General features: G+C 37.9%; 4 protein-coding genes across 4 annotated transcripts; all 4 read right to left on the reverse strand.

The window, feature by feature from the left end:
* Positions 1-16,480: 16,480 nt before the first annotated feature.
* Positions 16,481-17,433, reverse strand: LOC109166980 (uncharacterized mitochondrial protein AtMg00810-like). The gene is made up of 2 exons (XM_019315880.1): positions 17,098-17,433; positions 16,481-16,996 (listed from the first exon to the last, which is right to left on the reverse strand). Exons 1-2 carry the CDS (start codon positions 17,431-17,433, stop codon positions 16,481-16,483), a joined length of 852 nt encoding a protein of 283 aa, XP_019171425.1.
* A 16,109-nt stretch (positions 17,434-33,542) lies between these two features.
* Positions 33,543-35,000, reverse strand: LOC109166981. Its single transcript, XM_019315881.1, has 2 exons — positions 34,121-35,000; positions 33,543-33,868 (listed from the first exon to the last, which is right to left on the reverse strand). The coding sequence occupies exons 1-2, from the start codon at positions 34,998-35,000 to the stop codon at positions 33,543-33,545; spliced, it is 1,206 nt and encodes a 401-aa protein (XP_019171426.1).
* Positions 35,001-48,264: 13,264 nt separating this feature from the next.
* LOC109166982 lies at positions 48,265-49,311 on the reverse strand. The gene is made up of 2 exons (XM_019315882.1): positions 48,703-49,311; positions 48,265-48,615 (listed from the first exon to the last, which is right to left on the reverse strand). The coding sequence occupies exons 1-2, from the start codon at positions 49,309-49,311 to the stop codon at positions 48,265-48,267; spliced, it is 960 nt and encodes a 319-aa protein (XP_019171427.1).
* Positions 49,312-49,610: 299 nt separating this feature from the next.
* On the reverse strand, positions 49,611-50,423 carry LOC109166983 (uncharacterized mitochondrial protein AtMg00810-like). Its single transcript, XM_019315883.1, has one exon. It carries the CDS (start codon positions 50,421-50,423, stop codon positions 49,611-49,613), a length of 813 nt encoding a protein of 270 aa, XP_019171428.1.
* Between the last annotated feature and the right edge of the window lie 21,666 nt (positions 50,424-72,089).

Below are 72,089 nucleotides of genomic sequence, written 5' to 3' on the forward strand. Positions count from 1 at the left end.
TTCTTGCTGTGTACGTTTTTTTTTTTTTTTTTTTTTTTTTGAGAATTAATCTTTATATGAGGTCGAGAGATAGAGAGAGATAAAAACGACACTTTTATTTAGGACTCCTTAGGGAGTTTCACAAGAACTACACATTTTTTCATATCATCATTTTTCTTAGTTCTTGTTAGAGGAGAAGGCGATCCCTAAGCTTGCATCCGAGTCGCTTCGTGGAGGAGATGGACAGTAGCCAAGTCCAGAGCCATCACTGAATTGGCACTCACAGAGATGCTTTCCATCTTCATAGTTTGAGCTTACGAAGGAGTATGTTGCGGCAAAGAACCTCGTGAAGTCGACTGGAGGCCTGATGTTGGGATTCACTGGTGCCAGTGGTGGAGGCGGTGGAAGAACTTGTTCCGGGAGAGGCGGTAAAGGAGTTTGTTCCTGCGGGTGCAGTGCTTCATCCACCAAATTGTTTAGATAGAACATGTAGTCAGGATCCGGCAGGTTCAACAGCTGATCATAGACATCTCCTTGGACCACAGACACATAGTTTTGGAAGGGTAGCTCATCTTCATACCAATTTTGAAAAGCTCTTTCATATGGCAATTTCCAATACAACACAAATAAAACACATATGCCACATGCAATTTTCATAACAAATATTTATCATACCACAAATAATTTAAAATCAACTTAAGAGCAATTAGGCATGCAAATAAATCATTGATGAAGATTAATACACATATACGAAAATTTACTTGCATACCAAGTAACAAACTAAACTAACATGTGATTAATCTCAAAAATTTCCAAAAATTGCATATTTATCAAATCAATTTTGCATGGCACATAAACACAGGTAAAATAACACATGCAAATATATAAACAATTATATAACACATATTGCAAAATTATTCACGTAATTTTCAACTAAAAATATGAACAAACAATGCTAAATAAATTAAATTAAGCACACGTATCAATTAAAAAAATAAAGAAATTAAGTCCAGTGATACTTATCTTAATTCGATCATTCCCAATTCGTGCCTTAAGGTAGCATATCTCGTTTCGCATAAAGGCTTTGTAAGAATGTCTGCAACTTGATTCTCCGTAGTGATATACATGATTTTTAGATCTTTCATTTCAACATGATCCCTTATGAAGTGATGTCGAATGTCGATGTGTTTGGTTCTTGAGTGAAGCACCGGATTGTGAGTAATCGCAATTGCACTAGTATTATCACAATAAATACTAACGTCATCACAATTTACTCCGTAATCTTTCAATTGTTGCTTCATCCACAATATTTGCGCACAACAACTCCCTGCAGCAATGTATTCGGCCTTGGCGGTACTAGTTGCAATGGAATTTTGCTTTTTTCTAAACAAAGAAACAAGTCTTCCCCCCAAGAATTGGCATGTCCCGGAAGTGTTTTTTCTGTCTATTTTACAACCTGTAAAATCCGCATCTGAAAAACACGTTAGAGTAAAATTTGTACCTTTAGAAGACCATAATCCTACATTGATCGTTCCCTTTAAATATCTTATGATCTTCTTTGTTGCGGTGAGGTGGCTTTCTTTTGGATTTGCTTGGAATCTCGCACACACTCCCACAGCATAAGATATGTCCGGCCGGCCTGCAGTGAGGTATAGAAGTGAACCAATCATTCCTCTATATTTCGTTTGATCGACATCTTTTCCATCTTCGTCCTTGTCTAGCCTCAAGATGTACTCATAGGAATTTTGATCGATGATTTCCCATCAAGGCCAAACTTCTTGATCAAGTCGCGGGTGTACTTGGCTTGGTTGATAAAAATTCCTTCTTTCATTTGTTTAACTTGTAAGCCCAAGAAGTAATTTAGTTCACCCATCATGCTCATTTCAAATCTTTTCTGCATAAGCTTTGAAAACTTCTCACACAAAGAATTGTTAGTGCTTCCAAATATAATATCATCAACATATATTTGCACGAATAAAATATGTTCACCATATTGAATTCTAAAGAGAGTTTTGTCAACTTGGCCTTTGGTGAATCCACAGCTTATCAAGAACATTGACAATGTATCATACCAAGCTCTCGGTGCTTGTTTTAACCCATAAAATGCCTTTTTAAGTTTGTAGACTTTGTCACCTTCGCCTTTTACCTCAAAACCTGGGGGTTGTTCGACATAAACTTCTTCTTCAAGTAATCCGTTCAAGAATGCGCTCTTGACGTCCAATTGGTAGACGGTGAAGTCCTTGTGTGCGGCATAGGCTAGGAAAATTCTTATTGCTTCAAGTCTTGCTACGGGTGCAAAGGTTTCATCAAAATCTATTCCTTCTTCTTGCCAATATCCCTTTGCAACGAGCCTTGCTTTATTCCTAACAATCACATCGTCTTCGTTAGCTTTGTTCCGGAAGACGCATTTTGTTCCTACAACATTGTGATCATTTGGTCTTGGAACAAGTTCCCATACGTCATTTCTTTTGAATTGATCAAACTCCTCTTGCATGGCTTCAATCCAACTTGGATCGTTTAATGCTTCGTCCACTTCCTTTGGTTCGATTTGAGATAAATAACACGTGAACAATTCTTCCATGGTTGAGGATCTTGTCTTCACGCCATTGCGTATATTTCCGATGACTAAATCTGGAGGGTGATTTTTAAGCCATCTCTAATCTGGTTCAAATGGGTGCATGATACTTGATGGGTTCGCTGGTTGAGAGTTGGAGGGATCTGTTCGAATTTCAGCATTAATTCCTTGGTCTCCAACTTGATCTTCAACCTCATCTCTAATTGGTTCTCCAACTGGATCTCCAACCTCATCTCTAATTGGATCTCCAACCTCATCTCTATTAATATTATAATTAATTGTGCCACATGCACTTTCTGGATGAGAGATGGGATTTTCTAGAGAATTGGTTTCCAGCTCATCTAAACCTTGCAAAATATTATCTTCACATGTATCATTAGTATCACCAAAATCAATTTGACACCTGTTACCATTTTGCATGTCATCCATGTCCAGTGCACTATTTTTGACGTGCGATTTTTCATCAAACACCACGTATATGGACTCTTCAACCACCATTATTCTTTTGTTTAATATTATGAAAGCTTTGCTGGTAGTCGAATATCCTAGAAAAATTCCTTCATCTGCACGCTCATCGAAAGCTTTTAGATGCAATTTATCATTAATATGAATAAAACATTTGCATCCAAAAATATGAAAATAATTAATATTTGGTTTTCTCCCTTTGTATAATTCATATGGCGTCTTCTTATACTGCTTGTGAATCATGATTCTATTTTGTGTGTAGCAAGCAGTGTTGATAGCTTCCGCCCAATATCTTTTCGGGAGACCAGATGCACTGATCATTACTCGTGGGCTTCTTTAAGCGTCCGTTTTCTTCTTTCGGCTACGCCATTTTGTTGTGGCGTTCTCACGACAGATAATTGATGAGAAATTCCTTGTACATCGCAAAATGATTGAATCATGCTGTTCACGAACTCGGTTCCACATCGGTTCGGATTTTTGATATTTTCATATCCTTCTCATTTTGTAATTGCTTCAATAGCTTTGGTAGAACTTGCTCAACTTCACTTTTGTTCTTGATAAACACGGTCCAAGTGTACCTGGAAAAATCATCAACAACAACAAGAGTATATTTCTTACCACTTACACTTATTGGATCAATCGGTCCAAATAAGTCCATGTGTAGTAAGCTTAGCGGTCTTGACGTTGACTCTTGCGTCTTTGATTTGAACGACGATTTAATTTGATTTCCACGTTGGCATGCGTCACACACTTGGTCCTTCTTGAAGACAATATTTGGTAAACCTTCAACAAGATTTTTCTTTGCAAGTTGATTGATTGTCTTGAAGTTTAGATGGTTGAGCTTCCTATGCCATTCCCAATTTGCTTCATTCGAATTTCGGGCCATTAAGCATACAGACTCATTGAGTACTATTTCCTTTGTTGTCTCATTTTTTATTAGACACTTATGTTTGGAAAATTCCACAAGATAGCCTTTATCACAAAATTGACTAGTACTCAGCAAGTTGAACTTCAATCCTTCCACGTACGATACATCTTCAATTTTTATTCCATTTCTTTCGATCGTACCTACTCCTTTGGTAATTCCATAATTTTGATTTCCTCCAAAAATCACTTTTGGTCCATCGATTTTCTTCAAATTCACTAGATATGATTTATTTCTTGTCATGTGGCGGGAGCAGCCACTATCGATGTACCAAACATCCTACAAAAAAAAAAAGATTAATTGTTTTTAGGTACCCACTTTTTCTTGGGTACTTTGATGTTAGTGATTTTTGGTAACCAACCCCACCTAGACCCTATTGAGTTAAGATAAGGTGGTTTCTAACCATTTGAGACTCGATAATCATAATTGACTCTAGAAAACATTTTTGGTGCCCGGTTTTGAAAATTATTTTTGTATTTTGGCACATGGGAAGTAGATTGTTGTTTTAGCCTATGAAAAGCATTAAACCTGGACTTGGTCCATGGTTTATAATCACACAACCAATCTTGCTCAGAGGGATATAATCTCCCAGCCCCAATCCTTGGAAAACTTCCCTCTTGCCTATGAGATCTTTTTGCACTTAACTCATTGGCATATCTTTTGTACTTAATGAATTTTGAATGCTTAGCTGTGTAATTAACGTGGTTCGGCCTAGCAGTATTCATTTTTGCATTTGGTTGATAGCCAAGTCCTCATTTCATTGTGTTATCCTGACTTTACACAAATTTTACCACTTGCACTTTATTATTTAAAGTAGTAGTAAGATTAGTCAGTTTTGGAGGGGTTTTAGAACATGTGGAGTCATAACCAAGTCCGGTCTTATCTCCTGATGGCTTTTGCATGTTTACCATTTTATCCATGATCTTGGACGAATTAGTAAATGTAGCAATGGTAGCTCTTAGATTATGTTCTCTAACCTCTCTAGCTTTACACTCTTCTTGAAGGCAAATATTTTTACTCTTCAAGTTACTCACTTCAAGTAAGGCATCATGCAATTTTTTATTCATCTCTTCTTTTTCAAGAATTAGAATATTATTGCGATCCTTGAGTTGAGAATGAGTGGCCAAGATCTCTTGCCAATCTCGCATTAGATTGCCAATAGATTCACGAGAAAAAGAAGAACTAACTGAAGTAAAAGAATTAGATGTTACATCTTCTTCCTCTGCTCCAAGTGCCATTAGACAATCTTCACTTGTACTCAACTCATTTGATTTGCATACTAGCGCTCTATCATTTTCTGAACTTGAACTTTCATCGCTTGATGACGATTCGTCGAACTCATCATCTTCATTTGGCTCATTGCTAACTAGCGCCTTTCTTTTGTCACGTTTGAATCTCCGATCTTTGTTGTCGAATTTATTCGGTGTAGATTCAACATTTTTTCCTTGATATTTGCTAACGATCAGATGCGGACAATTTATTTTAAAATGTCCGGGTTTGCGGCAGTTAAAGCATAGATCGTTCATTTCATCAACTTTTTCTTCATTCGGCTTCCATACAACATTTTGGTTTCCACGAGAGAAATTTTGATTTCTTGTGATGAATATTTGTTGGCATGAATTTCCTGAACTTTTTTACAAAGAGAGCAAACTGTTCATCAGTCATAAAATCAATATTATCTACTGACCTGGAGGTTGATGGTTGTTCGGCCAATAGAGCTGGATTTCGAACTTCATAATCTTCATCATTTTTTGCCTTCATTTCGAACTCATATGCTTTAAGATCACTAAACAATTTGTCAGTTGACAACATTCTTAGATCTCGGTGATCTCGCATAGCTGCAACCTTCATGTCCCATGCGGATGGCAAGCCTCGAAGGATTTTAAGATTAATTTCTTTTTGGCTAATTTCTTTGCCAAGATCATTAATCTCTCCAAGAATTTTAATCATTCTTGCTTCCATATCAACAATGCTTTCACTTGATAGCATTTTGAAATCTTTGAACTTCTTCATGGCTATCGTGAGCTTGTTGTCTTTTTCTTGTTCATCGCCTTCACCGATCTTGATGAGAGTATCACAAATTTCTTTTGCGGTTGTGCATTTACGAATTTTTGGGAATATTGTATCATCAACGGTTTTGAATAGAATATCTTTGGAAATGTTGTCAAGATTATTTCTTTTTCTATTGTCTGATGACCATTCCGGTTTCAGCTTTGGTACATATTGTAGAGCATCGGATGATAGAAGAAATGTCGTGCTAACTTTCAATATTTCAATCGGTCCATTAGAAATGACTTCCCACATTTCATCGTGTAAGACCGATAAATGAACCTGCATACGAACTTTCCAATCATCAAATTTATCAAGTGAGAATAATAAATTTTGTGCTAAATCCTTATTCATTTTCACGTGGGAAAAGAATAATACTATCCAATCACACACTGGTAAAATGGATCTGTCTAGCAGTCAGAGACAAGGTTGACCCAAATAGACAGTCAGCTCTGATACCAATTGTTGGTCCCAAAGGGGGTGTGGTAAAAGTCTAGAGGGATGGGGGGGGGGGGGGGTGAATAGACTTTTAAACCGTTTTCGCGAATACAACAATTGTTGAGGCGATAGAGATATCAAGACTCTTAACTAGATTGTTAGCGTCTTGTACGCAGCGGAATACATAAATACGAGTTGTGTGATTGTGTCAAGTATATCCACGTGATAAGCAGTAAGTAAATAAAGCAGTAAATGACACAAGGCAATTTATAGTGGTTCGGAGGTGATGTAATCCCCCTACTCCACTTGCTCTTATCGTCCAAGAGCAATTCACTATATCCACCACTTCTTGGTTCCTAGATACAATGAATTTCTGTGATCTAGTGTTTTGATCACTAAGCCCACACTAATCACGCCCAGTGCCTCTAACACTGCTGCTTCGGATTTCACAACTCCGTGCTACTTTCCAAGATTTCACAGCTCCGTGCTACTTTCCCCCCGTCTTCCATGATCCGGTCGACGTATCTCGTGATCTGGTGCTTTGATCACCAAGCCCACACCAATCACGCCCAGTGCCTTCGACACTGCTGTTTCGGATCTCACAGCTCCATGTGACAATCCAGGAATTCACAACTCCTTGCTACTTTCCCCCCGTCTTCGACGTATTTCGTGATCTAGTGCTTTGATCACAAAGCCGGCACTAATCACGCCCAGTGTTGTCCAACACTGCGGTTTCACTTGTTTGTAGAAAAACAAGTTTCACTGGCTTCCAACTTTGAGACTTCTTGAATGGATCTTCAATATGCAGCAAGTCTCTCAATGATGAAGAATTAACAATCTTGAATATTTTCTCTTTGAGCTCTGAGTGTTTATCTCACTTGAATGTTTTCTCACTTTTAAGTATAGCACTTGTTCGTATGTACTGCTTGTTGCTTGTGTTGGAAGTGTCGAAGTACTTTGCTCTGCTTCATTTTTCATCCTTTTATAGCTGGTTTTGATAAGTTGTCCGTTGGAAAAAGACAATCTCAAATTCTTGTAGCCTTATGCAGAAGATCTGTAACTTTTTCAGAAGTTCTGATTAGAAAATGATATCTCTGAGATTTCGAGATATTCTAGCCGTTTGCTCTATGTGGGTAGGCTCTTAAAATAATTCTGATGTATATCATGCCTTCCAGCTGGTAATCTGCGTGAAGAGCTTTCTTTAAAATAATCTTGATGCAGATCATGTCTTCTGGGATTTTTATCTTCTGAATATATGCTTCTGCTACTTGTGTTGACCTCCAATTGACTTTCAATTTGTTCTCATACTTCAGCTCTTACTGTTTAGAGACTTGTCTTTGAACTTCATCTCATATTGCATCTTGTACTTCATCTATTTACTATTTATAGTTTGAAACTTCATCTCTAACTTCAGCTCTTACTATATATAGTTTGATGAAACTTCATCTCTAACTTCATCTTGACTTATGAAGACTTTGACTTGTAAACTGCATCTCTAACTTCATCTCCAACTTCTATTATTCAATTCATTTTGAAACTACTTTTGACTTCATCTTTTCTTTAGTTTCGAAATCTCTTTTGTTTAATTGATTTCGAAACTACTTTTGAAACCTCTGCTCCAACTTCTTCTCCAACCGCATCTCTAACTTCGTCTCCAAGTTCTAATATTTAATTGATTTCAAAATCTCGAAACCAAGGTCTAATATTTAATTGATTTCAAAATCTCGAAACCCCTTTTCAAACTTCAGCTCCTACTTCATCTCTTAGAGCTGATTTAGGCTTCTTTAAATTTGGCCTTAAAAAATTGTAAAGAGTGAGTTTCAAACTTAAGACCTTGCAGTTTATACATCAAGCTTTCATCCATCTCGCCTGTACAAATTATTGATTTTTGTAGCATTCTTCTTGATGTACTTCTTTCTTTCCATAGATGCTTGATCTTCAAGATAACTTCATCAAATCTCGTTTGCTTCTCGTTTCTTCGTATGAGATTATCAGTATGACTTTCTTCTTTGAGTTGGGGCGTGTGGGCTTATTTTAGTATACATGTCATATGCATACATCTCCTTCTTCTTTTTCTTCGTATTTTCCCTTTTTCTATATTTGTTAATTTTCCTTTCATGGTCTATGACACGCCTAGACTTAACAAATAAAATTGGGGATTCTAAATACAATTTGGCATATCAAAATCTATTACAATATATTCCTAACACTATCCTTCATCTCCCAATAAGGAATGATATTGTTATGAATGTTTTGTGATCATTTAAGCTTAATTTTGCCAATTGAATTATGTTTTATACTTTGATCGTAAATGGTTATTAATTCATGTTCCTATGCTTTCTCATCTTGTTTGTTATTTGATTTCTTTGGTTCCTAATGATTCATTTATTTAGCTTCTTGAATCTCAATTTAATTATCTTGCACTTGAGTTGATTCTTATCTTTGATCTTCGGTTTTTATCATTATTAAATTGTTAAGTCCGTTAATTTAATTTCAAACTATTAAATTGCATTGTATCAATTCCCTGTGGGATCGACCCTTGGCTTTGCACACTATTACTATAGTGATTCGTGCACTTGCGATGACTATTTAAAATTGTCCATCAAATATTACACCCTGTCACAAATATTTTTTCCTAGTATACATTATATGACTTATTATGGTTATTTTATTGGATTTTTAATATTTAAGCATTAAGCTAAGAGAATTCTATATTAAGAGTGATGCAAAATGTTCTCATTTTAAATTTACTTCTAAATATTATCATTTTGACGTGCAATTACTTATTTTAATCTCATTTTTTTTATCACATGTGGTAGCTAGGTCAATTATTCACACACACACACACACACACAAAAACAAACAAACAAAAAATAAACAAAAAATAAATAAAAATAGAAAATAAAACTCATCAAGCAAGCCTGAAATTTAGGCAGAAATCCCCAATTTGCCTTCGACACCATTCAAGAAATTGGAGAAGCCATTGACGACCTGATTACTTCTTTGAGCACCAGAGTACTCCATTCCTCATCTTTGATTCATTCGGCATTCCTTTGAACCTCCTCACCGTCACCTCATATTCGCCTTAAATAATCCTCGATTTTCCTATAAAAAATGCCGGTAGCATTGTTTCTTAAAATGAATGGTTCATATTATTTTGATTTTAGTTTTTTTTTTTTTTTTTATGATTTTCCTTATTTACACTCTTTTATATTATTTTCTTCCCTTAAATAACCTAAATTCCGTTAGTATAAACTTTAGTAATAGAATATTCTATTAACTATTTATTATTTTTAACTTACTCATTAATTTCTATAATAAAGGACTTAGGTACGAACCCCATCCCAATTAGAGTTGGCATAATTGTTAAAAAAAAATTTAACATAAATTTTTGTCAAATAATTAGTCCGACTAAATACATAACATTCAAAGTTGAGCATTAAAGATTACAAATCAAGAACTTTAAAAATCATTTGATTTTTATGCATTTAAAAAAAAACAAATTTAGGTTAGATTTTTTTTTTTCGTTTAATTAATCTTCTTTTGATTATTTAGATCAAAACAAAATTTAATATTTCAAATATACTTTTGCATTATTGGTAAAATTTAGGTCGTTATGGTATTAATATTTTTTTGTATGTATTTTTATAATGGTACAATTGTACATTGCTTTATAAATATTATACTATTATTTTTTTATCGGACAAAATTGTTTTTACGTCATTGTCAGACCTGGGCGACCTAACTACAAATTTGTTTATCATAAATAATAAATACAATTACACCTGGACTCTAACAATAGATCCATCTACTACCGTGAAGTGCCCAATTCCCCCACAAACTAAAATATAATGTAATCAGCCACACTTACCAGCTAAATTTATTCGATTAGCCTTTTTGCAGGTTACCACCTCATTTATTATTTGTCAAGAATTGACCTAGCTACCACATGTGATAAAAAAATGAAACTAAAATAAGTAATTGCACGTAAAAATAATAATATTAAGAAGTAAATTTAAAATGAGAACATTTTGCATCACTCTTAATATAGAATTCTCTTAGCTTAATGATTAAATATTAAAAAATCCAATAAAATAACCATAATAAGTCATATAATGTATATTATTAGGAAAAAATATTCATGACAGGGTGTTATATTACTGTTAAAAAAATACAACCAATAATTTATTCAATTTTCCTCATATTTGTCGCCTTATAAATATCATATCATCTTAGCACGTATAATAACCCACACAAGATCGATAAAGAATAAAAAATGACAAATTGATCTTGAGCACTTAGCTTCTTCCTCTTTTCTCATTTCCAATCAATATCATGGCAAGAAGGAGATTAAGATTGGCATATATTGTCAATCAATCAAAAAGAAAAACATCCTACCAAAAAAATAAAGAGAGGGGTACGTGCTCAAAAAGCATCCGCAGCACAAAGAACAGTGAGCTCATTGAGCTTTTTGAGCAAGTACCCCTCTCTTTCTTTTTTGGTAGGATGCTTTTCTTTTTGATTGATTGACAATATATGCCAATCTTAATCTCCTTCTTGCCATGATATTGATTGGAAATGAGAAAAGAGGAAGAAGCTAAGTGCTCAAGATCGATTTGTGGTTGTTTATTCTCTATCCATCTTGTGTGGGTTATTATGCATGCTGAGAAGATATGATATTAATAAGGCGACATATATGAGGAAAATTGAATAAATTATTGGTTGTATTTTTATTTTTTTACAGTAATATTGATAAACATTATTTTTAGTATTATTTTAAATAATCTTTTCATAGTTAATTTGCAATAATTGATTAATTTATATCTATTTTTTATTTATTTTTGCTATAAGTAATTGTTATTAATATTGTTTATTTTTAGGTTGTTTTACTTATTAATTTTTTTTATTATTTAAATTCCGTGAGTCGAATAATTCATTGATCTAAATTTAATAATAATACTAATACTAATACTAATATTAGTTTTAGTAGTACTTGATTAGTAGGAGTTTAATAACAATCATTATTGTGTGGACCATATTTTGTATACAGTAAAATAATGTACATTCAGTACAAAAATAACGTACATTCAGTACAAAAATAATGTACATTGTATCCAGGGGATGTACATTATTTTTGTACTGCGTGTACATTATATTGTAGAATGTACATACAGTACAAAAATAATGTACATTTAGTATATTAAAAGTGTACTTCTAAAAAAAAACGTGTACTTTTTGTTATGGTCCACATAACATTGTGTGGACCATAATTTGCCGATTACTAATTGTAGATTAGTTATATTTGGACTCTAATAATGTATTTAAGCTTTTAATTGTAAGTTATTTAATAAAAGTTTTAGTATGCACCAACAGTTTCGGATCATTGAACAAAGCGCGGTCAACACCACGGGAAAAAGGAGATCGCAACTCGCGGAGCAATTTCTTCGGTCGTTGGGAGCGAGTCTCCAATAGCAGGGAGAAAGTGCCGAAAAAGAAGTTGCGATGAAGGAGTATAAAAAGGAGGAAAATCTCCATCACCGATCATCAATTTTGCCCCAGACCAATTCAAGTGGAAGTGAACAAAGACTATCCGTTGGTGGCAGAAATTCCGATCGATAGGGCTGATTGCGGTGGCAGCGAGATTTGGGCGGGTGATTCATCTTTTGGCGCAGCAGTAGTGGCATAAGCAATTTTTTTACTTTCTTCATTTTCCTACCTTTTACCTTTTAATTTCACATCTTTGGAATTTGTGTTATGCTTCTAAAGCAAATCATGAATTAATTATGCTTAATTTATTGGTGATATTGTTCTGATGAAGAGTTTGTCTCCTGGTTGCGTTTCAAAGCTTTTGCACTGTAATCAATATTTATAATCTTTATCTAGAAGGTGTTTATGGTTAATTGTTGTTAATCTCAATTTCATTTAACATTTTAGTATGCTTTGCTAAATTTTTCTTCTAAGAATGATATTGTTATGAATGTTTTGTAATCATTTAAGCTTAACTTTGCCAATTGAATTATGTTTTATACTATGATCGTAAATGGTTATTAATTCATGTTCCTAGGCTTTCTCATCTTGATTGTTACTTGATTTCTTTGGTTCCTAACGATTCATTTATTTAGCTTCTTGAATCTCAATTTAATTATCTTGCACTTGAGTTGATTCTTATCTTTGATCTTCGTTTTTATCATTATTAAATTGTTAAGTCAGTTAATTTAATTTCAAGCTATTAAATTGCATTGTATCAATTCCCTGTGGGATCGACCCTTGCTTTTGCACACTATTAGTATAGTGATTCGTGCACTTGTGAGGACTATTTAAAATTGTCCATCAATTTTCACGCCGTTGCCGGGAAATTGTTTATTTTGCAATTTAATTTGCTGTGTTCTTTTTCTTTCCTTAATTCCTTGATTTTTTATTTTATTTTTCGCTATCCCTTCATTATTGTCATCGTTTTCATTTTTTATCTTGCATTTTATTTAATTCATTCGTCTATTTAAACATTGCTTTATATTTGTTTTTATTTCCCTGTTCCCTTTAATTGTTGAATTTTTTTTCCAATCTCTTTATTATTATTTTCATTTGTTTTCTTCCTTCAATTTAATCTTGCTCATTAATTTGATTCATTAGTCCATTCTTCTTTCTCAAAATTCTTTTTCATTCTTAATCAAACAAATATTTGAAAAATTTTACATTTTAATATGTACTCTTTTTTTTCAAACAAAAATAATCCTTTTAATAATGGTTTTTGACAGGTAAGTCCAATGAATGATTTTAATCAACAGCATGTGCATGACCCGTTTTATAATTCTTATAATTCGGGTTGGAAAAATCACTCTAATTTTTGGGATGATAATCAAAATGATTTTCAACCAAATCATCCTAGTGATTTTCAACCAAGTCATCCCAATTTTTATTGTGATTATAATCAAAATAATTCTCAATCAAGTCATCTTAATTTTTGGGATGATGATCAAAAAGATTTTCAACTTAGTCATCTTAATTTGTATTGGGGTAATAGTCAAAATGATTTTCATCCAGTTGAGTCACCCCAACTTAAAAAACCATTGTTGGAAGATATCCTGCAGGAGTACATACAGGCCACCAAGAAGCAACAAGAAGCAAATGATATACGGTTTCAAAAGCAACAAGAAGAACATGATCAATGGTTGCAGATGCAACAAGAAGCTTATGAGCCCCAAGAAGCAGGTGAACAAAGTGAGGCTTGCTTTAAAAGATTGGAAGCACATTTAGAGAAAATTGTAAAATTTGTGCAAGGGCATGTGCCAGGTAAGTTACCTAGTCAACTTGAGGATGCTCTGAATGATGAAAACAAGTTAACAGATAATATCACTTCTAAACAAACTGAAATGGTTGAAAAATTTAACTATGAAGCTAATGAAATTATTGTTGAAAATGAGCATCAATTGCATAAATCTGATAATCCTTTTGTGCCTCACAAACATTATTTGCCCCCAGTCCCTATTGATGTTTATACAAACAAATTGACCAACAATGTGCTTAATGAAACTGCTGAGGTTCCCATTTTTACATCTATGCATTTGTCTAAAAGATCTAACCAGTGTTTTGCAGTTAAGGGGTTGAATTTTTCAGAAGATGGTACGTTAGAGTTCGATAAACTCCCAAAAAAAAATCTTTTGAATGGCGTTGATAAATCGATTTCTTCCTGTTATTCAGAAATTGCAGGGCTAAATGAGAATTTCACATATAAAAAGCCTAATAAAGGAGGACTTTCTTTGTTTAATTTTCTTTCATCTCACAATATTGGGGACAATGTTGGAAATAAGTGTGGGGAAGGAGTTTCACCCACAAATCAGAAAAAAATAAAAAATTTCAAAATTTTTAATTTTCTTATGTACATTTTCTTAAACCTTCTTATTTTAGAATTCTAGCATTTGTTGAGATTAACCCTTATGAGTCTTTTAAATATTCGTTGATATAAATAATGCATATTTTTGTCAACTCTTAGTGAGTATATTGCATGTGGCTAGTTGTTAATTTCTTTATATTTTGAATAAATTTGTCAAAAAAAAAAAAAAACCTAAAAAATCAAAAAACAAAAAAATAAAAAAAATAAATAGAATTTGAAAATCACAAATACCATTATGTGTTCTATACAATTTCTTTAGTAGTTTATATGTATCTTTCACTTTATATTACCTTTTTCAAATTCTTAAATAATTTTTTAGTGCAATAAATTGTAGAGTAGTGTGTTGGTTCAAGGATCATCTTTGTGGCATAAGTGAGGTGAAAAATCTTTAAAAAAAAGATTTAAAAAATATACTTAAAAATAAATGAGAGTGTTTTATTTATTAATTATATTTTATTTGCTTTAATCTCAGAGATTCTACTCCGCTGAATCAGCCACCTACACATGTACCATAAATAAATAAGTGTCGTGGTATGGTTTATGAGTACACACAAAATTGAAAACCCAAACAAGTCTGGCGTAAAATGGCAAGGTTTTTGGGGAAGTTCGCTTTGGAAAAAGTCAAAATAGTAAAATAATGAGTGAACTTTGGAAGAGACGAGTAATTGCATTTCAATTTTATTAAATGCCTTGATCCTGATTTCCTTCATGTTTTGCACCTGCACTGTGATAGAATATTTTTGAATTTGGTTTAGGTTGAATTTGGTGAAATTTTCATATTTTTGTATTGAGTTTTTGTATAGTTCATATAAGGGGTGTCAGCACACGAGCACACATTTTATATTTATTTTATTTGTTAAAGTTTTAAATTTCTAGTCGATTGTTTTATGCACTCTTTGAGTTGACACTAACCTTGCATTGAGATAAATAAATTTGGAAGCTTATTCGGGTAAAGCTCAGTTTAATGTTTGATTTTGTTTTTAATTTCTTTTATTCCCTTTTAATAATGCTTTTGCTTGAGGACAAGCAAATAAATAAGTGTGGGGAGATTTAATAAACATTATTTTTAGTATTATTTCAAATAATCTTTTCATAGTTAATTTGCAATAATTGACTAATTTATATCTATTTTTTTATTTATTTTTGCTATAAGTAATTTTTATTAATATTGTTTATTTTTAGGTTGTTTTACATATTAATTTATTTTTATTATTTAAATTCCGTGAGTCCAATAATTCATTGATCTTAATTTAATAATAATAATAATACTAATATTAGTTTTAGTAGTACTTGATTAGTAGGAGTTTAATAATTGTAGATTAGTTATATTTGGACTCTAATAATGTATTTAAGCTTTTAATTGTAAGTTATTTAATAGAAGTTTTAGTATGCGCCAACAACTTTGGATCATTGAACAAAGCGCGGTCAACACCACGTGAAAAAAGGAGATCGCAACTCGCGGAGCAATTTCTTCATTCGTTGGCGAGCAGTCTCCAATAGCAGGGAGAAAGTGCGAAAAAAGAAGTTGCGCTGAAGGAGTATAAAAAAGCAGGGAAATCTCCATCATCGATCATCAATTTTGCCCCGAACCAATTCCGATAGCAGTGAACAAAGACTCTCAGTTGGCGGTAGAAATTCCGGTTGGTACGGCTGATTGCGGTGGCGGCAAGCTCTGGGCGTGTGATTCATCTTTTGGCGCAGCAGTAGTGGCATAAGCAATTCTTTTACTTCCTTCATTTTCCTACCCTTTACCTTTTAATTTCACATCTTTGGAATCTGTGTTATGCTTCTAAAGCAAATCATGAATTAATTATGCTTAATTTATTGGTGATATTGTTCTGATGAAGAATTTTTCTCCTGGTTGCGTTTCAAAGCTTTTGCACTGTAATCAATATTTATAATCTTTATCTAGAAGGTGTTTAGGGTTAATTGTTGTTAATCTCAATTTCATTTAACATTTTAGTATGCTTTGCTAAATTGTTCTTCTAGGAATGTCGATGAAGTAAACTCAGCGAAATGGTTGAAGAGAAAAGGAGTGTGCCATTATGTTTTGAATGAAAATAAAGATACAAAGAACTAATTCAAGAGGAGAACCGGCCATTCATAATGGCAACGGTTATAATTGTTGGGGTAGGAGAAAGACAAAGATACCCCTCTACTATCCTTCATCTTCCAATACCCCCCCATAAGCTGGAGTGTGCAAACTTTGGACACCCATCTTAGACACAAAAACGTTGAACAGAGAAGAGGCTAGAGGTTTTGTAAAACCATCAGCAAGATGGTTGATGGAAGCAACCGAGAGTAACTTGATTAGTCCCTGAGCCACCCTTTCCCTTATTATATGACAATCGATCACGATGTGTTTGGTCCTCTCGTGAAAGAAAAAATTCTCTACTATTACTATAGCTGATTTACTATCATAGTAAACCGATGCAGGGCTGCTTATGTTTATACACAAATCCTGGAGTAAACTGGTTAGCCATTGTATTTCACACGCTGTCGTAGCAAGGGCGCGGTATTCTGCCTCGGATGAAGACTTGGATACGGTTGCTTGTTTCTTTGATCGCCATGAAACAAGAGAGGTGCCAAGAAAACTGCAGAATCCCGTTACAGACTTGCGTGTTTCAGTACATGATGCCCAATCAGAAGCAGAAAACCCTTGAGGTTGGGGGTACTATTCGATGTTGGGTAGAATAGGCCATGTCCTGGAGATGATTTTATATTGCAGAGTATGCGGTGAGAAGTAGCCATGTGTCTGTCCGTGGGGGCACTCACGACCTGGCTTAGAAGATGTACAGCATACGTAATGTCGGGCCTAGTGGCTGTAAGGTACAACAATCTTCCTATCAACCTCCGATAGCTGCTTGGATCGCTCAGAGGTGTACCATCATTACTGGATAAGAGAGAGCCTGGCATCATGGGAGTGTTTATTGGTTTGCAGTCAAGAAACCCTGTATCATTGAGTATATCAAGTGCATATTTCCTTTGGAAAATATTCAAACCATTGTCACTAATCTTTGCTTCCATGCCTAGAAAATAGCCTAGGGACCCCAAGTCCTTAATTTTAAAAGCTGCATTCAGTGAGTTCTTCAATTCTTGTATAAGAGCCATCATTCCACTTGCCACCAATATGTCATCAACATTGTTGTGTGTACCCCTTTGCGACCAACCTTGCCTTGTGTCATTCTATTTTGCCATCTGCCCTAAGCTTCGTCTTAAAAACCCATTTGCAGCCTATAGGAGACTTGCCAGTGGGTAACTCTGTCAGCTGCTGTGTATTGTTCTCTTGGAGAGCTGCTATTTTTGCTTCCATAGCATCCTTCCAACACTGATGTTTTATAGCTTGAGTATATGTGCGGGGTTCTGTGATAGAGGAGACAGCCAAGGTGAAAGCTCTATGTAGAGGTGAGAGGTTATCATCTGTCATGACTTTCGACTATGTGGAGAAGATCCCCTTCGAATAATGGATTCACAGTAATAATCTTGTAACTTGTTTGGCATACGATTACTCTATTTGAATGTCTAAGAGGATCATGAGGGATATCAATAACCAGTTCACCAGTGGCTTCTTCATTCGACATATCATAAGACGGTTGGCTTGTGGCTGTATCAACTGTCTCATTATAAGTGGAATTATGTGAGGGTGGACTGACAGAATTATGAAAATCTGCTCGATGGCTTTCATCATTTGCTTCTTGCTCAACTGCATGTCCAGCAAACTGCATATCACCATGCATGGACTGCACCCCATGTTCTTCATTTGTTATCAAAGAAATGTTTGGCAGATGGGGAATGGGAGCCTGTGACAATGGTTGTGGCTGCTCAGAGAAAGGGAACTGCAACTCATAAAAAGAGACATCACGAGATACAAAAATAGCTTTATCAAGCAAATCATATAATATATATCCCTTGGTATTCGCAGGTATGCCTATGAATATGTATTTCCTACCTCTAGGATCCATTTTTTTCCTTAGATGAGACAATGTAGAGGCAAAACAAAGGCACCCAAAAACTCTAAGAATCATGAGATCAGGTTCTTTTTTGTGTAGTCTGCAGTACGAGCTTGATCCTTTAATCACTGGTGAAGGGAGACGGTTGATTAAGTATACGACATGTGTTGGTCCCAAAAGAGGTAAGGTGAAAGTCTAGAGGGGGGGGGGGGTGAATAGACTTTCGAACTTTTTAGCACAGTACAACAATTGCTAAGGCAACAGAGAAACCAAGACTCTTAACTAGATTGTTAGAGTCTGGTGCGCAGCGGATATAATAAACGATACGGTGTGTGTGTAGATTGTGTCAAGATTATTCTCGTGAGAAGCAAGCAAGAGCAGTATGTAAAGAAAGCAGTAAAGAACACAAGGCAATTTATAGTGGTTCGGAGGTGGTGTAATCCTCCTACTCCACTTGCTCTTATCGTCCAAGAGCAATTCACTATATCCACCACTTCTTGGTTCCAAGATACAATGAATTCCGTGATCTAGTGCTTTGATCACCAAGCCCACACTAATCACGCCCAGTGCTACCAACACTCTGCTTCGGGTTTCACGTCGCCGCGCTACTTTCCCAGGATTTCATTACTCCGCGTTACTTTCCCCCCGTCTTCTACCCTCCGGTAGAAACGCTTCTTCCGTGATCTAGTGCTTTAATCACAAAGCCCGCACTAATCACGCCTAATGTCTTCCGACACTGCTACTTCGGATCTCACAACTCCGTGTGACAATCCAGGATTTCACAACTCCGTGTTACTTTCCTCCTTTCCCTTATTTTGCTCTAAAACAAGTTTTGCCTTGCTTCCAACTTTGAGACTCTGTAGATGATCTTCGATGATGCTCTTACTCTCTTGTAGTTGATGAAGATTTTAACACTCTTGAATATTTATTTTGTAAGCTCTGTATCACTCTGAGTGTTTATCTCACAAAGAATATATCAATTTAAGCTCTTGAGTTGGAAAGGTTTCTTTGAATTTCGTATGCTCTGTTTAGCTCTGTTCTTTTCGCTTCTTGCTATTTGCTTCTGCTTTCCACTGCTTCAATCTTCATCTTTTTATAGCTGGTAATGAGAATCCGTCCGTTGGAAAGAAACGTTCTCATTTTTGAATTTCATCTAGCTGTATAGCCTTTTCAGAGGATAAGATAATGTTGCAGATATGTCAGAGATTCTCTGCAAGTTGAGCTTGAGGTTTTAGCAAAAATGGCGTCCCAAAAATCTTCATCTGGTGTAGATCACGTCTCTTGGGATTTCTATCTTCAAAATATAATCTCCAATTTAATCCCTTACTAGTTAAGACTAGTATTTTTGCTTCTGCAACTTCTTCTTGTATTTTCCTCTGTACTTGACGTCTGGGTCTGTCTACTGCTTCCAGACTTCATCTTCTAAATTGACTTGGGAAATCTCTTCCCATGTAAACTTCATTCCTTACTATATTTGGAAGTGAAATCTCATCCCTTCCTTGATACTTCATCCCTTGAATTTGAAGCCCTTTGCAAATCTCATCCCACCAAATTGAAACTTCTGCCCCAAGGGTGAGATACGTGAACTTCATCCCTTCAAACTGCATCCCTATTTCAATTTTGAGATACTTCATCCCTTCAATTGGAATTGCATCCAAATTTCATCTTTAAGAACTTCATCCCTTCACTTTGGAAATCTCATCCCATAGTCAACTTGGAAATCTCATCCCATAGTCAACTTGGAAATCTCATCCCAATTGACTTAGCAAATTGCTTCCCTTCGGCCAAACCATAGCCCATACTTCATCTGATGGATTTAAACTTTGGATTCTTTAAAATATGTGGGATGTGAGATTCAAATCGCCCATACTTCATCTGATGGATTTAAACTTGGCTTCTTTAAAAAATATGTGAGATGTGTGATTCAAACCTATGACCTTGCATATAATATTTCAAGTGTCTACCAACTCGTCCATACAACCTATTAGTTATCATCTTGTTTCACTTGGTGTACTTCTTTCTTTATAGATGCTTGATCTTCAAGATAGCTTCATGCAAAATTCAAGTCACGTTCTTTCTTCTTTGGGATTTCTTGAGCGATTTCTTGAGGGATTTCTTCATTGATTTTTGAGAGATTTCTTCTTAGGATGATAGTCTTCATAACTTCTTCATACGCATACATCTTCCTCTTTTGTTTGCCATTTTCTCTAGGCAAATTCTTGATTTTAGGATTTATATCTTCTTCATCCATTTCCTCAACTAATGAATTCATTTTTCCCTTTCTTGGTCTATGACTCGACTAGTCTAACCAAAATAAAATTGGGGTTCTACGATTTACAATATGGCATATCAAAATCTATTACAATTTATTCATAACAATTTCCCTCCTTTTGATAATGCCATAACTTATACTCAAACATTGGCTTTAAGTCTTTGAAAAATAATTTCAATTTTTGCTCAATTTTATTTTGACAAAGCCAAGATGAGTTTCACAAAAATAATTTCTAGGGAAAATAAAACTTGTGAATTAATTCAGACAAGTCCTATACGCATCCTTGATTAATTTTTAATCAATTTTTATCTTTTTAATTTTGCATACGTTTAACAACTCTTGTCTTTTTAATTCACGAACTAATACATGATAACCAAAATAAATCAAAACAGACTTAGATCAGACCATGGGAAATATTTATTCATATTTGTCGATAGAGGAAATATTATTATAGCCAAAATCATTCTAAAATATAGATATTCAAAACACCATATTTTTGAGGAGTTCATATCTGATTACCTTCTGGGTTTCTTGACTCCTATGTCAACTTTCAATATGTCCTTGATGTGTTCTCTCATCTTGCAGATATCATTTTTGAACTTTTCACATTCAAACCTCTTTGTCACATTTCCAGCCATGTAGTGTCCAAAGGCATCTTTAATGTTGGTGCCCAGAAGAACTCCGGCTTCCCACCAAATTATGCATTCTTCAAAGCTTCTTTGGAATCCCAAACTTTCACCATTATTTTTGGTATGATCTCTAAGCTCGTACCACATCTCGGTTTGCTTCCTTTTTGCTTCTTCTTCCTTATTCTTGTCAGATATCCTTTGAGCTTGATCAGCTTTGGGCCATCTTTTCACCATACTTGGCACATTCTCGGATGTCCAAATTTTCTGCGGTGTTACGGTTCCTTTTGAACATTCGAACCAGCCTCGAGTTTCAGCAACTTTCGATGAGCTTGATCCAAGACTCGGATTTGCAAATTGAGCGAAACCAACTTGGGATTGTTGACCACGTCCTCGGCCACATCCTTTTGTTGGTGCGGCGGTCAAAACTGGCTGTTGTGGTTTACTTCCAAGGATGAATTGCTGTTGTTGTAAAGCCAGATGATTGAGAATTTCTTCCCCCCTTATGGCATTATCAATCAAAAAGCCAAGGGATTTGGAATCTTGTTCTTGATTGGCTTTAACAAGTTTGACACCATCATGTGTTTTGAGAGAAACATCTTGCAAATCAGATATTTTGTTAGCCATAGAGGATAATTCTACCTCAAGGTGATTTATCCTTGTCTCTTGGTCTTGTATGGCCTTTATTTGTCTCAAGTGTCTGTCATTGTTGATCTTCTCGGTAGCTTCTCGTTCCTTCTTCATGAGTTGGATTATCTCCAATAATCCTTCGGTGAGATCTCCTTTCAGATGTCTTTCGGCTCTGTCTATTCTTGTTTGTAGAGCGTTTTGATGTTCCAATAGCTCCTTCAAATTTGTTCGTGTGTCTTCAAAATGTTGCAAAGAGAGATGTCCTTGCTCGGTGAGAGTATTTCCAAGCTTTTGACACACAACATCACTTGTCTCTGTAACTTTTGCAAACAGTGATGTTAACAAATCTTCTTCATCTTCTTCTCGGCTTCGGCTTCCACTCATGTTCAGAGAGTGCAAAGATTTGAACAAATTTCTTTGTGAATCAGGTAGAATTGGGTTTTCAACAAGCTGCAAGTTTTCTTCTGGTGATTCGGCTTCTTGAAGTTGATTTCCAGTTTCTTCTTCAATAACCTCTGTTCTTGAAATAATCTCTGTGTTTAAATTGACTTCTTCCAGAGAGTTGTTTTGAAGTGACATCACAGAGTTGTTATCATGCACTGGCGCTTCATACAAACATTCCCCCCTCCCCACCCCAATTGAGGGTCTAATTTCACCATCAATTTGATCCCTTACTTCATCCCTTGAAGGGTCCAATTTTTTTTGAGTTTTGACCATTTGACGTGATGAGTAAGTTTGTTCATTTTGTGGTTCTTTTTAAAGGGGTAGGACTCACTATTTTATCAGACACAACCAACCAGACATTTTTTATTTATTACTCCTTTAGTCAAGATTACAAAAGGATCACATAGACATCTTGACAATACAACCACATCAACTGCAATTTGTGGAACAACATTCATCCTCACTGTTGTCCGAGTCAGTGTGTGGAGGATATTGGCAGTACCCTGGTCCTGAGTCTTCGCTATGCATGTTTGAGCTTGAGGACGAGTACGTTGCATTGAAGAACCTTGTATAGTCCGCGGGTGGACGGATATGAGGATTCACCGGTGGTGGAGTAGGTTGCAGAACAAGTTCTGGTGGAACTGGTGGTAGATCTTGTTCCACTGCCGGTGGTGCATCATATTGAACGGGTGGTGCAGGAGGTTCTTGAGAAAGCCCTTCAAATCCAGGTGGTGGCATGACCTGTCCAAACGTCAGTTGCTTCAGATAGTGGAGATATTCTGAATTACTCATATTCAGAATCTCTTTATACATGTCAGGTTGAACATCTGGTGAAAACTTCAGAAAAGGGGATTCAGATCCCTTGGACTTCTCCGGTTCGGCTATTCCTTGACATTGTGATGTTGGGCTTTTTTTTGGCTTCTCCTTCTTCAACATATATAAAACCTGGTTCTTCTGGCAGTGAGACAGGTGCACATTGATCAATGTTTTGAAGGCTTTCCTCTTCAGATACAACGAGAGGGTCGTTTGCAGTGTCCCCAACGAGATGTCCTCCAGCTTCTGTCATTCTGGCTCACAACTTTTGGAGCCGCACTTGATTCCAGATCCTCATAGATGTTCTTCTTTCTCCATTGTTCTTATCCTTTGACACCATGGTTCTCCTGCAAAAATAAAAAATAAACTACTTGCACGGTTGAGGTTTGGATTGCTCTTGTCAATATATAGGCTCGAGAACGTCTGAAGGTTTCTAAAGATGGCTTCAGGGATTATGGTCGATAGTTGGGTTCTGAGCGGGTATGATTGACGTCCATTAAATTTGGGTGAGTTGCTATTGGTTGAGGAGGACGGTGCTAGGGAGAGGATTAGACAAGTAACTACTGGGGTTTAAGAGGAGATTTACTCAGATTTATGGCATGGGTGAATAAGGGTGACGATCGAGATCTTCGAGGGTGTCGATCAGAATTTATGAGAGGGGATCTGATTTTGTGAGAGAGAGAGAGGGTCAGATTTTGTGGGATTAATTATGGGTGGAAGTTTAAAGGGTGTGGGTTTTGAGAGGTGGAGAGTTTTAATGGGATTGGGTTTTATGGGCAGAGGTTTAGAGGGAGGAGGTTTCAATCCAATCTGATCTCTTCCTTTTTCTTCTAAAAAACAAGTACACATCAGATTTAAACACATAATATGATCACACAAATTACACAAATTTTTGTAAATCTCACATGCTATTTCGGAACATATATGGAATTTTAAATTTTAGCAATTAAATCATATCCATATATAATCATGCATAAACACGGTAACTCCCAATTAAAATAAGCACAAATTTTAGTAACTAACCGAATTTCAATTAAATTACCAAGAAAATACATACATACATACGGTAGATTCTAAAACATTTATATGTAAACCAATTTCTTAAACACATAAGCTATTATTTAGAAACTAGTAAAAAATATTTTTTTTAAAAAAATAGCACATAAATATAAACCAAATCATATTTCGCAAATAGTCAAGTAACTTAAAAAAAATTGTTCATGCAAACAAATTGACACAAACATGAACATAACTTGCGATACAAGTAACGATTAAAACATGCAATTCAAAAACAAATTAGATCAAAAACTGAACATTTAGTCAAATTAATTTGCAAGGCATATAAAATCACGTTAAACACTACATTCAAATTCATAATTAAAAACTTAACACATTTAGCAAATTAGTTTACGTAGAAATTAAGTACATAGAAATATGCAACCACGTAAAACATATAAAAGCATATAAACACGTAAAACACATAATTTGAGCATATGTATCATTTTAGATCAAGAAGTTAAGTTTAGTGATACTTAGCTCATTTCCAACATTCCCAATTCATGCCTTAAGGTAGAAAATCTCGTTTCACATAAAGGCATCGTGAGAATGTCTGCAACTTGGTTCTCCGTAGGGATATACTCGATTTTTCGATCTTTCTTTTCAACATGATCCCTTATGAAATGATGTCGTATGTCGATATGTTTGGTTCTTGAGTGAAGCACCGGATTGTGAGTGATAGCGATTGCACTTGTATTGTCATAAAATATGCTAACATCGTCACAATTCACTCCATAATCCTTCAATTGTTGCTTCATCCACAAAATTTGAGCACAACTACTTCCTGCAGCAATATATTCGGTCTCAGCGGTACTAGTTGCGATGGAATTTTGCTTTTTGCTGAACCAAGAAACAAGCCTTCCTTCCAAGAATTGACACGTTCCGGAGGTGCTTTTTCTGTCTATTTTGCAACCTGCAAAATCCGCATCTGAAAAACAAGTTAGAGTAAAATCTGTACCTTTAGGATACCACAATCCAACATTGATTGTGCCCTTCAAGTATCTTATGATTTTCTTTGTTGCGGTGAGGTGGCTTTCTTTTGGGTTTGCTTGGAATCTTGCATACACTCCCACAGCATAAGAAATGTCCGGCCTGCTTGCAGTGAGGTATAGTAGTGAACCAATCATTCCTCTATATTTCGTTTGATCGACATCTTTTCCATCTTCGTCCTTATCTAGCCTTATTGATGTACTCATTGGAATTTTGATCAATGATTTTCCATCAAGGCCAAACTTCTTTATCAAGTCGCCGGTGTACTTTGCTTGATTGATGAATATTCCTTCCTTCAATTGTTTGACTTGTAAGCCCAAGAAATAATTCAATTCACCCATCATGTTCATTTCAAATTTATTCTGCATAAGCTTCAAAAATTTCTCACACAAAGAATTGTTAGTGCTTCCAAAAATAATATCTTCAACATATATTTGCACTAATAAAATATGATCACCATCTTGAATTCTAAAGAGAGTTTTGTCAACAAGGCCTTTGGTGAATCCACAGCTTATCCAGAACATTGACAAGGTATCATACCAAGCTCTAGGTGCTTGTTTAAACCCATACAATGCCTTTTAAAGTTTGTATACTTTGTCACCTTCGCCTTTTACCTCAAAACCTGGGGGTTGTTCGACATAAACTTCTTCTTCGAGTAGTCCATTCAAGAATGCGCTTTTTACGTCCATTTGATAAACAATGAAATCTTTGTGTGCGGCGTAGGCTAGGAAAATCCTTATTGCTTCGAGTCTGGCTACCGGTGCAAAGGTTTCATTAAAATCTATTCCTTCTTCTTGAGAGTATCCTTTTGCAACGAGTCTGGCTTTATTCCTAACAATCACGCCTTCTTCGTTTGCTTTGTTCCGAAATACCCATTTAGTTCCTACAACATTGTTGTTCGTTGGTCTTGGAACAAGTTCCCAAACGCCATTTCTTTTGAATTGATCGAGTTCCTCTTGCATGGCGTCAATCCAACTTGGATCATTTAGAGCTTCGTCCACTTCTTTTGGTTCAATCTGAGGTAGATAACATGTGAACAATGCTTCCATAGTAGATGATCTTGTTTTCACGCCATCTCGAACATTTCCGATCACTAATTCTGGTGGGTGATTTTTGAGCCATCTTAAGTGTGGTTCAAAAGGGTGCATGGTACTGGGTGGATTCACTGGTTGAGAAGAGATTCGAATTTCTGCTTCATTTTCTAGATTTCCAACTTCTCTACTAATTGCATCCAAGGGTTGATTTGCAATTTCCACTTCAACTGCATCCCTGGGTTGATTTGCAATTTCAATACCAATTGCATCCCGCACTTCATTTCTTACTGGATGAGAGATGGGATTTTCTAGAGAATTAATTTTCAACTCATCCATTCCTTGCAAAATATTTTCTTCACACGTATCATCAGTATCACAAAAATCAATATGACACTTGTTACCATTTTGTTCAATATTTTAGCCATTTCGTCCAGAGCATCAATATTGACGTGTGATTTTTCATCAAATACCACGTGTATGGATTATTCAACCACCATTGTTCTTTTGTTCAACACTCTTAATGCTTTGTTGGTAGTCGAATATCCTAGAAGAATTCATTCATCTGCACGCTCATCAAAAGCTTTTAGATGCAATTTATCCTTAATATGAATAAAGCATTTACATCCAAAAATATGAAAATAACCAATATTTGGTTTTCTCCCTTTATATAGCTCATATGGCGTCTTCTTGTACTGCTTATGGATCATGCTTTGATTTTGAGTGTAGCAAGCAGTGTTGATAGCTTCCGCCCAATATCTTTTCGGGAGACCGGCTGCACTAATCATCACTCGTGCGGCTTCTTTAAGCGTCCGGTTCCTTCTTTCGGCAACACCGTTTTGTTGCGGTGTTGTTGCGGCAGATAATTGGTGAGAAATTCCATGTGAATTGCAAAAAGCTTGTGTCACGCTGTTCACGATCGGTTCGGATTTTTGATATTTTCAATTCTTTCTCATTTTGTAGTTGCTTCAACAGCTTCGGCAACATTTGTTCAACTTCATTTTTCTTCTTGAGAAACACAGTCCAAGTGTACTTGGAAAAATCATCAACAACAACAAGAGTATATTTCTTACCACTTACGCTTATTGGATCAACCGGTCCAAATAAGTCCATGTGTAGTAAGCTTAGCAGTCTTGATGTTGATTCGTGCGTTTTAGACTTGAATGATGATTTGATTTGCTTTCCGCATTGGCATGCATCACACACTTGGTCCTTCTTGAAGATAATACTTGGTAGTCCTTCAACTAGATTTTTCTTTGCAAGTTGATTGATAGTCTTAAAGTTTTAATGATTGAGCTTTCTGTGCCATTCCCAATTTGCTTCATTCGAATTTCTGGCCATTAAGCATACTGAATCTTTGCTTGTGCTCCAATCAACAATGTACATGTTCTTTCTCCTTTTTCCAGTGAGCACAAATTCATTTGAGAGCTCATTTTTTATTAGGCAATTATCTTTGGAAAATTCCACAAGATAGCCTTTATCACAAAATTGACTTGTGTTCAACAAATTGAATTTTAGGCCTTCAACAAATGAAACTTTTTCGATCTTTAAACCATTTCTTTCAATTGTACCAACTCCTTTTGTAGTTCCATAATTTTGATTTCCTCCAAATATAACTTTTGGTCCATCGATTTTCTTGAAATTCACTAGACATGATTTATTTCTAGTCATGTGGCGTGAGAAGCCACTGCCGATGTACCAAACATCCTACAAAAAAGATTAGTTGGTTTTAGGTACCCATACTTGCTTGGGTCCTTTGCTGTTAGTAATTTTTGGTAACCAAACCCACCTAGATCCTATTGAATTAAGATAAGGCGGTTTGTAACCATTTGAAACACGATAATCATAATTAACTTTTGAAAACATTTTTGGCGCCGGATTTTGAAAAACATTTTTAAACTTAGGCACCTGGGAAGAGGATTGTTGCTTTGGTCTATAAGAAGCATTGAAACAAAATTTACACAGCCAATCCTTTTGAGTGGAATAAAATCTTCCATCTCTATTTCTAGAAAAGCTTCCCTCTTTTCTAAAAATTCTTTTTGCACTTGACTCTTTAGCATATCTTTGCTTGACGAATTTTTGTTGCTTTGCCGTAGTATTGAACTTTTTCGGCCTATCAACATTCAACTTTGCTTTCTCATGATAGCCAAGTCCTTGTCTCATCGTGCTATATTGACTTTTAACAAATTTTACCACTTGCACTTTATTGGTTAAAGGAGTAGTAAGATTAGTCAGTTTCGGAGGGGTTTGAGAACATGTGGAGTCATAAACGATTCCGGTTCTATCTCCTGATGGCTTTTGCATGCTTACCATTTTATTCATAATTTTGGACGAATTAGTAAACGTAGCAATGGTAGCCCGAAGGTTATGTTCTCTAACCTCTCTTGCTTTACACTCTTCATGAAGTTGAATATTTTCACTCTTCAAGTTACTCACTTCAAGTAAAGTATCTTGCAATCTTTTATTCATCTCTTCTTTTTCAAGAATTAGAATATTATTGCGCTCCTTAGTTGAGGATGAGTGAGCATAATCTCTTGACAATCTCGCATTAGACTGCCAATAGATTCACGAGAAAAAGAGGAACTAACGGAATTGAAAGAATTAGATGTTACCTCTTCTTCCTCTGCTCCAAGAGCCATTAAGCACTCTTCGCTTGAACTCAACTCAATTAACTTGCATACTAGCGCCGTATCATCATCCGAACATGAACTTTCATCGCTTGATGACGAATCCTCCGAATCATCATTTTCGTTTGGTTCGTTGCTAACGAGAGCTTTTCTTTTGTCGCGCTTGAACCTTTTGCTTTCGGATTTGTTCGGCGTAGATTCAACATTTTTGCCTCGATACTTGCTAACGATCGGATATGGATAATTTATTTTGAAATGTCCAGGTTTGCAGCAATTGTAGCATAAATTGTTGTTTTCTTCGACTTTTTCTTCTTGTGTCGTGCGAGAGACAAATTTTCCACGAGCAGAATTTTTGTTGTCTCCTTTTCGCATGAACCTTTTGAATTTTCTAACAAAGAGAGAAAATTGTTCGTCAGTCATAAAATCAACATTATTTTCTACTGACCTGGAGGTTGATGGTTGTTCGGCCATTAGAGCTGGGTTTCGAATTTCATGAACATCATCATCTTTGGCCTTCATCTCGAACTCATATGCTTTAAGATCACTAAATAATTTGTCGGTTGACAATATTCTTAGATCTCGGTGATCTCGCATAGCCGTAACCTTCATATCCCATGTAGATGGTAAACCTCGTAGATCTTTGAGATTAATTTCCTTTTGGCTAATATTTTTGCCAAGGTCATTAATTTCTCCAAGGATTTTGATCATTCGAGCTTCCATATCAACAATGGATTGGTTTGAGAGCATCTTGAAGTCCTCGAACTTCTTCATAGCAATAGTGAGCATGTTATCTTTTTCTTGTTCATCTCCTTCTCCGATCTTGATGAGAGTATCCCAAATTTCTTTTGCACTTGTACATTTTCGCAGTTTTGGGAATATTGTATCATCAATGGCTTTGAACAGAATATCTTTGGCAATGTTGTCAAGATTGTTCATCTTTCTATCATCCGACGTCCATTCCGGTTTTGGCTTTGGTACGAATTGTTGAGCATCCGGTGATAGAAGAAAAGCCGTATTTACTTACAATATTTCGATCGGGTCGTGAGAGATAACTTCCCACATTTCATCATGTAAGGCTGATAGATGAACCTGCATACGAACTTTGCAATCATCAAATTTATCAAGCGAGAATAATAGATTTTGAGCTAAATCTTTATTCATCTTCTCGGTGGATACGAGAGATAAATAATCCAATTACACACACTGGGTAAAATCGATCTGCCTAGCAGTCAGAAACAAGGTTGACCCAAATAGACAGCCTGCTCTGATACCAATTGTTGGTCCCAAAAGAGGTAAGGTGAAAGTCTAGAGGGGGGGGGGGGTGAGTAGACTTTCAAACTTTTTAGCACAGTACAACAATTGCTAAGGCAACAAAGAAACCAAGGGGTCGTTTACTTCATTTTTCTGTTTTTCCATTTCCAGTTTTCCATTCTTCCATTTCTCCAGTTTTCCTTCTCCATTCTTCCAGTTTTTCATTTCTCCATTCCTCCAATTTTTTATTTTTCTAATTTTCTATTCTATTAAAAACAATCATCCCATACAGTATTTGTATATTTCTACAACAAAGATAATAATAATAATAATAATAATAATAATAATAGTAATAATGATAATAATAATTATTTAATAATTTAATAATAATAATAATAATAGTAATAATGATAATAATAATTTAATAATAATAAGAATAGTAAATATTTAATAATAATAATAGTAATAATTAATAATAATAACAACACATTTGTGTATATAAGTAGGAGGAAAAAGAAAAAGAGAAGAGATAATAATAATAATAATAATAATAATAATAATAATAATAATTTAATAATTGAATAATAATAATAATAATAATAAGAAAAAGGGCACGCACAGCACAGGGAAGAAACAAAAGCGGAGCTTTGAGCTGCACAGGGAAGAAACAAAAGCGGAGCTTTGAGCTTAAAACATGCTGTGCGCAGGATTCAAAACTGAGACCTAAGCTTTAGCACTGTTCACGCGTCTCCATCTCTTCATTTGGAAAATGTGTATTTTCCTTTCTCCAAAATTGTATAGGAAGTGGAAGAATGGAGATGAGATTAAAATTGGAGATATAAAATTAGTAAACAAGTTTTCCATTTTTCATTTTTCCACTTCTCCAATTCTCCATTTTTCCAGAAAATTTTCCGTTTTTCCAATTTAGTAAACGACCCCCAAGACTCTTAACGAGATTGTTAGAGTCCGGTGCACAGCAGAAATAATAAACTATACGGTGTGTGTGTAGATTGTGTCAAGATTATTCTCGTGAGAAGCAAGCAAGAGCAGTATGTAAAGAAAGCAGTAAAGAACACAAGGCAATTTATAGTGGTTCGGAGGTGGTGTAATCCTCCTACTCCACTTGCTCTTATCGTCCAAGAGAAATTCACTATATCCACCAATTCTTGTTTCCAAGATACAATGAATTCCGTGATCTAGTGCTTTGATCACAAAGCCCACACTAATCACGCCCAGTGCCTCCAACACTGCTGCTTCGGGTTTCACGTCGCCGCGCTACTTTCCCAGGATTTCACGACTCCGCGTTACTTTCCCCCCGTCTTCTACGCTCCGGTAGAAACGCTTCTTCCGTGATCTAGTGCTTTGATCACAAAGCCCACACTAATCATGCCCAATGTCTTCCGACACTGCTGCTTCGGATCTCACAACTCCGTGTGACAATCCAGGATTTCACAACTCTGTGTTACTTTCCTCCTTCCCTTGTTTTGCTCTAAAACAAGTTTTGCCTTGCTTCCAACTTTGAGTCTCTGTAGATGATCTTCGATGATGCTCTTAGTCTCTTGTAGTTGATGAAGATTTTAACACTCTTGAATATTTCTTTTGTAAGCTCTGTATCACTCTGAGAGTTTATCTCACAAAGAATATATCAATTTAAGCTCTTGAGATGGAAAGCTTTCTTTGAAGTTCGTATGCTCTGTTTAGCTCTGTTCTTTTCGCTTCTTGCTATTTGCTTCTGCTTTCCACTGCTTCAATCTTCATCTTTTTATACCTGGTAATGAGAATCCGTCCGTTGGAAAGAAACGTTCTCATTTTTGAATTTCATCTAGCTGTATAGCCTTTTCAGAGGATAAGATAATGTTGCAGATATGTCAGAGATTCTCTGCAAGTTGAGCTTGAGGTTTTAGCAAAAATGGCTTCCCAAAAATCTTCACCTGGTGTAGATCACGCCTCTTGGGATTTCTATCTTCAAAATATAATCTCCAATTTAATCCCTTACTAGTTTAGACTAGTATTTTTGCTTCTGCAACTTCTTCTTGTATTTTCCTCTATACTTCACGTCTGGGTCTGTCTACTGCTTCCAGACTTCATCTTCAAAATTGACTTGGGAAATCTCTTCCCATGTAAACTTCATCCCTTACTATATTTGGAAGTGAAATCTCATCCCTTCCTTGATTTGTCAATTGAAATCTCATCCCTTACTTGATTTGGACTTGTAACTTCATCCCTTGAATTGAAGCCCTTTGTAAATCTCATCCCATTAAATTGAAACTCCTGCCCCTAGGGTGAGATACGTGAACTTCATTCATCCCTTACTATATTTGGAAGTGAAATCTCATCCCTTACTATATTTGGAAGTGAAATCACATCCCTTACTATATTTGGAAGTGAAATCTCATCCCTTCCTTGATTTGTCAATTGAAATCTCATCCCTTACTATATTTGGAAGTGAAATCTCATCCCTTACTATATTTGGAAGTGAAATCCCATCCCTTCCTTGATTTGTCAATTGAAATCTCATCCCTTACTATATTTGGAAGTGAAATCTCATCCCTTACTATATTTGGAAGTGAAATCTCATCCCTTACTATATTTGGAAGTGAAATCTCATCCCTTACTATATTTGGAAGTGAAATCTCATCCCTTCCTTGATTTGTCAATTGAAATCTCATCCCTTACTATATTTGGAAGTGAAATCTCATCCCTTTCTTGATTTGTCAATTGAAACCTCATCCTTTACTTCATCCGTTGAATTGAAGCCCTTTGCAAATCTCATCCCATCAAATTTAAACTTCTGCCCCAAGGTGAGATACTTCATCCCTTCAATTGGAATTGCATCCCAATTTCATCTTTAAGAACTTCATCCCTTCACTTTGGAAAATCTCATCCCATGCTTCCCTTCAGCCAAACCAACTTCTGCCCCAAGGTGAGATACTTCATCCCTTCAATTGGAATTGCATCCCAATTTCATCTTTAAGAACTTCATCCCTTCACTTTGGAAAATCTCATCCCATGCTTCCCTTCAGCCAAACCATCACCCATACTTCATCTGATGGATTTAAACTTGGCTTCTTTAAAATATGTGGGATGTGAGATTCAAACCTGTGACCTTGCATATAATATTTCAAGTTTCTACCAACTCATCCGTACAACCTATTAGTCATTATCTTGTTTCACTTGGTGTACTTCTTTCTTTATAGATGCTTGATCTTCAAGATAGCTTCATGCAAACTTCATGTCACGTTCTTTCTTCTTTGGGATTTCTTGAGGGATTTCTTCATTGATTTCTTGAGAGATTTCTTCTTAGGATGATAGTCTTCATAACTTCTTCATATGCATACATCTTCCTCTTTTGTTTGCCATTTTCTCTAGGCAAATTTTTGATTTTAGGCTTTATATCTTCTTCATCCATTTCCTCAACTAATGAATTTATTTTTCCCTTTCTTGGTCTATGACTCGACTAGTCTAACCAAAATAAAATTGGGGTTCTACGATTTACAATATAGCATATCAAAATCTATTACAATTTATTCCTAACAGCATGCAAGACACAACCCCCAAAATTCTAGGGGAAGTTGGGCTTGGAACCGAAGTGCTCTTGCAACATTGAGGATATGTTGGTGTTTTTGCTCAACCACAGCATTTTGTTGTGGAGTATTAACACACGACGTTTGATGAATAATGCCTTTATCCCCAAAGAACTCCTTCATATCAAACTCAAGGTCATTATCACTTCGCAAAACATTAATCAAGGCTCCGAATTGAGTAAATACAAAACTGTGGAACTGTTTTATTAACTCTTTGGCTTCTGATTTCATTTTCATCAAGTGCAGCCAGGTGAACCTTGAAAAATCATCCACTAAAGTCAGAAAATAATGCTCACCTCTTATAGAACTCACTGAGAAGGGACCCCATACGTCTGCGTGTATCATATCAAAACAAACAGTTGTGGATGATCAACTTATGGGAAAAGGGGAGCGTTTATACTTGGCTAAGTGGCATACATCACAAGCATTGTTTTTAAGAGACAACTTTGGTATATCTTTAAACAAATGCAATTTATTTATAGTAAAATGTCCTAAACGTTGATGCCAAATATCAACTTTATTACATTGCATAACCAATTTCCTGTGATCAAGAATGGAATTCAGTGGTGTCTTCATCATGAGGTACAACCCTTTTTCCTGTGTAGCTAAACCAACCGTCATCCCAAGAGGTTCCTGAATCAAGCACTGTCCAGACGTAAAAACCATATTATAGGAAGTATCTTGGAGAAGTTTGCTCATAGACAATATATTAAATTGGAATGATGGTATGTGAATAACATCTTTTAGCCAAAGATTGCTTTCAAGTCTTATGTTTCCTTTGTGTTTGATAGCAACCAGTTCCCCAGTAGGCAGGCTAACTTCATCCCTTTCAACCACATAATACTCATCAAATGTCTCAAGGGAACATGTAATGTGATTAGTGGCTCCAGAATCTACAATCCATGTTGAGTTACACAGAGATAGAGAATTAACAAAAGGGATAGATGACTTGCCTTCTATGTTGTCCTCATTGAACTTGGGAATTAGAGAAATAGATGCTGCAGTACCAGAACTAGAAGGTTGTCTCATCCGATTCTGAATGGCTGCCATAAGTTTTTGAAACTGATCACTTGTGACACCTAGGTCTGTCACATTATTCACCACAGAGGCTGTTCCATGCTGTTTGGCTTTGGATTCGAAGCCTGGCACCCACCCCGGGGGGTAGCCGTGCTTTTTGTAACACTTGTCAATAGTGTGTCCAATCATCTCGCAAAATGTGCATTTAGGTTTGCTTCCTCCATTGTTTGTGTACTTCTTACAATTGTAAGTGTTAATCACAGCAACCAAATCATCTGTGGAATTCTGAACCATCTCAGTAGCTTGGATCGAATTAGCATGGCTGATCTCAAGGTTGTTTATGTTTAACTTCGTCAAGCTGATATGCCTCTTTAATTTCTCAGCCATAACATATATTTTGTAGACTTCCGGTATTGGATCCAAAACAAGAACATTAGATTTCAAAGCATTGTAATCATCATTTAAACCTTGAAGGAAGCGAATCACCTAATCAACTTCGCGCTCCTTCCTGATCTCGTTGATTAGATCGCATCTACACCTTGGAACGCATTTGCATAGCGGGAGTGGCCACAAAGTGTTCATCTCCTCCCACATGGTCCGGCACTTCGTATAGTAATCGCTAATGGACTGAGATCCCTGCTTCAAGCTGTAGATATCGTTTTGTAATGCTGATATACGCTGAGCATCACACTGCGCGAAACGTCTCTTCAAGTTGTTCCAAACATCCCTGGAACTTTCTGTAACACCCCCGATTTTCATGCCAATTTAAAGCTTAATTATGCAAGGCAAACTAACCAATATATATAACATAAAGCATAAACACAGCGGAAGTCTAAACATAAAACCGAGAAAATCAAGGAGTGTTATGCCACGTTGACCCCAACGTGAATGCACAGGCAAAAACTAAACCATCAATCTAATATGTTCAACATCAGTGGCACTGTAACACCCCAATTTTCATATCCAAAATTTCCTTAAACTTTTTTTCTTAATTTAAAATTTACTAAACTCATAGCGGAAGCATTAACTAATCAAAAAGAAAATGGGTGTTACCGCCACACTTAGGCAACCAACAACCTAAGAGCTAAGGCTAAATTTACAACTTGCAATAAACAACTCAAGATATGTACTAGTACAAAAATAACTAAAAATTCAACTGTCTAACTAATAAATGATATCTCTAGGTGGTTCGCTCATTCTCATGCCCAATGCTCATGCAAAAGTTCCTGCAAAAACAATTAAAGAATAGAAAACAAAGAAACACACAAATTCAGCATTAAGCTTGTAAGATCTACTTCACCCCGTAAAATATTTTGCACATAGCATGTAACACATAGGAGCAAATAGTTTGCATCTAGAATGACCCCTTAAACATTTTTATTCTCATCAACAAACCAATAATCTTTAACTTTAACCATTTAAAATACATATTGAGGAAATCACACATCCAAATACAAAAATATCCATAACAACTTCTAGCAAAACGACTAAGGCATTGCCTATCCATAATCCAAAAATCATTCAACCATTATTCTTCCCCCAAGATTCCCATATAACCTTTATCAACATTTCCATACACCCATAACCTCAAAACATTTCATAACATCCTCATTACTCAATTCCTTAAATCATAATCATAATATAATCACCAAAATAATTTCCAATGATAACCAAATAGAGTTTCCAAACTCTCAAAATAATAACCAAAGCGAGAATTTCAATCTCTCAAAATGATATCAGAATATAGTACCAAAGAGAGAATTCCAACCTCTCAGTTTATCTCTTTCCAAGAGAACATCTTCCAACAACACATTTAAATTTCTCAAAGTCAATCACACTTGATATATATATATATATATATATATATATATATATATATATATATATATATATATATATATATATATATTGCCAAGAAGAAATGGGTAACAAATGGAGGATTTTCAAACTCTCAAAAATATATTTTCCATGAACACGGAGTTTTCTCGGCTCCCTAGTGAGTCAGCTTTTACATCACTGCTCACTCCTCAAAACAACAGGGAAGTTAATATAAATCCCCCTAGTGAGTCAGTACATCTCAACTGCTCACTCCACAAAACAGAGAGTTTTTAGGCTCCCTAGTGAGTCAGTATATTCCAATTGCTCACTCCAAAAAAACACCAGATGGCACCACTTTCCATTGACAATATATATATATATATATATATATATATATATATATATATATATATATATATATATATATATAACCTCAAAAATTCACTTCCTAAATCCAAATCTTTAGTCCCAAATATTACATTCAAGTTTACACCGGAATCTATAACCTTTGTACCAATATTTCCAAAAATGTATTTCCAACCATCCTATTAACCACATAGATATAGCACAGATTAGCGTATTCCACACCTAATTATTATGAACACAACTCTCCATATTTATAAAAATGATAACAGTAATGATATTTCACAAGAAAGCAACTTCTCAATATCTCAAATAAGAAACTGACAAAAATTTTCAGAAACTATGACCTGGATGGAAGAATTTACTGAGAAAGATCGGTAACACATTTTCACATGAAATTTTCTAGATAATAGGTACAGTGAGTCTAGATTATACAAAAAAAGTTTCAAGTCAATCCAAGGTGTAAAAGTATTTTTCCCGAAATATTTCCTAACACTGCGCCAGACAGAAATTGAACTGGCAGTACACTGCCTCAACTTTATGAAATTATTATGGAAATACCTAAACGTATTTTTAATCAAAACTTTTTAAAAAAATCAATTATATCAAGTCTAGATTCTCCAGAAAACTTTTCAAGCAAAAATAAGTTTAGTAAGCATTTTTCACGAATTATTCTTTCCAGATGCGCCAGTCAGAATTTTCTCAGGCAATGATCAAATTGTGTAAAATTTATCCTTCTAAATCACCACAAAATCACCATATCACATATGCAGGGTTTTCAAAACATCTAAACACATATATCTATTCGCATAATATAATCAAATAACTTTTCACGTTAAATATCACATATTCATTAAAATCATGAATCACATAGGAAAAGTGATTTTTTATTTGGGGCAAAAGAAATTTTAGTGAACATAAATCTTACCTAGATTCCAACATTAACATTAACACTTGAATCCCTACGGTGAACAATGTAGAGAATTTGATGATGATAGAGGAAAAAGACCAATCATGATTGAATCGATGACAAATAGGAATAAGTTTTTGTTTTTTTTGTTTTTCCTTCTATTCGGCGGTATTGTGTTAGGGATGACAAAGAGGAGAGGATTTAATGAATCAGCTACTGATGAGGATGGGAACAATTAGACTACTACTTAAATACTTAACTAATAACTTGTATTATAAATAATAATTCTAGTTTTAGGGAAATAAAATACTTAAAAGCTTAATATAATATTAATATACATATTAGCCTACTAGTACTTAACATGTATACATACGTAACATATATATAAATAAATAATTATTACCTATAATACACAGTTTAAAAATAAAAGAGTAGCAGTAGTAGACTAGTTTAAATAGTTTTGGGTCACATAAAATAATATAATTACAGACCGTATAGTAAAAATGTTTTACTTAACATAATATCTATTTTGTAAAATTTTATTTAGAATAATAATATTTATAACAAAATACCCTAATAACCGGGGTATCACAATCTACCCTCCTTAAAATGCTTTGTCCCCGAAGCATAACCATAGGAAAATACTGGGTATTACAGGCACACAGGCCAAAACATAAACTAAACTATTCAGGGGATCTAAACTATCCACGTCTAACGCTCTCGCCGTCTACTCGGGACCTGTAAAGCACATAAAGAAAGGGGACGATGCCCAGTCAGCGAATAATGCTAGTAACCCATCAATACGCGTCAATAGCATATATATATATATATATATATATATATATATATATATATATATATAGTTTAATACAAAATCGTTTTCGAAACAGAATACAGTATATATCAATTCAAAACCATAAAGAGAGAAGTCAACTGTAAAGACTCTATTTCACTCTCAAAGAACAGGGAATCACATCCCAAGACAACATCAAGACAATGACAACGATAGCACAACTCAACACCACTCAAGATATAATCTACTGATCACAAAGCAGAAAACATCAAGGCGAAGACAACAACAACATAAGTACAACTCGAGGTGTAATCTACTGATCACAAAGTAGATTACCACTCGACATGCTCATCGGAAGAGGATAGACATCCTCACATTGGCACTTCATGACAATGACACTTCATGTCACAAGATCATAGTTCCAAGTTCCAACCTTATGCCTTGATTCAACCTTATGCCTACCCCTGGCCTTATTACGGTTCCAACCTTTACCTCCGAGTGCCACCCTATACTTCCAAGTCCAACCTTTTGCCTCTGGGAACCGTCGTTCCCCCTCCAACAACCGCCAAACAAAACAGCCAAACGCACAGTACACGAGGGTACATTGCAAGATAATAACACAAAACCGCCAAACCTTGTGAGCTATACTCAGGATAACAAACCACCAAACTCAATTCATTGACACCACGAGGACCACATATGTACCTTGGTGATTAATGTCCCATACCATTAATCGTGCAATCCAGGTACAGCCAACACACACATCATCATAGGAATCAATCAATGGATCACAACAAAGATATGAAACCATACTCAATCAAGGAAGGATCACAATCCGACATCAACGATGATCAACACAAGTTATCATCCACAATAGGAAAGAACAAACCACACACTAGCATTTCAACATCAAACTAGCATGCTTATCAAACGGGTAAACCAAACATAGTTCCGAAGAACACACAAGACTCATCACGGTTCAATGAATCACAATGTTGAACACTTAGCACGATTCAAGACACCAAATCCTACATGGATTCCTAACATATCGTTCTGGACATACGAAACATCAAGAAGACACTCAAATAGCCCAACAAAAGAACATCGGGAAGTCAAAACATCAACTACCGAGTCAAAAGAATCACGAGGAACAAACCCTGTACCAAAATAATCCATTCGGGGATTTTCAACACCAAGTCCAAATTCAAGTCCAAAACACCCAAAATCTCACAAAACATAACAATATGACTTGAATCAAAGGAATAGCCAAGCAATGGCATACAAGAACCCAAAAAACAAGCTCAAGATATGCATTCTCACAAGACAATGCATCAAAACTCACATTTCATAGCAAAATCACATGTAGAAGTCAAGAAATCATCATATAGGTGAGAAAATAGATTTTGTAAAGCATGGGTTTCCTCTTGTAGCCTAAACCTTCACTTTCCACACCTTTACGAGCTTCTAACAAGGCTTTCCTTCAATTCCAACTTCAAGAACACACCAAAAGACAACAAAGATTCTATCTTTAGAAAAAGGGCCAAAGATCTTACCCTCCTATATGCTTAAGATTAAGAAAGGTTGAATCTTGGAGACCAACTTGAAGAATCTTGAATTTCCCAAACTTGGCTTGAAGAAAAAGCTAGCTAAATTCTAGAGAGAAGGAGGAGCTTTTCTTTTTAGGGTGTTAGGGAAAAGAATTAGAGATGACTCTAGGTTAGCCTGGAATACAATCATAAGGTGAAAAGTCTTCTTTACCCTTACTAAAGTGGAAAAGTGTTAGGAGACAAGGGAACAATTCATGAAGCATAGGGTACAACCCATTGACTTGGATTGACTAGTCAATTACTAGTCCTCCGACTATGAAATTTTCAGGATTTTAGGAGTGAACTATCAATTAAGCTAGGATTAATTACTTAATTAATCCCTAATTAGAATTTGGATTTACAGGGTGTCACATCCTCTCCCCCTTAAAAGAAGCTTCGTCCCCGAAGCTTGGGTACGACGAATTGAAACAAAACGGCAACACGAAACAACAACGTGATAAGAGAATCAAGAACATCTTTTTGACTCAAAACTTCAATATTTCAAAGTGATACAGAATGATCAAGAATTCATAACATCATAAGGTTGAAAGAATTAATCAATGGAGTTCTTTGAGCATAACGAACACTTAAGCCAAACACAACAACCAAACTTTCTAACCAACACCAAAGACCTAAACAACTAGTTCCTAGTAACAACCCGCAAGGCTAACTACTCAACAAAACTAGCAACAAGAAAGATCACACAGGGCAAACAACAATAACTAACAGGCGACAACAACCAACAAAGGAAGGAAAACGAGGTTACCACAACTCCATGCTAGAAGGACTCGCTCTCCGACTCCTCGGTGTCTTCATCGGACTCCTCATCTTCTTCTCTTCGGCTAGAGCTAGCCTCTATCTGATCCAACCTCTGGTCAACTGCAACGAAGTGCGTCTTCATAACGGCAAAGCCCTCTTCTATCATCTTGTTTTGTTGGCGTAGAAGGGTGACCACTCATTCCTCGTGTGTCATGGCGTCGTGTTCCCTCTTGTTCCTAGCTTCCCTTGTTCTATGGTTTTCTTCGCTCTTCGGATCACTATCCTCAGCCTCAGCAGCTTCTCCCGCATCCACATCCTCCTCTTGGCCCTCTTCTTCATCCTCCCCTGCATCACCTCCCAAACTCTGAACCGCAAGGTTCAACTTCCCAACGGGAATCTCGAGCTCAACAACTAGTGCGTCTCTTTCCTCGGGGGTTTCCTTGGGAACTTCCTCAAGCGTGATGTACTCTCCATCCTCCAACTGAAACAAATTGCAACTCCGCAGGTTGGTGGCATCCAACACCATTTTACCCACTGGCTTCGGCACACAACCTTCAGCACTTATACCCTTCATGGCAAAGATCCAACTCAAAACCGTTCCGTACGGTAGACTCTTCCGGTTATGATATCGGCAAAAGACCATGTGTTGCAACATCAAAGCAGGCAAGTAAACCTTCACCATGTTCTTCAAACAAAAGGAAAAAGTGCACTCTAACTTCCCCAACAAACGGCTTTTGTTGTTATTGGGCAATAGACTATAACACCCCCTAATTCCATGCTATTTAAAGACTTAAACATGCTATCTAAACCAAAACATCAAACACAGCGGAAGACTGAAAGATGAAATATATAAACTGGAAGTATAGGGGTGCTATGCCACGCTCACCCAAGGGTGAACGCACAGGCTAACATCTGCATTGTTCAAAATCTAAAACCAAATATCATCAATTACTAAGTCTAAATTGGCTCACAGGCCACAAAACCTAAGGGAGGAGCTACACTAGCTGGCACTAAACCACGCACTCGTCTAAGCATCACCTGAAATAAGCATATAATACATGGGACAACGCCCGATCAGCAAATAATGCTGATAATCCACCAATACATGTGAAATATCATACATAGATAAGATATAAGTTTGTAAAGCCATTTTCGAAATGGAATACATATATATAAGTCCAAAACCAAGAGTAATAGTCAACACAAGACTCAAACACTCTCAACAAGAACACGGGAACACATCCCAAGACTACAAAGAACAACAACGACTCACAAGAAGTCTCACGGTATAATCTATCATCACACAATAGATTAATACCCGACATGCACAACTCAAGAGAACAAGGACACACCCAACGGCAACACATGCCAAGGCAACACATGCCTTTGTGACTACACACGTCACAAGAAGAGAACTCACAACAACGGCTACACAAGCCCTCGTGACATCACCCATCACGAGTTGATATGCCTTCCTTATGCCCGGTTCCAACCTTATGGCTACCCCCAACCTTATGTCGACTTCCAACCATTACCTCCAGACCCCTGTACACCAAGTCCAACATTTTCCCTCCGAGGACCGTCCTCCCCATCCGCCGACAAACCGCCAACAAAACCACCGATTTCATAGTACACGAGGGTACCGTTCACACACACGACAACACATGCCTTGGCAACACATGCCTCCCAAGAAATGCGTGAACCTGATACACAGGTCACAACTCCATAATCACGTCATGGCCACCACGATGACCACTGCAATACCTTGGTGACTAGTGTCCCATACCACTAATCGTGCAATCCAGGTAAAGCCACACACACACATCACAGCACATCAGGAATCAATCAACGGATCACAACGAAGATATGAAACCATACTCAATCAAGGAATGGGTCACAGCCCAACAACAACAACGATGAATAACACAAGTTATCATCAACCAATAAGAAGGTACAAACAACACACACGATAGCATTTAAACACCGAACTAGCATGCTTAACAAACGGGTAAACCAAACGTAGATTCAAAGAACACACAAGACCCATCACGGTTTCAACGAAACACAAGGTTGAACACTTAGCACGATTCAAGACACCAAAACCTACATGGATTCCTACCATATAGTTCTAGACATATGAAACATCAAGAAGACACTCAAATAGTTCCACAAAAGAACAACGGGAAGTCAAAAGACCAAATACCGAGTCAAAAGGATCACGGGGAACAAATCCCCAACCAACCACACATCGTACCCCGCGGGTGGACCCACGGGTAGGCCCCTACCCGCGGTTCCGCCCGCGGGTACATTACCCACAAGCAGCATGTACCTCGTGGGTGGGCAACGGGTGGATGCCTACCCGCCGTTCCGCCCGCGTGTACGTAACCCTGTACCAAAATAATCCCTTCGGGGATTTTCAACTCCAAACTCAAATTCAAGTCCAAAACATGCCAAATCTCACCAAATACAACAAAATGACTTGAATCAAAGGAATAGCCAAGCAATGGCATACAAGAACCCTAAACACAAGCTCTAGATATGCATTTTCACAAGACAATGCATAAACACTCACATTTCATAGCAAAACACAAGTAGAATCCAAGAAATCATCATATAGGTAAGAAAAATATATTTTGTAGAGCATGGGTTACCTCTTGTAGACAAAAACCTTCTCTTAACACCTCACCAAGCTCCCAACAAAGCTCACCTTCCACACCCACCTCCTAGATGCCCAAATGTATGAAAGGTAGAATCTTGGAGACAACTCTTGAAGTTTTGACAAAGCTTCAACTTGGCTTGGAAGAAAAGCTATCTACCTTTTTAGAGAGAATGTGGAGCTATAATTTGGAAAGTTGTTATAGGCCAGGATATCAAGGATTGCGTCACAGGCTTAGAAACTTAGGAATAAAAATGAAGTTTTTCTGGAGTGCTTCTTTTCCCCAAATGAAGCGTTTTTTTGGAGTGCTTCTTCTCCCCCAAATGAAGCGTTTTTATGGAGTGCTTCTTCTCCCCCAATCTTCCATTTAATAGGAAGCCCAAAATACAAATTTCCCAGATGTTCCCCTTCTTCAAGTACATAGGTAGGTATATATACAACACTATAAAATCACCCACTAACCCACTACTGTATTATAACTACCCATGATCCCACTACAAACTAATAATAAGGTAAAGTGTTCTAACTATAAACTACCTAAGGAAGTGGTCATCCCACTACTATAATAATAATAATAATAATAATAATAATAATAATAATAATAATAATAATAATAATAATAATAATTAATAATAATAATAATAATAAATAATAATAATAATACATAATAATAATAATAATAATAATAATAATAATAATAATAATAAAATAATAATAATAATAATAATAATAATAATAATAATAATAATAATAATAATAATAATAATAATAATAATAATAATAATAATAATAATAATAAATAATAATAATAATAATAATAATAAAATAAAATAATAATAATAATAATAATAATAAAATAATAATAATAATAAAATAATAATAATAATAATAATAATAATAATAATAATAATAAAATAATAATAATAATAATAATAATAATAATAATAATAATAATAATAATAATAAATAATAATAATAATAATAATAATAATAATAATAATAATAATAATAATAATAATAATAATAATAATATAATAATAATAATAATAATAATAATAATAATAATAATAATAATAATAATAATAATAATAATAATAATAATAATAATAATAATAATAATAATAATAATAATAATAATAATAATAATAATATAATAATAATAATAATAATAATAATAATAATAATAATAATAATAATAATAATAATAATAATAATAATAATAATAATAATAATAATAATAATAATAATAAATAATAATAATAATAATAATAATAATAATAATAATAATAATAATAATAATAATAATAATAATAATAATAATAATAATAAATAATAATAATAATAATAATAATAATAAAAAAAATAATAATAATAATAATAATAATAATAATAATAATAATAATAATAATAATAATAATAATAATAATAATAATAATAATAATAATAATAATAATAATAATAAATAATAATAATAATAATAATAATAATAATAAATAATAATAATAATAATAATAATAATAATAATAATAATAATAATAATAATAATAATAATAATAATAATAATAATAATAATAATAATAATAATAATAATAATAATAATAATAATAATAATAATAATAAATAATAATAATAATAATATAAATTAATAATAATAATAATAATAATATAATAATAATAATAATAATAATAATAATAATAATAATAATAATAATAATAATAATAATAATAATAATAATAATAATAATAATAATAATAATAATAATAATAATAAATAATAATAATAATAATAATAATAATAATAATAATAATAATAATAATAATAATAATAATAATAATAATAATAATAATAATAATAATAATAATAATAATAATAATAATAATAATAATAATAATAATAAATAATAATAATAATAATAATAATAATAATAATAATAATAATAATAATAATAATAATAATAATAATAATAATAATAATAATAATAATAATAATAATAATAATAATAATAATAAATAATAATAATAATAATAATAATAATAATAATAATAATAATAATAATAATAATAATAATAATAATAATAATAATAATAATAATAATAAATAATAATAATAATAATAATAATAATAATAATAATAATAATAATAATAATAATAATAATAATAATAATAATAATAATAATAATAATAATAATAATAATAATAATAATAATAATAATAATAATAATAATAATAATAATAATAATAATAATAATAATAATAATAATAATAATAATAATAATAATAATAATAACAACTGCAACAACACTTGTATCATTAGAAGAAGCACTCCAGAAAAGCTTCGTTTTTATTCCTAAGTTTCTATGCCTGTGACGCGATCCTTGATATCCTGGCCTATAACATTTGGTATCAGAGTCAGTCGTTATGGGCGACACAACGTTGACCAACTCTGTTACTGCGATTCGCGGGGTGGTCCATTCGCTTCACGCAGTGCTGGCTGACCAGGCTGAATTACATGCAATGTTTCGAGAATTTCTGGCCGAAAAGGAGCAAGTTTTCACCAAAAGCAGCCATGCAGCACCACTGACGAACTCTGAGACAGCTCCAACGCCGTCAAGGCCAGGGGGGCAGTCCGCATCAGTCTCTGCCATGCGAACTCCAGCTGCTGCGTCGTTTCCAGCCAGCGTTGCTGCCAACTCGTTAGGACGTCGCCCGGCATTGTGTTCCATCACCTTGAGGACAAGGTGATTTTGATGGGCGGGGAAATAATACAAGTGTTGTTGCAGTTATTATTATTATTATTATTATTATTATTATTATTATTATTATTATTATTATTATTATTATTATTATTATTATTATTATTATTATTATTATTATAGTAGTGGGATGACCACTTCCTTAGGTAGTTTATGGTTAGAACACTTTACCTTATTATTAGTTTGTAGTGGGATCATGGGTAGTTATAATACAGTAGTGGGTTAGTGGGTGATTTTATAGTGTTGTATATATACCTACCTATGTACTTGAAGAAGGGGAACATCTGGGAAATTTGTATTTTGGGTTTCCTATTAAATGGAAGATTGGGGGAGAAGAAGCACTCCATAAAAACGCTTCATTTGGGGGAGAAGAAACACTCCAAAAAAACGCTTCATTTGGGGAGAAGAAGCACTCCAGAAAAGCTTCGTTTTTATTCCTAAGTTTCTAAGCCTGTGACGCGATCCTTGATATCCTGGCCTATAACAAAAGTGTAAGGAGAGAAATGAGGGTGTTCTACTAGGTTAGCTTACAATACTAACACAAGGTGAAAAGTCAAGAATACCCTTACTAACATGAAGAGGTGTAAGGAACAAGAGAACTCCCTACAAAGCTCAAGGTACATCTTGGACTTTGTGGTTGACTAGTAAATTACTAGTCCCCGACTATTGAATTTTCAGGATTTTAGGAATTAAATTACCAATTGAAATAGGTTTAATTATTTAATTAATCCCTTAATCGAATTTGGATTTCGGGGTGTCACACAGACAGTTCGATACAAGCATAACCAAGATTCTCTGCTCAGTAGTCAACCATTTCTTTTCTGATCTCGCGGCTTGGGTGAAACCACTAATCCGACCCAACAGATAACTCAAATAATCTCGGTACCCCATGGTATCCGTTCCAATCCAAGAATTACCACTGTACTGTGAAACTCCCGTAGTGGTCAGACTTAAGAGCTGAGCTAGCCTCTTCTCAGACAAAACAACCTTCACACCTCTTACCTTAGAGGTGACTTCTAACTTTCCACCATCTTTTGTCACAACCCTGTGACGGTAGAATTCCTTAACCAAACTCGGGTATGTTTCGACGCTTACGGTGAGAAACCCGTCCAACAGACCTTCATATCTCAACATTTCTAACAAGGAACTAGAAAACGATTCCGAGTCAAAGGCTTTACCTTCCAGAATGAGATAGTGGGCATCCACCCATTCCACTTTCCTAGCCAAGCTTGTCCTCCTAGGCATGGTTGCAAGATGACCCAAACACTCAAAGGAAGCCCCAAAACTTTTCTTCTTCTTTCTTCTTCTTCTCTCGCCCTCTCTCTCTCTCACCGTTTCTCGGCCTCTCGGCGAACTGTAGCAGCAAGGCGGCGGCGGCGAGGTGGCTCCGGTCGACGGCGGCTTTGAGCAGGTGGCGTCGGCGGTTGCTCAGCATCAGCAGGTGGCGACGGGCAGGGGCTGCTCTACGGGTAGGGGTGGGGGTTTGGTGGTTCACGGGTGGGAGAAGGAAGAAGGGAGAATGGGTTTGGGAATTTGGGGAAAATTTTGGGAAAGAGAAGATTTAATTTGGGGATTTTGGGTAAAGTGAACGGTTATGGGTTAAATCAAATTTAGATGAGATAAATTTTAAGAAACATAATTAGCTTAAGTGGTTTAAGGGTTGGATTGGTAATGTGCACACCTGTGTTCAAATCTTGGTGGTGACAAATTAAGATTTCTTTGTTCTTTTTAGGCTACACAAGGAGAAATTCTATAGGTTGTCTTTCATGAACACGTAGGGTAATTAATTAAACTTAAATGACTCACAAGAAAGGTTGGGTTACTATAATACATATGCAAGGCTACAGAATTAACACAAATATGATCCACATAAGCATAGAGAATCACACACAAGGAAGCAAGGCAACAAGGGAAAAAAGATACACTCTCAAGATAAGGATAGGCTTAGGAAAAAGGGTTACCTGCCATCTCGTCCTCAACCAAACCCTCCGTCTCAGCTTGGGATCGCCCCATCACAAACACACGACCCGAAGGTCTAGTCCAGCTGCTCCTCTACTCGAGCTTCCTCTCAAGACTCCACCGGGTCCCGAACTAGGTGGCAACGCCTTTTGGTTCGCTTGTTGAGGGCATACGGCAACCTTGTGTCCTCTATCTCCACATCTGTAGCATCGCAAGGCATTCCCTTGGCAGTCCTTTCCCACATGCTCCTTTCCACAGGTTCTGCATGCAAACCTCTTAGCTTGATCACCGGACCCTACTCGGTTTGATCCTTGAGGTGGGGAAGATGTGGTCTTGGCTTGGAAATCCGGTCTTGGTTTCTTGAAGTTGGATGATCCTCCACTTTCGTTCCTCTTCCTAGCAAGCTCAAAAGATCCGCGTTACAACTGTTGCACCCAATATAAGTCCACAGCACTCAGGTAAGCCTCTTTCAAGGTCCTCGGCTTGCTTACCGTCAAAGCCTTACGAGCCTCGTAGTTCAAACCGGCTACGAACTTCTCAACTTTCGCGAGCTTGATGGGGACAAGTATCCTAGCGAAGCGAGCTAGCTCCAGAAACCTCTTGTGGTACTCAACCAGCGTCGATGAACCCTGCTGGAGGTACAGAAAATCCTCATACATAGCAGCTCGAACATGTGCCGGGTAGAACCGCTCTCGCATCCGGTCCTTCAAAGTCGTCCAGTCGAAGTCGGGCTCCTCAAGATAAGTGAGTCCCTTATGCACCCACCACAAGTCTGCTTCATGACTGAAGTAGAATGATGCTAGCTCCACTCGGCGCTCCTCGGGGCACCCAACGACCGAGAAGGTCTTGTTAAAGGTTCTCACCCACTCCTCGAGCACGACAGGGTCTTCCTCACCGGCGAACATCGGTGGTCTATGGCTCGATACAAGGCGTCCAACATCTCTATACCCGGCAAGCAGTGGTGGTGGAACAGGATGGTTGTTGTGCAACAACGCTTCACTGAGGGTCTGCATGGTCTGCGTGAGGTGTTGTAGATTCTGGTCTAGCTGTTCATTCATTGGAGTCTCTGGCGTGCGTGCGCATTGACGAGGTGGTGCCATGGCAAAGTTTCTACAACAACAACACTATTACTAAACAAAACACCAAGCAAGCAAGCAAACTATGAAAAACACATAGCTCACCGCGCGTCCTAAGAGTCCTACGTCCTAAACACTTAGATACTTATGGTCATCTTAGGGTCTCAAACCACACTTAAGTTCTTAAAGATGAAGGTACAGAATTGTGTTTTGATATATATTGAATAAATTACAGCAGGAGAAACTATCAAGTATTTATACAGAGATAGAACCTAACTAATAGGAAACTAACGCCTAAACATGCTCTAACAAGTCTGACTATTCTAACTGCTTAACACGCCCCCGCAAGCTGACGGTGGACACGGAACAACGCCAAGCTTGGCCCTGAGATCATCGAACCGAGCAGTCGACAAAGCTTTGGTAAAGATGTCTGCCAACTGATCATGAGTAGAGACAAAGTTTACTTTTAGATCTCCGGAAGCAACTTTGTCGCGGACGAAGTGATAGTCTACTTCAACGTGTTTGGTCCGAGCATGGAACACGGGATTGGCGCATAGGTACGTTGCTCCCAAATTGTCACACCAAAGCACCGGGACTGTAGAGTGGTGAAGACCAAGATCGCGTAGTAAGGATTGGACCCACACCACTTCTGCAGCAACGTCAGCAAGACCCTTGTATTCGGCTTCAGTTGAGGAGCGAGCTACCGTTCGCTGCTTCATTGAAGTCCAGGATACCAAGTTCGGGCCAAGAAAGACGGCATAACCAGCTGTAGATTTCCTGTCAACTGAGCAACCAGCCCAGTCGAAGTCCGAGAACGCGTGCAGTGTCGGAGGCGCATCAGAAGCTGCGAGACGCAGACCAAGGGTTAGAGTACCTTTGATGTACCGAAGCACACGTTTGAGAGCCGCCCAGTGTTCCTCTGTTGGACTGTGCATGAATTGGCACAACCTGTTCACCGAGAAAGAGAGGTCCGGGCGAGTGAGCAGGAGATACATAAGGGAGCCAACCAGCTGTCGGTATAGAGTAGGGTCGTCTAGCTGGGGGGAGTCAGCATCAGTGTTTGATGTAGCTGACGTCATTGGAGTGGCAAGCGGTTTACAAGACTCCATGCCTGCCTTGCGTAGGAGTTCTGACATGTATCGTTGCTGAGACAACACCACTGTGGTAGCGTTATACACGGCTTCAATGCCTAAGAAGAACCGTGGCTTCCCAAGGTCCCTTATCTTGAACGATGTGGACAGTTAAGACACCATGTCGTCAACCATACTTGTATTGTTTGATAGGAGGATGATATCTGATATGCACATTTTACACTCATATTTTAGGTACATTTTTATAATATTTTCGTATTAATTATTTCATATTATTTAACAATTAGTTATTTTTAGAGTTTAATAACTAATGAGCTAAATATAGTACTAGAAATATATATAATATAATATATAGAATATAGTTATATAAACACACATTAATATATACTACGCATTATAAATGCATATATATATATATTATAATGTTAATGTGTGTTTTGGTCCAGCGCAAATTGAATTGAACAATTCAATTTGTTCCATTGAGGAAGCGGACAGAATGGAGAAGCATACGGAATACGGCTGAAAATTAGGAAAAATAGATGGTTGAGGTTCATTGAGCCTATTTTTAGAATGCTATAAATAGTAGGAGTTTCCTATTGTAAAATGTTCATTCTTCCCCTCTCGAATATTCTTTAAGGTTGTTATCAATGTCCATTCGCGGCTAATTTCTAGTTTGGTTTAGTGAATTGAAGCCCCGGAGTTCATTACACTGTAAGGTTATTTATTTATTTTTATTATATATATTTTTATGCATTTGAGTATTAAATATTCTTCTAAATTATTTGAATAGTTGTATCATTTAATTGCTAGGAAGGCCTACTAGTTATTTATTTGATATAATTATTTGCTATATTAGATAATGTTGTGCTACAAATTATTCTAATATTCAGTAGCAACTGAGGTTAATTATTGACGGCTTAGTGATAATTGGTCTTGGGTAGAATATTTTCCTAAATTAAATGCAACCGCCTGTGCTTGTGTTATTTAGTTTGTCGGTTTTCCTAGTTCCTATTGCTGCTACTAAATTAAATCTATAGCGCTTGTCTTAGATTATTTAGTAGTTAGGGGTAATTAAACCGCTTGTGCTTTATTTACCTACAACTAAGGGAAAATAGAAATGAAATAATTTCACGACAAATATTCAATTGCATATTAATTACTTTATTAATCAATGATCAGTGTTGAATTCCGGTGGTGGATCTTTACTAACCAAGGTTTCTTATTATAAGTGTTTTTGATATATTATTTTCATTGCTTTATTCGTTCAATTAAATTTGTTGTTTATTTAAATTCTCTTTTATTTTATCTTTATTCTCGATATATTCCAAACCCCCCCTACCTTTAATTTGAGCACAAAAGTTAAACTAGTTACTCCTCGTGGGATCGATCCTTACTCCCGCTACTACGTTTGTAAGGTTTTAATTTGGAAGCCTACGACAGCTCACCAAATTTTGGCGCCGTTGCCGGGGAGATTTTCTAGCTTATTTTGTGTTTGTTTATTTATTTAATTATTTATTTTGTTATTTGTTTATTTGCTTTTCAATTTGTCCCAAACGAAAATAAAAATAATAATTTTCTTTTCTTTCATTACTTTTACATAATTGCAAATCAAAATATATTTTCTTTTTGTTTATGCCTATAACTCGATCTGCTAATCAAGAACTCTTGCCGTACGATCCAGAAATTGAAAGAACTGTACGCAGGTGGAGGAAACAAGCTTTGAGGAAATTAGAGTTTAGTGATCTGGATACCGATTCTGCCAACTCTGATTTAGAAGAGGAACCCATGGCTCAAAATCGGTCCTTAAAAGAGCTTGGAGCTCCAAATTTAGATCAACAACCATTATGCATCACTTTCCCTGCTCTGGATGCTAATGTCCAATTTGAATTAAAATCTGGATTAATTCATCTTTTGCCTTCTTTTCATGGACTTGCAGGTGAAGACCCTCACAAACACTTGAAGGAATTCCATGTGGTGTGTTCAAGTATGAAACCCATAGGGGTTACTGAAGAACAAATCAAGTTGAGAGCCTTTCCCTTTTCGTTGAAAGATTCAGCGAAGGATTGGCTATACTATCTACCTTCTGGGAGCATCACCACATGGAATAACTTAAAGACATCATTCCTTGAAAAATATTTCCCAGCTTCAAGGGCGGCCAACATTAGAAAGGAAATATGTGGTATACGGCAAATCAATGGAGAGTCATTGTATGAATATTGGGAGCGTTTCAAAAAGTTATGTGCAAGCTGCCCACATCATCAAATCAGTGAGCAATTACTCATTCAGTACTTTTATGAAGGACTTTTTCCAATGGATAGAAGCATGATAGATGCCGCAAGCGGTGGTGCTTTAGTTGACAAGACACCGGACGCTGCAAGAACTCTAATTGCAAACATGGCTGCAAATTCTCAACAGTTTGGCAATAGACTTGTCCAACCGTCTAAGCATGTGAATGAGGTAAATATTTCTGCTCTTGAACAACAAATTTCTGGTTTAACTACTCTTGTCCGTCAATTAGCAGTAGGCAATATGCAAACTGTAAAGGCATGTGGAATTTGTTCGGTAGTTGGGCATCAAACTGATGCCTGCCCAACTCTTCAAGAAGAACCTATTGAACAAGTCAACATGGCTGGAGGTTTTCCTGGACAACCTCAAGGTAAGTATGATCCATTTTCTAATAAATATAATCCTGGATGGAGGGATCACCCGAACCTTAGCTATGGGAACTCACAAGGGAACCAGTTTGTTCAGAATCGTTCCAACTTTCAACAATATAGACAACAATTTCCTTCCAGCCAACAACCAGCCCAAAGCTCTAGCTCAGGTATGAATCTAGAAGATATTGTTAAATCTCTTGCAACTAACACTTTGCAGTTTCAACAAGAAACACAACTATTCCAACAAGAGACAAGAGCTAGTATTCAAGAAACAAAGGTTAGTATTCAAAACTTAGAAAGGCAAGTGGGCCAACTAGCAACTACGGTAAGTCGGTTGGAAGCACAGAGCTCTGGCAAATTACCCTCTCAAACGATCGTTAATCCTAAAGAGAATGTAAGTGCAATTACTGTGGGAAGTATGTCGCTGGAAAAGAATGTTGATTTAGACAAGGAAATAAGTGCAGGTAACATTGCCAATAAAGAGAAGTCCCAAGGTAACCTTTCTTCTTTTTCTGATTATGAACCAGTGCCCCCTTTTCCTCAAGCTCTTTTGGAACCAATAAGAGGAAACTCAAATAATGATTTATATGAGACATTTCGTGAATGTGAGGCTAATAAACCATTTTTAGATTCTATGAAAAAAATACCTCGCTATGCAAATTTTCTAAAAGAGTTACGCACTATGAAAAAGAAACGAAATAATGAAAAAATTGAGGAAGTGAAAGTGCAAGAGAATGTCTCTATGGCTAATCAAAGCAATCTCCCTGAAAAGTGCAAAGATCCAGGTATGTTTACTATTCCGTGCATGATAAGTGGTGTGAAACTTGAAACTGCTATGTTAGATTTAGGAGCTTCTAATAATGTGATGCCATATTCTGTTTATAATTCATTAAATCTTGGACCCCTGAGTAAATCTAGTATAGTAATTCAATTGGCTGATGGATCTACTACATATCCTAGGGGTGTGATTGAGGATTTGCTTGTTGAAGTTAATAACTTGGTTTTTCCTGCTGATTTTTATGTACTGGATATGGAAAATGATAATAAAATTTCTCATATTTTGTTAGGAAGACCATTCTTAAAAACTGCAAAAACTAAAATCGATATTCATAATGGTATGCTTACAATGGAGTCTAATGGTAAACTTGTGACTTTTAATATATATGATACCATGAAATCTCCTAGTGATGATAATTTTGCAATTTTTGTTGATTCCTTGAAACTTGTTAAATTTAATGCAATTGCTTCTAATGAAAATAAAGAAGAAAAAAATAATAAATCATCTTTGAGTACTAATCTACATGAAGGAACTGTTTCTTTGAATACTCATAATCATCGAAGGTACTCAAAAAGACGATGGATATTTAAAGAAATATCATAAGTCGAGCCAACGACGATAAACAAAGGCGCTGCTTGGGAGGCAACCTAAGGTGTGTTTGTTCCATTTTTATTTCATTTTATTTTATTTTATTCCCTATTCTCATTCAATAACCCTTTTTCTGTAATTTTTATTCAACATTGGGGACAATGTTGATACTAAGTGTGGGGGAGGGAATTTAGTCTTATTATTTGTTTGCTTATGTAAAAAAAAAAAAAAATTATTATTTATTTTCTTATTTCATAATTTTCAAAAAATATTTTACTATTATTTTATGCAAAATAAGTATTATTTTGAAAAATAATATTTTTTCTTTCTTGGAATGCATAACATGATTGAATAAATAGTTTGGCAAGTTGTGATTAGTTTGTTAGCATCTCTTGTTTGATATGTAGTGGCTATATTAAGTAAGCAATAAACCTGTGAGTGTTTTGAGCCACTGACTGACACTTCGGTCTTATTTTCTTTCTTTTGTGTGATTTCTTCCATAATTTTGTTTCTCTAGAACTTGCCTTGATTCTCTTTTAAAGCTAATTAGACCATGCATGATTCAAATGTGATTAAGGCCATTATTTGACTTTGAGCCTCACTAGCCAAATAACCGGTTTGTCCTATGATTTATTTCCCTTTGTTAACCACTTTGAGCTTCATGGCCATTCTTTTTCTTTAATTTGAACCACATTACAAGCCTTTTTATATCTAAAAATAATGCCTTCACCCAGCTGAATAACTAGTGGAGCAAATTTTGAATTATTCTTGTAATCTACACGAGGTTGTGAGGAAGAAGTGTGGGGGAGGTCACTTTCTTGTGTTAATATGATTGAGAATGAGGTGAGTTGTATCTTCATTACCGATTTGTCGCTGGTCTTCTATGAAAAAGAAAACGAAGACAATTCATGATTCCAAAAAAATATGGAGACTAAAAAAATGAAGAAATGGGAGAAATGATGCATGTATTTTGAAAAAAAATGTTGCTGAAATTTATGAGAAAAAATGAGAAAGAATCAGCAGTTTGTTTTGAGTCTGAAGTTATCTCTGAATAAATGAAGAAGGGGAAATTCTGGTAATACTGAGGAAGCATTCTATATTTTTGAGAATGATAGTTGAAGTGTCAATGAGAAATGCTTTGAATGGAAATTGAGGGTGTTGGATTTTTTGTACTTATTTGCTCCTCTAGTTTGAAGCTTATGCTTAAGCTACTTTCCTAAAAATTCCATACCTTGACCCTAGCCCCATTACAACCTGTGAAAAGTCCTTATGATTTGCGTCATGCATGACTCTTGTAGTGGTGATTGAGAAGATATGCAAGCCTATGGTAGATCAATTTTATAGGAATGAACTTGAGTGAAATTTATACCCATCAAACACTTGAGTGATGAGTGATATTCCTGTGAGGGCTTACTTATTTAGTTTTCTCCATTTTCAAACAGGGTGCTAACTTATTAATTGCAGGGTGCTTCAAATTGTTGTTCATGATATGTTATAAGTTTCAGGAGCTTTATTTTAATTTACTTCGTAAATAATATTTTTGCTTGGGGACAAGCAAACGTTTTAGTGTGGGGGGATTTGATATGCACATTTTACACTCATATTTTAGGTACATTTTTATAATATTTTCGTATTAATTATTTCATATTATTTAACAATTAGTTATTTTTAGAGTTTAATAACTAATGAGCTAAATATAGTACTAGAAATATATATAATATAATATATAGAATATAGTTATATAAACACACATTAATATATACTACGCATTATAAATGCATATATATATATATTATAATGTTAATGTGTGTTTTGGTCCAGCGCAAATTGAATTGAACAATTCAATTTGTTCCATTGAGGAAGCGGACAGAATGGAGAAGCATACGGAATACGACTGAAAATTAGGAAAAATAGATGGTTGAGGTTCATTGAGCCTATTTTTAGAATGCTATAAATAGTAGGAGTTTCATATTGTAAAATGTTCATTCTTCCCCTCTCGAATATTCTTTAAGGTTGTTATCAATGTCCATTCGCGGCTAATTTCTAGTTTGGTTTAGTGAATTGAAGCCCCGGAGTTCATTACACTGTAAGGTTATTTATTTATTTTTATTATATATATTTTTATGCATTTGAGTATTAAATATTCTTCTAAATTTTTTGAATAGTTGTATCATTTAATTGCTAGGGAGGCCTACTAGTTATTTATTTGATATAATTATTTGCTATATTAGATAATGTTGTGCTACAAATTATTCTAATAGTCAGTAGCAACTGAGGTTAATTATTGACGGCTTAGTGATAATTGGTCTCGGGTAGAATAGTTTCCTAAATTAAATGCAACCGCCTGTGCTTGTGTTATTTAGTTTGTCGGTTTTCCTAGTTCCTATTGCTGCTACTAAATTAAATCTATAGCGCTTGTCTTAGATTATTTAGTAGTTAGGGGTAATTAAACCGCTTGTGCTTTATTTACCTACAACTAAGGGAAAACAGAAATGAAATAATTTCATGACAAATATTCAATTGCATATTAATTACTTTATTAATCAATGATCAGTGTTGAATTCCGGTGGTGGATCTTTACTAACCAAGGTTTCTTATTATAAGTGTTTTTGATATATTATTTTCATTGCTTTATTCGTTCAATTAAATTTCTTGTTTATTTAAATTCTCTTTTATTTTATCTTTATTCTCGATATATTCCAAACCCCCCCTACCTTTAATTTGAGCACAAAAGTTAAACTAGTTACTCCTCGTGGGATCGATCCTTACTCCCGCTACTACGTTTGTAAGGTTTTAATTTGGAAGCCTACGACAGCTCACCAATATCGTCGACGTAGACCAAGATATAAGCCCGTACCTGTCCGGAAACATAGATGAACAAAGATACGTCGGTCTTCGAAGGACGGAAGCCAGTCTGCACTAAGAACTCGTGCAATTGTTTAAACCAGGCCCGAGGTGCCTGTTTGAGGCCATATAGCGAGCGTTGAAGTTTGCACACGTGACTGGGGTAACTTGGATTGGCGTAGCCAGGTGGCTGCCGCATGTAGATGTCCTCATCAATACGCCCATTTAAAAAGGCGTTGTGGACATCGAGTTGCCGCATGCTCCAATTATTCGAGACGGCGAAGGCTAGTAAAAGGCGAATGGTGGTCGGTTTTACCACTAGACTATAAGTCTCAAAACAGTCCTTGCCCGGGACTTGATTGAATCCCTTGGCGACCAGACGGGCTTTGTACCGTTCTATGGTCCCGTCTGATTTGCGCTTGATCTTGAAAACCCATTTACAACCTATTACATTCATGTCACTACATGGTGGAACTAATGTCCACGTCTGATTATCTATTAGTGCATTAAATTCAACATCCATTGCTTTTCGCCAATGAGCAGTCTTGATAGCTTGGGAATGGCAGGTCGGTTCATCATCGTCAATTGAGGCAACCAACGCCCGTGGTGGTCGACGCTGGACACTTGTAGTGGTGCGCAATCGCATGACATGCGTCCTAGTGGTGTCACGCCTCCGTCGCCGTCCCCTGATTGTGGACGTTGTTGACGTCGTTTGTCGATCAGATGACACGGGTGCATCGGGGTTGACTGCTGAGGATGTGGACGGGAGGTCGCCAAGTTGTGCGACAGGGCTGTCATGGCTTACATCTGGGAGCAGTGATGGTGCTCGCGGTATGACAGGCGGATGACCAATCGGTGCATGCGCCCAAGGAGTGGGCGACGTACTCGGGGATGCCAATTCACTCGCGGGGGGTATTCCATGCGCTTGCGCAAACGGGAATACACTCTCATTGAACCGAACATGTCTGGCGATGTATATTCGTCCTGTACTCATATCCAAACACCTGTAACCATTGAAAGAGCTTGGATAGCCCAAGAAAACACACGAAACTGACCTGTAATCCATTTTATGAGTATTATATGGCCTTAGGCAAGGAAAACATTCACAGCCAAATACTCTTAACAGATTATAACTCGGGGACTTATGAAACGGACACGAATAGGGGCTATTATTTTGTGTAACTGACGATGGCATACGATTGATTAGGTATACTGCAGCCTCAAAGGCGTGAGGCCAATATTTTTGAGGTACACGACTTTGGGCTAACAAGGATAAGCCTGTTTCCACAACATGGCGATTTCTTCGTTCCACAATGCCATTTTGTTCGTGTGTGTGTGGGCAAGACTGACGATGGGTAATGCCTGCAGTAGTGAATACCGAGTGTAACTTCCGGTATTCACCACCAAGGTCTGACTGTATATTTTTAATTTGACAGGATAGTAATTTTTCAACAGTTGTACGAAACTCATTAAAGATAGAATAAACATCAGTTTTTGACTTCATAGGATAGTACCACATGTAGCGCGAAAAATCGTCTACGAACAATACAAAGTACTTATAGTCATTATCTGATGTAACAGACGACGGCCCCCAGATATCTGTAAAGACTAACTCTAGGGGTGACCTACTAGAGTGCTCAACTCAGGCCAGTGGGAAGCGCGCAGACTTACCCATCTGGCAGGCAGTACATATTTTATTCAATGAATTGAGAGAGCCCGTGACTGGACATTTAGAGAGAACCTGACGAAGGACTTTCACATGCGGGTGACCAAGACGCTGATGCCACACCTACGGAGATGCTCTGGCAGACACAAACGCAGCTGGAGTAAATGCATTGAGCGAATACATCCCTCCTTCGCTGGGACCACTAAGCAGGACTTGATGAGTTATACGGTCCTTCACAGTAAAAAACGAGGGGTGAAACTCGAAGTATACATCATTATCTTTTGTGAATTTGTGAACAGAAAGTAATGATGCACGTAACTGGGGTACATGTAACACTTTGTTTAGGGACAGTGACCGTAACTTAGAGGGGATAGACAAAGAACCTGTACTTTCGACGGTCAGACCAGTTCCATCTCCAACACGCAGGGTGTCTGCTCCGGTGTACTGCTCGACTTCGTGTAACGCATTTGCAACCGGAGTGGCATGAACATTTGCCCCAGTGTCGGGCAACCAAACGTTGTTGAACGGTGCACTGGAGAAGTCATCTTGGGGTTGACGATATGTCACATGGGCTTGCGGTGGTGCCGGAACTCGAGTGTGTCCCTGCGGTGGAGGTCGTTGTCCGGCGACGTCCGTGAACCGCCGGTAACAGGTGAGCGAATTCCCCCTAGACCTCGTTGGCCACGTCCACGCTGCCCTCGGTGACCGCGGCCACGTCCTCGTCCGCCATCTGCCGTAGGGTGCTGCTGTGCGACCAACGCCGATGGTGCCACCATCTGGGAATCCTCTGTGTAACACCCCGTGTTACGGATCCTAAAACCAACTGATTAATTAATTAATAACCCAGGAGAAAGAATAAAATGGTTAATTAGGGAAAAAGGCCACCATAGCCCATGGGCCCAATTATATAAACCCGACCCCTAAACCCAATAGGAATAAACTCTAAATAAACCCTTGGATCTATAAATAGGGAACTTAGGGAGCACCTAGAACCCCCTCTCACACGCCTAGACGCCCCATCACCCCAGGAGAGCTCCAAGAATTCTCTTAGAAGAAATCAAGAAAGCAAGAAAGCTTAAAGAAAGATCCTTCATAGCCAAGGAATTAATTAAGGCTAAGAGGTAACCCATGTCTCAACAAAACCTATTTTCATAGCTATGATTTCCCCTTAGGGTTTCCCCCATATTATTGTGAATGGCGAAATTATGGTAATTATTATTGATGTTGATTTGATGATTCCATGGGGAATCTTGATAATCTTGATATTGGGAGTTTCTTGATAATTATGATGTTCTTGATGATTAATTGGGATTTTGATGATTATGTGTTGTTCTTGATGATTATGATGTTCTTGATGATTAATTGGCATCCTCGATGTTTATGTGTTATTCTTACCGAACCTTGCAACTAGAAGATGAATCGTATTCTCGTTGATATAAAAGTGATTAGAACCCTAGGTTGTATCGTATGATCTTATTCTTGGATTATCGGGTGGGAATTCGCATGTTTGGGTGTTGATTATGTTTAGAAAAGCATGATAGGTTATGTGCCGTTTGTTTCTCGTATTTGATCCGTTAATTGTCTACGTGTTGTCGTTAATTGCGTTGTAAAGTGTCTAAGCATGGTTTCGGGTTCCACAACGGTTCCCGGGGCGTAACGTGTGTGAAAAGAGTCAGTGGGGGGTAGGTGGGGGGTAGGGGACCCGCCACCTACCCATTGCCGTAAACCGCCGTCTGGCAGCGGGCGGGCAGCTGCCCGCCGGCGACCCGCTGCCGGAACAGTAGAAACTGGCGGGTGGCCGGCGGGTGGCCCACCACCCACCGGCTACCCGCTGGAATTTTCCCCAACTCGGGACCCCGGCTTCCCCGTTTGATGTTTCCCCGACCCCCGTGGTGTCCCAACGGACCCCGTTTGTCGTGCCTATGTCTAGTTTGATATTTCGGGTACCGTTCGTAGGTTTATGAGTCTATTATATTGCATGCTAGTTGAATTGGTATCCCGTTCACCTAGGTGGAAGGAGTATGAACCCTTTAGGACTATTCTTAGGAAGTGATGGATCACGCATAGGTTTTATTATACGTTTTCTCCCCCTTCCTAATGTGTAATGTGGGTTGCATGTGCTTGCTATGTGTTATGTGTGCGTGTTGTCCCAATTCGGTTGCGATCGGATTGGTTACTCCTGAGCTGCGGTTCAGAATCCAGCTACAGTCAGATTGGAATTCCTGGCTGTAGTCGGATGACGGTATCCTGGGCTGCGGTCCAGAAGCTGGTTGTAGTCAGATGGGAATTCCTGGCTGCAATCAGATGACTCTTTCCCGAGCTGCGGTTCGGAGGCTGGCTGTAGTCAGATGGGAATTCCTGGCTACAGTCAGATTACACATTCTTATGAGCTGCGGTTCATCGGTCGGTTGCGATCGACCCCTCCGTGTTGCGATACGGGGCAGGGTGCTGCGGGGCCGTGTCAGAGCTATATGCGCTAACCCTCATGTATGGGCATGCGATTGGTCCTGTGGCGCCAACAAAGTGTGTTATGTGTTGTGATATGGATGAATGGTGATTATGAGTGTCTTGGGGGATGTGACTATGGGATTTATATTGGGGATTGTTCATGTTGGGTTATGATCATTGTTATGCTTTGCCTTATCTGCCTTATCTGTTGTGAACTGCATATGCTCGTTATAACTGCTGCTCGTGTCTGGCCTGATCTGTCGAGTCATTCCCGGTTTTAAAGCTAGAGTTCGTAGGATATATTCTCATGCTCAAAATGGTTTTTGTATATCTATATATATATTGCTATATGTATTGTATTTCAACGCGTTGGAGTGGGTTACCAGCATCTCTCGCTGAACAGATATATCTGGCTTTCAGGCACAGAGGATTAGAGCACTGGAGCGCGCTAGAGTTGGAGCGTAGAAGTAGTATAGTTTCCCTTTCGGGCTGCGTGCCATGTTATGCATTCATGTTTTGGAGGATAGTAGTTAGACAGCCTGTGCACCTGGGTTCTCTAGCCCCGGTGTGGCATAGCACCCCGTACACTTATGTTACGCTCTGGGATTTAATGAGATGTTACCTTTATTATTAAGTTTTAAATGTCTTGAAAATCAGGGGTGTTACAGTTGGTATCAGAGCCTAAGTTTGACCCTAGGAAAAGACTCTTAAGACCGGACTTTAGGATATTAAGCTTGAACTCCAGGTATTTAGGAACATAGGACTCAGGAATCTTAGGACGCGCGGTGAGATTGTGAAACCTACACATAACCTCCCCTCACTTTATCCCTCTCTAATATTAGGAATCCCTTCCCCACTTATTATATCAAGATTAAAACACAAAATAACATCGACCTTTAATCGCCAGGAATGGCACCTAAGAAGAAACAGTCAGGAGCACCGGGACACCCCTCTCAAGAAATCTTGACTCGGGCCCTACAACGCCTGACCCAAATTGCCCAGACACTAAGTACTATCGTACCCCAACCTCTACCGACAGACGAGAACTTGGAAATCCACCACCAAGTCTCGGCACATCGACCACCCACCCTCTCGGGAGACGAAGACCCCACAACCCTCGAGGAATGGATTGAGACATTCGACAAGGTGTTCAGGACGACCCAATGCCCCGAACGCCACCGGGTCAGGATAGCCTCCTTCTATTTCAAGCACGAGGCCGACGACTGGTGGGCCCGCGAGGGGCCTATGTACGAGCAAGACCCCGAATTCAACTGGGAGGACTTAAAGACGCGGTTACGAGAACAGTTCTACCCCAACCACCTGAAGGCCGCCATGTGCAAGGAATTCCTCAATCTAAGACAGGGGACGGCCCCGGTCTCAGAATACTACCGACGATTCTGCCGACTGGCTCGCCTCGCCCCCGAGATAGTACCCACCGAAGGGATCAAAGTCAGGAAGTTCCTAACGGGCCTTAAGCCCGAACATCAGAGGTCCTTGGCCGCCCAAGAACCGAAGACTCTCGGAGAGGCCTATGCCAAGGCATGTCAGCTACAACAGGTAGCGGATCCGCCTCCAGGGATGCAACTGGGGTATAAAAGGAAACCCGAAGGAAGTCGTCCAATTCTCGCCAAGGAAGCTAAGAACCCCAAAACCGCCCCACTTGACCAAACCATCACGCCGACTACCTGGGGAAAAATCCTCACCCTAAGCAAGGCCAGGATCGGAGATAGCAACGTAGTCTCCGGAACCTTCCTAGTGCACGCCACCCCAGCTGTCATATTATTCGACTCTGGGGCTACCAACTCATTCATAGCAACCGAGTTCGCCGCCCAGCTCGGTCTTAACGCCACCACCGAGGTACGACTCCAAGTCAAGGTGGCCTCAGGCGAGGTCATAAAATGTGATCGCATGTACGAGCATGTAATGATCACCATTCAGGGAGTGGAATTTCCCAGCGACCTGATCCAGTTTCAATTGGATGGGATGCAAGTAATCTTGGGCATGGATTGGCTAGGAAAGTTCCAAGCGCAAATCCTGTGCGGAGAGCAGAAAGTAGTCCTACGAGGGCCAAACGGTAAGAGGGTGTCGTACCGCAGTACCCGCCAGGATCCAGGGATCAAGCTGATAAACATGATGAAAATTAAGAAGTATCTGGGCCAAGGAAACGAGGCCTTCTTATGCTCAGTCGAAGACCTCAACGCCAAAACGCCCGAACCACAAGCCATCCCAGTGGTGAACGAGTTCACCGACGTCTTCCCAGACGAGATTCCCGGGGCACCCCCGACCAGAGAGGTCGAGTTCACCATAGACCTCATGCCGGGCGCCGCCCCGATCTCTAAACCACCCTACCGGCTAGCACCAAAGGAAATGAAGGAACTGAAAACACAACTCCAAGAACTGCTAGACAAGGGTTACATCCGGCCCAGCACCTCCCCATGGGGAGCACCGATACTATTCGTTAAGAAAAAGGATGGGAGTATGCGTCTGTGCATCGACTACCGGGAACTCAACCAAGTTACTATAAAGAACAGGTACCCCCTTCCCCGAATAGATGACTTGTTTGACCAACTCAAAGGGGCAGGGGTATTCTCGAAGATCGACCTAAGATCCGGGTATCACCAGATCCAAGTGGCCAAACCGGACATCCAGAAAACGGCCTTCCGGACACGCTACGGCCACTACGAGTTTACCGTAATGCCTTTCGGCCTCACTAACGCGCCTGCCATATTCATGGACCTCATGAATCGAGTATTCCGACCTCACCTGGATGACTTCGTCATCGTGTTCATTAACGACATCCTAGTCTACTCCCGAAATAAAGAAGAACATGAGAAGCACCTACGCATATCTCTGCAAACCCTCAGGGAGAACCAACTCTACGCTAAATTCTCCAAGTGCGAATTCTGGCAAGACAGCGTAGCCTTCTTGGGCCACGTGATAACCAAGGAAGGGATTAGGGTGGACCCCGCTAAGGTTCGCGCCGTTAAAGAATGGACCACGCCGAACTCACTCTCAGAAGTCCGAAGCTTCTTAGGTCTAGCGGGCTACTACAGGAGATTCGTACCCGACTTCACCAAGATAGCCCAACCCCTCATTAAGCTCATGAAAAAGGAAACCCCCTTCCGTTGGGACAACGGCTGCATCTCGGCCTTCCAAGCATTAAAGGATAAACTAACCACTGCACCCGTGCTAGCCATACCCTCCGGATCGGAAGGGTTTGAAGTCTACAGCGACGCATCCAAGAAGGGGTTAGGATGCGTACTAGTGCAAAATGGCAAGGTAATAGCTTACGCATCCAGGCAACTCAAAACCCACGAAGAGAATTACCCCACCCATGACCTCGAGCTAGCCGCTATCGTATTCGCACTGAAAATTTGGAGGCACTACATGTACGGAGTACAATGCAAGATCTACACCGACCATAAGAGCCTGAAGTACATTTTTACTCAAAAGGACCTAAACATGAGACAACGAAGATGGCTGGAACTCATGAAGGACTACGACCTAGACATTCAATACCACGAGGGAAAAGCCAACGTGGTAGCGGATGCCCTAAGCCGAAAGACAAATCATTCCCTTAACACCACGTGGGTCCTACCGGACCATCTGTACAGGGACTTCCAAAGGCTACACTTGGAAATAATAGAGCAGGGACAAACTCGCCCCAATGCCTATCTACTCAACACACAGGCCGTGCCCACCCTCTTCGAGGAAATCAAATCAGGACAACAATAGGACCCGGAACTAGATAAAATCCGCCGCGACCTGACTCGAGGGAAAGAGGGCCCCTTCGAAGCACACCCAGACGGCAGCCTCCGCTACAAAGGGAGGTGGTGTGTACCCTCAACGCACCCCCACTTGAAACAGCAGATCTTGGGGAAGGACACAACTCCCCTTACTCCGTCCACCCAGGCGGTGACAAATTATACCAAGACGTAAAGAAATCATTTTGGTGGCCGAATATGAAAAAGGAAGTCGCAGACTTTGTGGGCAAGTGCCTGAATTGCCAAAAGGTAAAAGCCGAACGATGCAAACCCAAGGGACTCGTACAACCCCTTGAAATACCACAAGGAAAATGGGATTCCATATCCATGGACTTCGTCGGAGGACTACCCCCAACGAAAACCGGTAAGGATAAAATCTGGGTCATAGTGGATCGACTCACCAAGACGGCGCGGTTTATTGCCATGAAAGAAACATGGACGATGACGCAACTAGCCCAAGCTTACGTAAACCGGGTAGTGAAATACCACGGAGTTCCCCGGAACATTGTGTCCGACCGAGATTCCAGGTTCCTCTCGCAATTCTGGAAATCACTACAAGCGGCGTTGGGGACGCAACTAAAGCTAAGCACAACCTTTCACCCCACCACAGACGGCCAAACCGAAAGAACCATCCAAACCCTCGAAGACATGCTAAGAGCCTGCGCGCTCGACTTCCGAGGGACGTGGGAAGAACACCTAGACCTCATCGAGTTCTCGTACAACAACAGCTACCACGCGAGCATTCGCATGGCACCATATGAAGCACTGTATGGTCAGAGATGTAGAACCCCATTATGCTGGGAAGATATGGTCAACCCGGTAACACTGGGCCCCCAATACCTACAAGACACCATAGCTAAGGTCAAACACATCCAGGAAAGGATGAAGGCCGCCCAAGACCGCCAGAAGTCGTACGCCGACCTAAAAAGGAAGCAAGCCGAGTTCAGCCTCGGGGACAAAATCTAGCTAAGGATCTCGCCCACACGAGGGGTAATGAGATTCGGGAGAAAAGGAAAACTCAGCCCTCGGTTCATCGGCCCGTACGAAATCATGGAGAGAATCGGAGACTTGGCCTACCGTCTCGCCTTACCCGTCGAGCTAGAACGAGTACACAACGTGTTCCACGTATCTCAGCTAAAGAAATACATACACGATCCAAGCCACGTACTCCAACACGAGACCATGGACCTCGACGAGTCACTAGTATACGAAGAGAAACCCGTAAGAATCCTGGACACCAAAACAAGAAATACCCGGAACCGAGTCGTGGAAATGGTGAAGGTTCTCTGGACCAACCACGGGACCGAGGAAGCCACATGGGAACTTAAGGATACAATGAAGGAGCGGTACCCCGAGCTGTTCACTCCAGGTAACTAAGGGAAAACTTTCCTTTCTTTTTGTCACCAGGGCCAAGCTTCGGGGACGAAGCTTCCTGTTAAGGGGGGGAGAGTGTAACACCCCGTGTTACGGATCCTAAAACCAACTGATTAATTAATTAATAACCCAGGAGAAAGAATAAAATGGTTAATTAGGGAAAAAGGCCACCATAGCCCATGGGCCCAATTATATAAACCCGACCCCTAAACCCAATAGGAATAAACTCTAAATAAACCCTTGGATCTATAAATAGGGAACTTAGGGAGCACCTAGAACCCCCTCTCACACGCCTAGACGCCCCATCACCCCAGGAGAGCTCCAAGAATTCTCTTAGAAGAAATCAAGAAAGCAAGAAAGCTTAAAGAAAGATCCTTCATAGCCAAGGAATTAATTAAGGCTAAGAGGTAACCCATGTCTCAACAAAACCTATTTTCATAGCTATGATTTCCCCTTAGGGTTTCCCCCATATTATTGTGAATGGCGAAATTATGGTAATTATTATTGATGTTGATTTGATGATTCCATGGGGAATCTTGATAATCTTGATATTGGGAGTTTCTTGATAATTATGATGTTCTTGATGATTAATTGGGATTTTGATGATTATGTGTTGTTCTTGATGATTATGATGTTCTTGATGATTAATTGGCATCCTCGATGTTTATGTGTTATTCTTACCGAACCTTGCAACTAGAAGATGAATCGTATTCTCGTTGATATAAAAGTGATTAGAACCCTAGGTTGTATCGTATGATCTTATTCTTGGATTATCGGGTGGGAATTCGCATGTTTGGGTGTTGATTATGTTTAGAAAAGCATGATAGGTTATGTGCCGTTTGTTTCTCGTATTTGATCCGTTAATTGTCTACGTGTTGTCGTTAATTGCGTTGTAAAGTGTCTAAGCATGGTTTCGGGTTCCACAACGGTTCCCGGGGCGTAACGTGTGTGAAAAGAGTCAGTGGGGGGTAGGTGGGGGGTAGGGGACCCGCCACCTACCCATTGCCGTAAACCGCCGTCTGGCAGCGGGCGGCCGGCGGGCGGGCAGCTGCCCGCCGGCGACCCGCTGCCGGAACAGTAGAAACTGGCGGGTGGCCCACCACCCACCGGCTACCCGCTGGAATTTTCCCCAACTCGGGACCCCGGCTTCCCCGTTTGATGTTTCCCCGACCCCCGTGGTGTCCCAACGGACCCCGTTTGTCGTGCCTATGTCTAGTTTGATATTTCGGGTACCGTTCGTAGGTTTATGAATCTATTATATTGCATGCTAGTTGAATTGGTATCCCGTTGACCTAGGTGGAAGGAGTATGAACCCTTTAGGACTATTCTTAGTAAGTGATGGATCACGCATAGGTTTTATTATACGTTTTCTCCCCCTTCCTAATGTGTAATGTGGGTTGCATGTGCTTGCTATGTGTTATGTGTGCGTGTTGTCCCAATTCGGTTGCGATCGGATTGGTTACTCCTGAGCTGCGGTTCAGAAGCCAGCTACAGTCAGATGGGAATTCCTGGCTGTAGTCGGATGACGGTATCCTGGGCTGCGGTCCAGAAGCTGGTTGTAGTCAGATGGGAATTCCTGGCTGCAATCAGATGACTCTTTCCCGAGCTGCGGTTCGGAGGCTGGCTGTAGTCAGATGGGAATTCCTGGCTACAGTCAGATTACACATTCTTATGAGCTGCGGTTCATCGGTCGGTTGCGATCGACCCCTCCGTGTTGCGATACGGGGCAGGGTGCTGCGGGGCCGTGTCAGAGCTATATGCGCTGACCCTCATGTATGGGCATGCGATTGGTCCTGTGGCGCCAACAAAGTGTGTTATGTGTTGTGATATGGATGAATGGTGATTATGAGTGTCTTGGGGGATGTGACTATGGGATTTATATTGGGGATTGTTCATGTTGGGTTATGATCATTGTTATGCTTTGCCTTATCTGCCTTATCTGTTGTGAACTGCATATGCTCGTTATAACTGCTGCTCGTGTCTGGCCTGATCTGTCGAGTCATTCCCGGTTTTAAAGCTAGAGTTCGTAGGATATATTCTCATGCTCAAAATGGTTTTTGTATATCTATATATATATTGCTATATGTATTGTATTTCAACGCGTTGGAGTGGGTTACCAGCATCTCTCGCTGAACAGATATATCTGGCTTTCAGGCACAGAGGATTAGAGCACTGGAGCGCGCTAGAGTTGAAGCGTAGAAGTAGTATAGTTTCCCTTTCGGCCTGCGTGCCATGTTATGCATTCATGTTTCGGAGGATAGTAGTTAGACAGCCTGTGCACCTGGGTTCTCTAGCCCCGGTGTGGCATAGCACCCCGTACACTTATGTTACGCTCTGGGATTTAATGAGATGTTACCTTTATTATTAAGTTTTAAATGTCTTGAAAATCAGGGGTGTTACACTCTGGGAAAAGATACTGATGAGTGGATAGTAAGTCCGCCACCTCCGAAATAGACAGAGGTGCACTCTTTGTCGTAAGAGAGGCGACCAGCCCACGATACTCTGGACGGAGCCCCCGAAATATGTGTAAGTTCTGTTCGTCAAGTCCTACTAGTCGGCCGGCCTGGGCTAGTTGCTCAACCAGGACTTGGGCGCGGCCGAGGTAGTCGGTGGTGGTGGAGTGGCCTTGACGAAGGTTCTGTAACTGAGTGAGCAAGCTGAGCGAACGTGCCCGTGATGTTGAACCGAGTGCAGTCTCCACCGCTATCCAGACTTGCCAAGAGGAGGAGTGGCCAATGGCGAGGTAAAGCACCTCCTCTGCTAGAGAAGAGATCAACATACTCAATATAGACTGATCCTGTTGGATCCATTGAGCATAGAGGGGATTTGGTGTCGGAGCTACGCCAGTGGTGGCAGCTTGGAACTCCGACGGACAGACCGTGGTGCCATCGACATACCCATAGAGGTTCTGCCCCCTCAGAAATGGCACCAGCTGCGCTCTCCAAAAAAGAAAATTTGTGGCTGTCAGCTTGATTGAAACGTAGTGATGGGCCTGTTGAAGCATATTTTGATGCCGTGTTTCAGGAACAATCACCGTCGCTGCCTGACCGGAAGAATCAGTGGGAACGTCGGTAGGGGATAGCGGTAGAGTTTGTTCCTGATTGGTGGCCATAGGATCGTTAAACAAAGGGAAAAAAAAAAAGAGAAGAAAAAGGGTCGTCTGATACCAAATGAAGGTACAGAATTGTGTTTTGATATATATTGAATAAATTACAGCAAGAGAAACTATCAAGTATTTATACAGAGATAGAACCTAACTAATAGGAAACTAACGCCTAAACATGCTCTAACAAGTTTGACTATTCTAACTGCTTAACATTAAAAGTCTAGACTCTAGCATCCTAGGCTCAAACCTAGGCTCTGATACCAACTGTAACACCCCCCGATTTTCATGCCAATTTAAAGCTTAATTATGCAAGGCAAACTAACCAATATTTATAACATAAAGCATAAACACAGCGGAAGTCTAAACATAAATCCGAGAAAACCAAGGAGTGTTATGCCACGTTCACCCCAACGTGAACGCACAGGCAAAAACTAAACCATCAATCTAATATGTTAAACATCAGTGGCACACAGGCCAAAACATAAACTAAACTGTTCAGGGGATCTAAACTATCCATGTCTAACGCTCTCGCCGTCTACTCGGGACCTGTAAAGCACATAAAGAAATGGGACGACGCCCGGTCAGCGAATAATGCTGGTAACCCATCAATACGCGTCAATAGCATATATATATATATATATATATATATATATATATATATATATATATATATATATAGAGATAGTTTAATACAAAATCATTTTCGAAACGGAATACAGTATATATTAGTTCAAAACCATAAAGAGAGAAGTCAACTGTAAAGACTTTATTTCACTCTCAAAGAACAGGGAATCACGTCCGAAGACAACATCAAGACAAGGACAACGATAGCACAACTCAACACCGCTCAAGATATAATCTACTGATCACAAACAGAAAACATCAAGGCGAAGACAACAATAACACAAGTACAACTCGATGTGTAATCTACTAATCATAAAGTATATTACCACTCGACATGCTCATCGGAAAAGGATAGGCATCCACACATTGGCACTTCATGCCACAGTGACACTTCATGTCACAAGATCACAGTTCCATGGTCCAACCTTATGCCTGTTCCAACCTTATACCTACCCCCGGCGTTATTATGGTTCCAACCTTTACCTATGAGTGCCACCCTATACTTCCAAGTGCCACCCTATACGTTATTATGGTTCCAACCTTTACCTATGAGTGCCAACCTTATACCTTCCGCAGAACGCACAGTACACGAGGGTACATTGCAAGATCAAAACACAAAACCACCAAACGTTGTGAGCTATACTCACGATAACAAACCACCAAACTCAATTCATGGCCACCACGAGGACCACATCTGTACCTTGGTGATTAATGTCCCATACCATTAATCGTGCAATCCAAGTACAGCCAACACACATATCATCATAGGAATCAATCAATGGATCACAACAAAGATATGAAACCATACTCAATCAAGGAAGGATCACAATCCGACATCAACGATGATCAACACACGTTATCATCCACAATAGGAAAGAACAAACCACACACTAGCATTTCAACATCAAACTAGCATGCTTATCAAATGGGTAAACAAAACATAGTTCCGAAGAACATTCAAGACTCATCATGGTTCAACGAATCACAAGGTTGAACACTTAGCACGATTCAAGATTCCAAATCCTACATGGATTCCTAACATATCGTTCTAGACATAGGAAACATCAAGAAAACACTCAAATAGCCCAACAAAAGAACATCGAGAAGTCAAAACATCAATTACCGAATCAAAAGAATCACGGGGAACAAATCCCCGAACGACACCAATAGTGTACCCCGTGGGTGGGGCCACGGGTGGACCTCCACACATGGTTCCGCCCGCGGGAACCATTCCCCACAAGCCATGTACCCTGCGGGTGGGTCGGCGGGTAGGCCACTGCCCGTCGTTCCGCCCGCGGGTACCAACCATGTACCAAAATAATCCCTTCGGAGATTTTTCAACACCAAGTCCAAATTCAAGTCCAAAACACCCAAAATCTCACAAAATACAACAATATGACTTGAGTCAAAGGAATAGCCAAGCAATGGCATACAAGAACCCTAATAACAAGCTCAAGATATGCATTCTCACAAGACAATGCATCAAAACTCACATTTCATAGCAAAATCACATGTAGAAGTCAAGAAATCATCATATAGGTAAGAAAATAGATTTTGTAAAGCATGGGTAATCTCTTGTAGCCTAAACCTTCACTTTCCACACCTTTACAAGCTTCTATCAAGGCTCTCCTTCAACTCCAACTTCAATAACACACCAAAAGACAACAAAGATTCTATCTTTAGAAAAGGACACCTTAAAAGGTACTAAAAACAATAAGGGGCCAAAGATCTTACCCTCCTATATGCTTAAGATTAAGAAAGGTTGAATCTTGGAGACCAACTTGAAGAATCTTGAATTTCCCAAACTTGGCTTGAAGAAGAAGCTGGCTAAATTCTAGAGAGAAGGATGAGCTTTTCTTTTT

This window comes from Ipomoea nil, unplaced genomic scaffold (genome assembly GCF_001879475.1).
Source record: "Ipomoea nil cultivar Tokyo-kokei standard unplaced genomic scaffold, Asagao_1.1 scaffold3142, whole genome shotgun sequence".
Taxonomy (NCBI): Eukaryota; Viridiplantae; Streptophyta; class Magnoliopsida; order Solanales; family Convolvulaceae; genus Ipomoea; species Ipomoea nil.

Excerpts from the sequence above, each read along its gene's own strand:
- LOC109166980 (XM_019315880.1), bottom strand. The coding sequence starts at position 17,433 with ATGGCTCTTATACAAGAATTGAAGAACTCACTGAATGCAGCTTTTAAA. Across the intron at positions 16,997-17,097 it reads TACATCTTCTAAGCCAGGTC|TACCCCCAACCTCAAGGGTT; the intron begins GTGAGTGCCCCC and ends AACATCGAATAG.
- LOC109166981 (XM_019315881.1), bottom strand. The coding sequence starts at position 35,000 with ATGGCTGAGAAATTAAAGAGGCATATCAGCTTGACGAAGTTAAACATA. Across the intron at positions 33,869-34,120 it reads CAGGAAATTGGTTATGCAAT|TGGATGATTTTTCAAGGTTC; the intron begins GTAATAAAGTTG and ends TTCTGACTTTAG.
- LOC109166982 (XM_019315882.1), bottom strand. The coding sequence starts at position 49,311 with ATGGCACCACCTCGTCAATGCGCACGCACGCCAGAGACTCCAATGAAT. Across the intron at positions 48,616-48,702 it reads AGGCTCGTAAGGCTTTGACG|CTTGCTAGGAAGAGGAACGA; the intron begins GTAAGCAAGCCG and ends GGATCTTTTGAG.
- LOC109166983 (XM_019315883.1), bottom strand. The coding sequence starts at position 50,423 with ATGTCAGAACTCCTACGCAAGGCAGGCATGGAGTCTTGTAAACCGCTT.